Source organism: Opisthocomus hoazin, chromosome 1 (genome assembly GCF_030867145.1).
Source record: "Opisthocomus hoazin isolate bOpiHoa1 chromosome 1, bOpiHoa1.hap1, whole genome shotgun sequence".
Classification (NCBI taxonomy): domain Eukaryota; kingdom Metazoa; phylum Chordata; class Aves; order Opisthocomiformes; family Opisthocomidae; genus Opisthocomus; species Opisthocomus hoazin.
Genome location: NC_134414.1, coordinates 125,209,264 through 125,281,352, shown reverse-complemented (window position 1 = coordinate 125,281,352; position 72,089 = coordinate 125,209,264).

Sequence of the window (72,089 nt, the reverse complement as noted above, 5' to 3'; positions counted from 1 at the left end):
TTCAGAAAAGTGCTCTCGTCACACACAAAGCAGCCATTATCCCTTCTTTTTTACTATCTATCTGTAATAGAAAGTTCACTTTCAATAGAATGGAAAGTCTCAGTAAAATCAATGTACAAACATTACTCTGGAAGACTTTCCACAGTATTAAATATCTCTGCAAGATTAAAACTAGTGTAGTGTTTTGTATAAACATTTATTTATTATCAAATATTTAAAAGAAGTAAGTGACAAAAATTGTTTTGAATGAAAAAAGCAATTGATTAAATGAGGGGAAGAATCTCAGTAGCAATGATGCTGAAGGAGACTACAGGGCAAGGGGCTAGCATGCAAGCATGGCAGAAAAGGTAAAAAATGCAGTTTTTTGCTGCTTAGAAGAAGATATCAAGAAGAAAAATACTCCATTTTCTGCAACTTTAGTGTATTTAACATACCAAGTCATGTACAACTCTGGGAAAAAAAAGTGATTCCTCAGGTACTTCTTGGGTATACACCAATTTCAATTTGTTTTTTACTAAGAACAAGTTTTCAGGTACAGGTACCATGACTTTCTGTGTAAGGAAATGTAGCAAGGAAGGCTTTCCTAGTCATGTGTTCTGTAATCTAAAGAGTTGGCAGCAGGTTGACTTTGCTCTTTTGCAAAAGTTTTAGTACAGAAAGCAATAAATCTGGGAGTGAGCAAATCCCTGTCCTACCTGAACAGAGATGTTCCTCTCTTAACTGGTATTACCATAAAGTTATTCAGAAGTGACTGAGAGAATATTAAATTTCCAACAAATGGTGTATAAAGCAAGAACAAACCCATTAAATATGTATAGATTAATGTAGCAGTGATAAGGGGAGCATAAGTACTTGGCATGTTCTTTCAGACGAAACATCACTGTAACAACAGAGCTGAGGGGCAAGCAACTAGGTCACGTTTCATTTCAGATGGCAGGACACACATACAGGTTAGATACATTAGCTACCACGACGCCTTTTCAGTAACAGTAAAAGCAAGGCCTCTCTTTCTTGACATAATTTTATATTTTGAAGAACATAATGAATTCAAGCATTTGATTTTTTTTTTCTTCAGCACTTTAACCATGTTAATAAGCTTGAAATATTCTTCCATTAGTTAAGAGGCATTACACCAACAATTAGCTTCTGTCTCTGTACACCTACATTGTTATCTATCTTCCACAGTACTTCCAAGAAAATCTCCACAAACAACTGAGTAGAAACAACAGGAGAGTTTGGTAGGCTTCCATCAAGCAAAGGTGCACCAAGAACCCTGTAAAACGATTGGCAGCACATGCACAGTGCTCTGCAGAATGCAGTGCAGAGACCCCGAGTGACGGAGGACTTACCTGGCAGCACCCATGCACCCAGCACTTGTGCTGATGTGAAAGGTAGAGCAGTCTGGGGCTGGACTAGGTATTCAGAAGGAGCCTGCCTGGCTTACCTGGAGGGCTACTACGTGGTCTATCATACGCTGCAGAGAAGACCATAGTTTTCCCATCAATGCCAGTGCAGTACAGAACAAAAACAGAAGATTATCTCCCAGTGAACTCCCTCCAGACAACCTAATCCTTTTCAGAACACACCTGTACGGATGCATCTCAAGTGAGATCAGGCCAGCGAATGTTACTAGATTCCAGGACTGGTTGGCTTTTTGTACCCGAAACACAGCTGAAGGCAGAAACTCTTAAAAATGCCATTTCAGAGCTGATAATAGAAACATTTCTTTTCTCACTGAATACTGCTGGCACAATATCCTATTACATTTTTTTTTATACAATTTCATCTGCAGGACCAGCTTTGAGTTACAATGCACAAGACACTACACAAAAGAACAGACTGCTCAAATATTTTATAGACTACATGGGTAATGCAGACAAGAGATGTAACCACCACACAAAGAATGAAGTATCTTGACTATGGCAGGCCTTTACAGAGCAGGCCAGGGTGACCATTATGTCATGCCCTGGAGTAAGCCGCATTGCCAGATACATTTCACTTACAGGTTAGAATGTATTGGTTGCTTTTTTGACTATGTTGTAGGAGTGAGATTTCCAAAATCACTCAAGTGATTTCCCTGATTTTTTCCCCACTGAAAAGGAGCAACATTTGTGTTCCTAAATCACTAAAGATTTTATAAAGCATGACTGCAATAAAGCAAATTCTTCCTAGTGAGTCCTAGCATTTTAGATATACCATTTGTTCTTGTTGCAGGATCAAATCCATAAACCCAGCCACGTACCCTTCACTAAAACATCATGTTACCATGCCCACAGAAAACTGAAGCAGACTGCATCTGAGAAGCAAACACACAAAGAAATGTTCATTAATGTTCCTCAGGTCTCTGATTCTTCACATATTCTACATGGCAAATAATTTTGAACAAACACACTGAGTAAAATCCTTCTGCTTATTGGCAATTCTTCAGCAACAAGAAAGACAATACTCTTAGAAAGAATTAATGGTGAAAAAAATAATAACACTTAGCCACAGCATTATACTTCTCCTTAGTAGCTATCAAAGTAGTATCGCAATCCCCTCTTTTTTGTTCTTTTCAGTTAAGAAACTGAGAAACAGAGGGATGATATGATTTTTGAAAAGCCAGAAACTGATAAACATTCTCGGGTCCATGCCTGATACCTGTCTATAAAGAGAAAACCTCATTGTTCCTTCCTGAAAAGGCTAGAAATACTGAAGAAAAAACACCCAAACAAACATACTAGCACACTATCTTGGATACCTTTTGCACTGTGAAGTGCAGAAGATACCAAATAAATTTAACTGGTGGCTTTCTTCCCTGCACACAAGCTTTAAATGATTATATTATTTATTACAATGATCATGAGCATTTTACTAAAAAATTTGTAAGTATTTATACATCCACCGTTTTAGCCTGGAAAATTTTTAACAAAAAATGTTGCCAAGATAGTCGTGGGCACAGTTAAAAGTGCATGAGTCATACTCCCATGACAGAAAAAAGTACATTAAGTTACTTCTCCTCTCATGTCTGCTTTTGAGAATGCAACTGGCTCAGATTGTGCAATGAATTCACTTACTTTTCACTAGTTAAAGGAGAACTATGAGACTACTCAGTCTTCTGTGATGAGTAATAAGGCTTGAAAACAGTAAATTAACATATGAAGTAGTTCATTCTCTTTTATAAACCACAAAAGCTAGTGGCCACGTGTTTCTCTATGGCCATTTTTATATTTCACACTATACAGCACACATTTTAAAATTTGCATTAAAAGTAATATGACAACGCTGGACGGCCAGAAGGACGCTCAGGACACTCCTTTCACAGATATTTCCAGTTCAGTCCAGGGCTGTAGTAGGAATTTTATGCCCACTTCTCAGGTAGAGGTTTCTCAAAAGAGAGGTCCTCTGCAGAGGCAACAGCATTGTCCTCCTTTCCCATCAGCTGTAAGGCTCAGTGAAAGTAAACGTGCACAATAACAAGGCAACAGTAGAAAGCTGCTGTGAGATCTTCTAGAAAGGGGAGGAGACTTGGCAAACAGACCCACACTGCATTGCCCACCTTCACTCTCCCTCACTAGGGACTGTCGTAGAAGAGTGGAGACTGCTCCAGCACATTCAGATAACGGACGAGTAATTGAGAGACCACCCATCCCTTGCACGGCCTCTGGAACGCCTTCCCGTGGAAAGGAGCCAGGCTGCCGGTGCAGAGTGGGAAGGCAGCCATGGCAGGAGGCTGCAAGCCACTGAAGTGCGTGGTTGTATATAGCTCCATTTCTGGAACATGTATTGAGTAAGTCTACAGTCCAAAAGTTGCCTTCTTCAAGCCAAATTCAAAGGTATTAACAGGAATAGGATAAGGTGTATCTGAGGAAGGATTTGAAGTAAGACTTCTAAAAAAGCTTTGAACTGTGGATTTTATGCATGATGTTAGAAGAGAGAAAATCCAACTCTTGGCAAAGACCTTACAGGCATAGCAGTATTTCGCTTTGAGTCCTCCCTCATCCACACCATGAGGAAAGCATACGTTCACACTGACCTTTCACATACTTTTAGCATGACAGGTAAAGGTAAGAGAGAAGCTTTCAGTTTGTTTCAGCCAGCCAGGACCAAAGGAAGTTCTGCTGGCCACTAGACTGCATATGAAACCGATCTCTGCAAGCAGTCTTTAACTGTATGACTGTTATTACTTCTTCACTTTACTTAAATCTCTTTCAGGAAGTAAAGGCGATATTCTGGACAGGAGAAAATCGACACCACCGATCTGGCAATCATATGCTGTGGGTGGGATTTTTTAATTGTTCTGACTGAACTTCTTGCTCTTTTTATGTATCTGTTTTATACCACTTCATACCAAACTTCTACTTAGAAATACAAATAAAGAAAACAATCCATTCTCTTAATCTGTCTCTTACACCTCAAAGAAAAAGGAGAAGTAAGGTGTGTTATTTAAGCTATTTTCAAATGCCTGTTTTGGAAACTTCTCTATATTTCTGCTATGTACAAGGAGGTAACAGCTCTCCCTGATGTAACATATTTATAATTTTTAATGCAATTATCCTCATGAGAATTATTAGAGATGGAAAATGCAGGATTACTACTGCCCGCTTAAAGTGAACATTAATCAAAATTTACCGATTGTGGGCCGAGGACCAGTGAGGTTAAATTATCTACTCCAAATCATACAGTAAATTGGTAAAATAGTCACTTTAACAAGTGATTCACAGCACTTCTCCAAAATTTCTTTCAACTTTGTTTGAAAAAATATAAACTTGAAGATAAAATATTCTATTTCTTCATGAAAACTGTTTTATGTGACCTATGAAGATTACCAGCTTTTGAATTTGACAAAAATAGATGGGCAATAATAATTTTTTATTTACATGTATGTGATTTAAATTGTTTTAAATTTGGTACTGGTGAAAAAAATTATTTACACACTTCCATAAGCTTTAGAGCACCTCTGGACACTTTCAGTCCTGAAAGATGAACTTGTGCTATTCAGATCTGGTTTTTATGACTTTCTGCACTGCCAGCCAGACTACTTGAAGAGTTCCGTTTCGACTAGCAGAAATACTGATTTCAAGATAATTGTTTGAAATAAACAGCTTCTTACCCTCTCTCCAAAAAACCTTTTAATCCCTTTAAGATCTTATTTGTAGTTCCTTCACACTACTAAACAGAAGAGAGGATGCCACATTTCCTAACCAGTATCTGTTGCACGGGTTGCCAGCATCTAGATGAAGAGCTCTCATCCTCGCTAGACAGAAGAGATTTGCACGCATGTGCTTAAAAGGAAAATAACTGTATTGGTTTCTTCTGCACACTGTGTTAAGTTAGTAGCCTGCTACCAGGAAGAGTTTTTCTATGCAAAACTTGCAGATTAATCTGTCAGAGTTGAAATAAAGACCCCTGAGGTATATGCAGTAGAGAGTGTTGATTGCAATGAATTTGGAGGAAACTCTCAGGAATAACAACAAGATTTTCAGAGAATAATCTTCACTGAATTCTGGGTCCTAGCTTTGTCTAAAAATCTGCCTCAACTTCAACATACCACTCTTCCTTCCAGGATATTTAGACTTTATAGGCAGCTGAACTATGATACTTTCAAATAAGTAATATTATGTGGCACTCATGGCTGAGCTGGGAGCTGAAATTCCTCCAGTCATTCCCTTGTTCAGCCAGTTTCTGAAGTCTTGTGAAACTTGGGCACTTGTTTTTCCACCTCTTATCTGCTGGAATGCAGCCAAACAATAAGCATTAATTTATTTCTGACTTCTTAAGAGCAACTATGTCCCAGGTACATTACAAGTCCCAAGGCTGCCCAGGCACACATGACCAGCAAAGTAAATCCACCCTTACTGTGAGAGAATAAAGAAACCCAAGCAAGTGTTAAGAGTTATATCAAGCCTAGAAATACTCCCGGGTTTAATGCAGTTTGTTTCAGTAAGCTTATATTCATGTTTTTTGTGTCATTACTTCTATTTCAATGCCTGCTTCAGGCCATTTTTTCCCTCTTTGAGTAGTCCTGTTTGTATATTCTGTAGATGAATTTAACGCTTTGTCCTTTCCTCTGCTATTTAGGAAGGCTGTTCTATTTTAGCCCATTATTAACATACATGCATTTGAGGGAGCCTGGTGTGGTTGTCTTTGCATATTAGTTATTCTGCAAGGAGGAACAAGGGAGATAAAAGATACATGTCAATAAGTAAGGAGAAATTTATTGATATGTGTAATATTTCTGGAAATCTAAGCTGGGTTCAGGTATTGTTACATTCCTCTTCAAAGCTTTTCTGAAAATCCATTCCAGAAAAATACGATGCTGGTTATCTCACACCAGATTTTACCTCCTCCTCTTAAGGAAGTGTTAGTTCAAGTTTTCAGCAACACTCATTTGTATTAGCCTTGTGCTCTACTTAGGCATACGAACACAATACTACAACATACATATGTTTTGTCTCTTCTTGCACTGAACTCTTATGGGGTAGAAATGACACCAATAATTTTTAATGGTTGGATATTCCAGATTTCTTTGCCAGCTGCTGGTATTACTCCAGCACTACAAACAGTAGATGATATACATGTTCCTTTTTCTACATGATAGATGCAGGAAACGAGATAGAAAGAGACTGAGGCTCAAACTTTCAGAGGCGTTGAATCGTGTTTAGTTCTTTAGTTTTTTATGAAGACTCAGAGATACACAGACATGTTGAAGCATTGATAAGTCCCAGGAACCGAAAGAGGATTATGAATGCTTAAACCTCAGAAAAAGGAAGGCATTAGAACCTTAATTTTTGGGAGTTGCCACTGACACTGAGGTGACTCCACACTTGGTGCTAATACCAGGCAAGTCTTCAGATTCTGAGTCTTAAGATTCTTTCTTAATTCTGACTGAAAGTGGATGTAGCTTTCCTTAGAAACTTCTGACCAAATAAAGCTTGCCTTTATGGTCTGTTAATCTCCCTTCAGAACACACCTTGCTTATTGTTATATAACACTGGCAATAGACGTCCAAAGTGGACCTCCAAAATTTGATGTATCCAACATTTTTAGGAAAGTGAGCAAAAGGATTTCTACAAGGTCACAGAAAAAACAGAACTTTCTAGCTCTGCACAGTGGCATACAGCACTTGCATTCTCTAGCCACTCCAACTGATTTCTTGGTAGCCCATTCCTAATAATAAGTAGATTATCCAAACTTCAGAGCTCTCAGAAGTGAAAGACTCTGAAAACGGTGGAAGTTGGAAAAACAATACTTTTGTTTTAAAAATGCAGTGTTTAGGCTCTTTATCACAGAGAAAACCATTAGGTTACCTCACCTGGAGGAAAGCAAATGCCAAATCAGACAAATCAATGTTATTAATATTAATTTAAAGCTATTTAATAATGTATTGTTTGGAACCTTCTCTGGGTTTTCTCCTTGCAATGCACAGAACTTCATAGTGGCAGCGATTCAGAACAGAGAGAGAGTAAGCAGTTTCCCTGACAACAGAGCTACAGTTTGATGCATGAGATATAATTAAAAGGTCCAGAACATCTCCCTTGCAACCCAGCTCTCTTCTCATTATAACGCTTCACATCATACATCACATGGGTGACCAGGCACCTGCACTTTGTTTACTTTTTGCTTTCCCTAGTCATGTTGAAGAGCAGCAAGTAGAAATTGTGTTCCCCTAATTAGGGAGTTCATTCACCTTTCAAATAGCAGCCAAGCTGCTGAGGCAGAATCTGTTGTTATAGAGCTGCCTCTAAAGAGGGAAGGGTGGGAAAAAAACATTAAAAGCCAGAGAGAAGCCATAATCAAATATTTCCTTAAGTGGCCTAGTTTTTTGGGAATACTGACTTTGAAACATTTTTCTTCATTCTGAAGAGGCTGAAAAAATACATGCCTCTTTCCATCTGCCTCAGCCGCTTCTCATCCTTGCACGAAAAAGCATAGGCTGTGCAAGTTCTGCACAGCTGCAGTGAGTGCGGCTTGATCAGCAGCACATCCCTTTCAATTTCATAGCTAAAGTATTTGGCTGGATCCCGACATCCACACAACATCACACTGCAGGGATGGCAGACTCCGAGATCTGTGGGTTTTTTATGCATTATGGAGCATCTACTACTATTTCTTAATTGCATGGACTTCTACATTCATTAAAATTCCAACAACATTAACCTACTGGGTTATAAAAAGAAAGCTAAGCATCAAAGGCAAAACTTTCCCTTCCATTTAACTTCCTTTCTTCCCCAAGCAAAATACCTCAAAATAAAGAAAAAAAAAAAAAAGGAGAACATAAAATCTTCCACTTGGGGCAGAGGAACTTTCCAGCTGAGTCGGCTGCAGGCCATCCACCCCCTGACATCAAACTATTAAGAGTATGTCCAGAGGAGGGCGATCAAGATGGTGAAATGTCTCAAGGGCAGGATTTATGAGTAGCAGCTGAGGCCACTTGGTTTGCTCAGCTTGGAGCAGAGGAGGCTGAGGGGTGCCCTCATCGCAGCCTACACCTTCCTCTCTCTAGTGACCAGCCACAGGACATGAGAAAATGGAATGAAGCTGCATCAGGGAAAGCTCAGACTGGGCATTAGGAAAAGATTCTTCACTGAGAGGGTGGTCCATTACTTGAACAGGCTCCCCAGTGAAGTGGCCATGGCACCAAGCCTGTCAGAGTTCAAGGAATGTCTGGGCAATGCTCTTTGTCACATGGTTTAGTTTCAGGTAGTCCTGCAAGGAGCAGGGAGATTGACTTGATGATCCTTATGAGTCCCTTTCAACTTGACATATTATATGTAAACCCCAGCAGGGAGTGGGAGGTGACAGCTAATATTGCAAGTATGTGACAAAAGCTCTGGGAGTTTTACTACAAAAGCAGAAATCTGACATCATTTAGACAGCCTTTCCTGTGCAACTTGAGAAATGTTGCAAACTATCCCTCCTCATAACATCAGAAGAAAGCTGACATTACTTAAAACCTCATGTCTCCAACAGCTCTACAATTTTTTGCTTGAAGATGCACTTAAAACTCTCATCTTGTAATAGAAGCTGGTATTTGATTTTGGATATTTGATATTTTGGCATTACTGGTTAGTTGTAACTTTTCATAACCTTATGTTGTTATTTCCTGTGAAAATTGTATTGTGTCTGCATATAAAAATAAGGATTTGTGAATATTTATATCTGTAACTGGAGATACGAAAACATTGGTAAGTCAACTCTGTGTATCAATGTAAAAGAACATTATCAGCACACAGATTTGGGTTAAAGCAAGTTCAAAAATTAAAAAAATGTTTAAAAATGTACTATTACAACATTTTTATTGTATTCTGTGGGATACAAACATGCAGCTAAGCCTCTTAAATCTTACTCCCCTATAAATTTAAAAATACTATGCCTATATCTGACTACATTTGACATCCAGAAGAATTTTAAAGAAACTGGAAAATATGTTTTTATCTCCTTATTCTCACAATTTCTCATGATCTATGAAGACCCAGCAACTTGCGCTCATATTGATGAACTGTCTTTTGTGGGGGTCTGCAATAAGATTAACTCAGACTTTTTCTATCTAAATGGCAGGAGTAGTTGAAGTTCTTGAAGTTACTCCTACATTATTACTTATATGTAACAAGAATCAGATCCAAAGTTTATAAAATTAACACTAGTAAGTTTATTTTTAGACGCTACTGCAAAACTGCAAGTACTCAGAAGTGAAGATCAGTCTTGCTGGAATGCTCCCTGCCTTTCATTTTCTGCCACTGGCATTTTAATGAGATTATTTTTGTTTAAATGAGTGGCAATTACTTCTGCAAGATCCTAACAAACTTAAGGCATTTAAAAAAAAAATTCTTATAAAAACATCTCAAGAAGAAAATACAAACACCATTTGGAAAAAGAACCAACAAAAAGACTTCCATAACGATCCCTTGGTTCCACAGGTACTAATTATATTATTTTTTCTATTGCCCTGTACACAGATTAATATATTACACACAAATGCTCTAATCACTGGTGTTTATTTGAAATGGTTTTGTGGCTAGAATGTTTGAGAACTTCTTGATATTGTCATTGAACACAGTATTTTACTTTTTAAAATCTAGACAAGAAGATAAACAAGGTACATCACTGGAAGTATAGATTGGGTATAGTGTTGATGTGTATATTTATTTGAGTAGGTTTGGGGCTTAAAATTAGGCTCAAGATTTGCCAAATACCAGAGCAGCATTCAGTAGCATATTCATTGAACAAGACACTAAACTGAAGGAAGCATTTTTTGCTGAATTCAAAAATCAAAGGATGCTGGATTAACCAACACAGGACTCCTAAGGAAGGGCAATGTGATCATATCAAAATCAATATATGAATGTGTAAGTAAATCCCATAAATTTGTTATTTCTTAGCATGCCAGTACTTCACTTTCCAATCTAAACAGCGGTTTTGACCACAGCTTTTTGCACATCAGGGTATTTTTTCCTCCAAAGCAGACTTCAAGAGTGATTCTATTACTGTACCTTTCATGAGGTATCATCCAAGTACCTCAGCTTTTAGCAGAGATACATTACTGTTGAGGCTACTGGACTGATCTCAGTGAATGGCAAAGCAGAAAAGAGCGGGTGCTTTGTCTACAAGTTTCCTTCTAACTCTAGCAGATGAAGCATCCTCTGCTGCTTCCCTGAAGATGTCAGAAAACGTGCTTGTTCAAAGGCATCTCCCCAAACTGAACGGATTTCCTTTGTCTAATAGCAAAGGCTTTTTCCAAACACTGCATGGATTAATATTGTTCAGAGAAAAGGTCACCCAAATCCTTTCTAATGGGAGAAGCATTAAGTGACTTAGCTGCCCCAGCTGATCAACAGCAGCTCCCATAATATTACCCTGTAGTGGTTTCAGCTTGGTTATTAACAGTATTAAAATATGCAGTGGTATTTATGCTGTGTCTTTGCCTAATGCCAAGTAGAGATACTACAATTCCTTACTGAAGACTGACCACAGACCTTTACCTTTTTTAAGCCTTACTTAGGCCTTAGGGTGTGAATAACATATGCTGGATCTCTGAACATCTCTTTATGCCATGGTTTTGGGTTAGTGGAAAACTATCACTTTCAATTTTTAAATAAAAGCTTCCTGACTTTTCTACCTGATCACACTGCATCTCCAAGTTACGTTTGTTCTCCTTCCTAGTAATTTTTTCCTTTATACTCTCTTCCTTAAAATGAAAAAGACTCACTTCCTTAAAAAGAAAATTCCATTCCTGATTTATCTGTGTCATTCTGTTAACAGGAAAGCATGAAAGTAACGAAGGACTAAATCTGAATTAGTACGCAGCAAATCCCTTAATTCACATCTTGACAATATGAAACTATCATCACAAGTATCTATCTGTCTATAGACCAGTCTCTTCCATCCTCATAGATGACACAGCAGATGCTAGAATGAAGTCTCACTAGTAAGACTTCATAATGTTGACAATAGATTACCAACACTTATTAGCAACAGAATGAAATATTATTATGCTATATATTATATGTATAAAAAATCAGGTGTATTAAAATTATAACTTTCATAGTAAAGAAACACTGTGGTGCAGTAACTTTTACTTTTCATTATGCCTGTTCATTTAATTGTTAATTCAAAAAATTCAGTAAACCTCTGTAAGTCTCCAGCTGGGCTCTGAGAATTGGCAAGATTTTAATGTATTGCACTGATAGCATTGTTCACTGTGTAATTAAGAAAAAAATAATTAGTCAGTACTTCAAATATATGGTCAAGCCCACTTCTCAGTTCACTTAATGAAACAGTCCTCTTAGATGGATATTTTTTTTCCATGCACCAAACTGTCTTGCATTAGTGTAGTATAAATCTGCTCATTTAATATCATCTCTAATAATAATGATTTCCGTTTTTAATGTCAAGAGAAAAATCATGGGTTGCTTGCTCCAAAGAGCACTTAATGTCCATTATTGCACACAGCACAAAAGAATTTGCAAATTTAAACAGACTTTTCAGCAATAGTTACTGTCTTCTGTCTACCTGGACAGTGCAGGTGTAGTAAGACCTATTGTATTTTTACCCTTATGCATCAAAGTCTTTAAGGTACTAAGAGTCTTCAAATTTTTAAGATACCCTTTATAAGATTGCAGGGCTATTTAAATGTACAAAAAGTGAAAAACCCCTCCGTACATTGAACTTCAACTGCCATGAATAAGCTGTGTTGATGCTGACTCCTGTCCTCAGTTATGTGTCTACTTCCCTGAGACTACCAAAGAAGTGACTATAGAGTATCACAGAGCTGATGATGAGACCAGCACATCTGAACGGAACCTACACGGACGAAGAAAAAAACCTGTCAAGTTTTATGATGACTCTAGGTACATGTGTCCCCAACAAAGCTATGTGAGCACAACTATTGTCTTGCAAACTCAGAAAATGCTTAAAGAAAAGGTGGGAAAAATGCAAATAGTAAGTGTTACATCAAGAATGTATACAAGAACAGGCATAGTTACTGAGGATGCATGATTTGCTCTTAATCTAAAGAAAAAAAAACCAGCAAAAATGGGTTTGAGAACTGAGTGGCACCAGGTACCCCTAACACGGTACTTTTTTATATGCTTATTCTATCTGGCTCTCAGTAGTGGTTTCTGTGGACATCAGTGATAACTCTTTACATTCAAACATCTTGGTTTGAAGCAGAAACCTGTGAGTTGTCTAAATACTGGTAAAAAAACCCCTTTCAGATAGAGTTAGATGATCTGCAGTGATGGCAAAGGGCTTAGCATGTTTGGATGGCATCACGATAAATGTGGATAACATCTCCAAATCTCACAAAACAAACTGGGCTATTCTATTTGTCCAGGAATCCATATGAAATTTGCTGTTACTCAGACTCTAACCAAACTTATTCTGTAGTACCCTGTGATCCTAGAATAATTTCTAGTTTCTGGTGTGGGGAAATGTGTTGTACTCAAACCGCTGTGGGTGCAATGGAGCTGACCATATTCAAGCCAGCTATCCCTACTGCCTTTATACAGGGACAGAAACAGAAACTTCTGGGGCAACATTCACCTCACTCTAATGTAGATGTTGAAAACAGGCTGGATGACTTGTCCCAGTGTTTTTCCCACTGACAGCAGATTAGGCCTACAGGCTTCAGTTTGTGTCAGCACTAATAAACACCATGAGTGACTACGTTTACAAACAAGTCACACATCCTTTTCCTGTTCTGAGGTTTCTCCTCTGAACGCGTGAAGTGTTAGTGACAGTCCCTGTGCTGTAACATGTGCAGTCCACTGACAATGACACCACAGAGGTCAACTCAATGCTGTGCAGCACACTGCCCTTTTGCAAGTATGTTGGGCTCAGACCCTCACTTACACTTCACCCTGACTGAAAGAGTTGTGGAAATCATACATTAAGAAACAGTAATGGACCCCTGTAGGCTCATCTTAGTAGGTCATGCTGCATTTCTTGCCAGCAATTAAATATGCATCTAACAATCAGTAACATCACATTGCCAAGGTACACATCGTTCTTAAATTATGGTATTTAGAGATACAACCTATTAGTACCATATAGCTGAATGATACTTCTCAGATCTCATTATATATAATCCTTCCCTACCAATTTAAGGTTGGGAGAAATATTTGTATTTGCTGTACTCTCTTTGTGTGGTCTTCCTTCCTCAGGAAGGAAAAGTTATATTCTCCTTTCTCATTATTCCTGGTGAATAATGGATTTAATTTAAATTTAACATTATCGTGTCAATTTTACCTTCCCAAAGAGCTTTCCACTTGATCTTTACAGCAGCCTTAGCAAAGCTGTGCTTCTGCCAACAGATGAACTTTGGTGTTGTTTCTACGGTACTATTATGTTCTCCATGCATGAAACATTAAGCTTGTGACAGGCTGCCAGTCTGCAGGCAACAGATTGGTTTAAATGCCTCAGGGGTGTCATGCCAATCAATTCTCTTGCCTCTCTCTTACCGGCCATAGAAATATGTATTAATGAAGGGTGAATAATTAAAGAGAGGGGATAAATTACAAGGGACAAGACAACGTCACAAGAATGGGAAGATGAGAAAGATCCAGTCTGCTGAAACGATGTCTCCAAAAAACAGTAACATTCACAGTGTGCCACTTATGAACTGCCACATATTTCCTCCTTATCTGCCTCATTTTGGAACTTCAAAGCATCCAGTTGGATCTGCAGATGTCAAAAGCTGATCTGAAGGGCTGCAGAGAGAGGAAAACTATTTCTCCATGCAAGTCCTACAATATTCAGAGGTAATTCTGTTTGCTGTTATTAACTTCGACAAAGTAGCTCTTCCAGTTCTTTCAGAAGCATCAGAAAAGAAAGTATTATGTGCTCTCCAAATGCTAGACTGAAGTTTCTAAAGAACGCATATTTCAAGTACGTAAGAGGAGTGTCTTCTCCACCAGTTAGGTCACTTTAAGTAGTTCCTCATATTTCCAAGGAATATTGGAAAGGAAGGAAATGACACCGAAATACTGTCAAGCAGTTTTGGCCTTCAGAGAAAACCAACGTCTACCTGCCCACCAGGGTCCATCTCAACTTGGCATGTCTGTCTAAATATGTGTTTAGCACCATATGGATCCACCTGAAGTATGCATCTGTAAAGGATAATAATAATCTCTCAGACAGTTAGCATTCTCAGTAAACCTCAGTATTACTTATTATTCCTTGTATCTAACCACATCTTTCTTTAGATCTTGAACTCCTTCCCTTCTTATCTTCTGAATTGCACGGTGAAAGGCAAAACAAATTCTGTAACGATTTCTCTGTATTTATCACCATGCTCAGCTCTGTGTTTCTACCACTCTCTCTGGTAATCAGGAAAGCATATCAATCCCCTCTGAGAACAAGTACTGGATTCTCTTATCTCGCTTTGAACATAAAAACTTCTGTGACAAAGTCCAGAGAGGCTAAACCATAACCATTGTCATGATCGGTTTAACACTACCTTTAAGCATAGCTCCTTTCCATATTAGGCCAAATTAGATACTGACTTAGTATGGACTTGCAAGGTAATGTCTCCAAGAGTCAATAACGAATAAAGTCAAGGAAAATACAAAATACAATACAAGGATAATACAATTACAGATGAGGTTCAGATATTAAAAACAGCTTAACAAGCCAAGTAGAAACATCTTGCCGTCCAAATGAAGTCTGTATAAGTTCTGTGTACAGAACCTATGAGGTTTTGCACTAATAACTGTCAAAAGTGAAAAAAAGCTGAATTTGTGTGAAATAATGATTAAAGTAAGAGTAAAAATGTTTATCCAATTGACAGCCAAACTTTTTTATTATTTTTTACCTACTAGGAAAACAAAACCAGCATGATATTGTACAGATATGTTAAGAATAATTACATTTTTCAGGGGCTTTTTGTTGATCATACAGGTTGGGACCTTCTAAACGTAGTAAGTAAAATACCTGTTTGAACCCTAACACAAGATAGACATTTTATGAACACAGAGTACAATGAATGTGGTATATGAAACACACAACAATGGATGCCTCTTATTAGCTGCTGACTGTATTAGTGGATATTGGGATCTGGGATTCAGAAAAGGGTAGAAAGAAAAAGTACTAAATAGGTGGTGATTTGTCATAGAACCATAGAATGGTTTGGGTTGGAAGGGACCTTAAAGATCACCTAGTTCCAGCCCCCATGCCGTGAGCAGGGACACCTTCCACTAGACCAGGTTGCTCCAAGCCCCATCCAGCCTGGCCTTGAACACTGCCAGGGAGGGGGCAGCCACAAACTCTCCTGGCAGCCTGGGCCAGTGCCTCACCACCCTCACAGGGAAGAATTTCCTCCTTACATCTAATCTAAATCTACCCTCTTTCAGCTTGAAGCCATTACCCTGTGTCCTGTAACTCCATGCCCTTGTAAAACGTCCCTCTCCAGCTTTCTTGCAGGCCCCCTTCAGGTACTGGAAGGCTGCTGTAAGGTCTCCCTGCAGCCTTCTCTTCTCCAGGCTGAAGAGCCCCAACTCTCTCAGCCTTTCCTCACAGGAGAGGTTCTCCAGCCCTCTGATCATCTCTGTGGCCCACCTCTGGACCTGCTTGAACAGGCCCATGTCTTTCCTATGCTGAGGTCTCCAGAGCTGGATGCAGGACTCCACTTGGGGTCTCACCAGAGCGAGTAGAGGGGCAGAATCACCTCCCTCAACCTGCTGGCCACGCTGTTTTTGATGCAGCCCAGGATGCGGTTGGCCTGGGCTGCGAGCACACATTGCCGGGTCATGTTGAGCTTCTTGTCATCCGACATCCCCAAGGCCTTCTCCTCAGGGCTGCTCTCAGTCCATTCTCTGTATAGCCTGTATTTGTACTTGGGATTGCTCCAACTGATGTGCAGGGCCTTGCACTTGGCCTTGTTGAAGCTCATGAGGTTCGCACAGGCCCACCTCTCAAGCCTGTCAAGGTCCCTCTGGATGGCATCCCTTCCCTTCAGCTTGTCAACAGCACCACACAGCTTGGTGTCATCTGCAGACTTACTGAGGGTGCACTCAATCCCACTGTCCATGTCTCCAACAAAGATGTCAGACAGCGCTGCTCCCACTACTGACACCTGAGGAACGCTACTTGTCTGTCACTGGTCTCCACTTCGACATCGAGCTGTTGACCACAAGTCTCTGAGTGCAACCATCCATCCAATTCCTTATCCACCGAGTGGTCCCCCCGTCAAATCCATGTCTCTCCAATTTAGAGACAAGGGTGTCGTGCGGAACGGTGTCATATGCTTTGCTCAAGTCTAGGTAGATGATGTCAGTTGCTCTTGCCTTATCCACCAGTGCTGTAACCCTGTCGCAGAAGGCCGCCAAATTTGTTAGGCACAATTTGCCCTTAGTGAGTCATGTTGGCTGTCACCAACCACCTCCTTATCTTCCATATGCCTTAGCATAGTTTCCAGGAGGATCTGTGCCAGGATCTTGCCAGGCACAGAGGTGAAACTGAGTAGCCTGTAGTTTCCTGGGTCTTCCTTTTCTCCTTTTTGAAGCATGGGGTATATGTTTCCCCTTTTCCAGCCAGTGGGACCTTCAACGGACTGCCACGACTTCTCAAATATGATGGGTAGTGGCTTAGCAACTTCATCCACCAATTCCCTCAGGCCCCATGGGTGTATCTCCTCTGATCCCATGGACTTGTGCACCTTCAGGTTCCTTAGATGGTCTCAAACTTGATCTTCTCCTGCAGTGGGCAGTTTCCCATTCTCCCAGTCCCTGCCTTTGCCTTCTGCAACTTGGGCAGTATGGCTGGAGCACTTGCCAGTGAAGACTGAGGCAAAAAAGTCACTGATTACCTCAGCCTTCTCCATATGCTGGGTAACCAGGTTTCCGGTTTCCTTCCGGAATGGTCCCACATTATCCCTAGCCTTCCTTTGATCACTGACTTACCTATAGAAGTTTTTCTTGTTGCCCTTGATGTCCCTGGCCAGATTCAATTCTATCAGGGATTTAGCTTTCCTAATCTGATCCCTGGCTGCTTGGATAATTTCTCTGTATTCCTCCCAGGCTACCTGTCCTTGCTTCCACCCTCTGTAGGCTTCCTTTTTGTGCTTGGGTTTGTCCAGGAGCTCCTTGTTCATCCATGCAGGCCTCCTGGCATTTTTGTCTGATTTTCTCTTTGTTGGGGTGCATCGCTTGGAGGAGATGGTCCTTGAGCATTAACCACCTCTCTTGGGCCCTTCTTCCCTCCAGGGCTTTATCCCATTATATTCTACTGAGTAGATCCCTGAAGAGGCCAAAATCTGCTCTCCTGAAGTCCAGGGTAGTGAGCTTGCTGTGCGCCCTCCTTGCTGCCCTAAGGATCTTGAACTCCACCATTTCATGGTCACTGCAGCCAAGCCTGCCCATCAGCTTCACATCGTGAACCAGCCCCTCCTTGCTGCTAAGAACAATGTCCAGCATAACACCTCTCCTCTCTATCACTTGGAGAAGGAAGCTATCATCAAAGCAGTCCAGGAATCTCCTGTATTGCTTATGCGCTGCTATGTCATCCCTCCAAAAGATATTGGAATGGCTGAAGTCTCCCCTGAGAACTGGGGCTTGTGAAAGTGAAGCTGCTCCTATCTGTCTATAGGCCTCATCTGCTTGGTCTTCTTGGTCAGGTGGCCTGTAGCAGACCCTCACTATAACATCACTTGTCCCTGCCCTGCCTTTAATTCTGACTCATAAGCTCATGGTTGGCTCCTCATTCATCCCCAGGTGGAGCTCCATGCACTCCATCTAGTCATTGACATAGAGGGCAACACCCCCTCCTCATTTCCCCCTGTCTATCCTTCCTAAAGAGCCTGTATCCTTCCATTGCAGCACTCCAGTCATAGAAGCCATCCCACCACATCTCCATGATGCCAATAAGATCGCAGCCCTGCAAGTGTGCACGTGTCTCTAACTCTTCTTTTTTTTTCCCCATGCTGTGTGCATTGGCATAGCAGTATTTAAGTTGGGCCCCCAATGAAGCTAACTTGCTGGCTGGACTGGCTGGAATTCCTTTGTGCCGCTCTTCAGGTGCTCTCCTGCTGACCTATGAGCCTTCTCTAGGTTCTGGGCATTTATTTTTGGCATCAAACTAGTAGGAATTGTATGGATTGAGGTTCCACTTCCCAGGCAATTTTAGTTTAAAGCCCTCTTCACCAGCTTGGCAAGCCTATGACTGAAGATGCTCTTCCCCCTCTCTGACAGATGGACCCCATCAGCCCCCAGTAGACCAGGTTTCTCAAAACAAGTCCCATGGCCTAAGTAACCAAACCCCTGACTGTGGCACCAGTCCTGTAACCATTTGTTGATTCTCCAGATTTAACTTTCCCTCTCAAACCCCTTCCCATTGACCTGGAGGACTGACGAAAAAACTACGCGCTCTGTAGAGTCCCTCATCGCCACTTCCAGGGCTCTGTAATCCTTCTTGATACTCCTCAGGCTGCTCCTGGCTGTATCTCTGGTGCCTGCGTGAAACAACAGAGGTGGACAATAGAGAGTGGGCTGTACAAGGCTTGGTAGCTTCTTGGTGACATCCCTGATACAAGCCCCTGGTAAGCAGCACACCTCTCTAGAGAGTGTGTCAGGTCGACAAATGGGTGCCTGCGAATGTCTCGGGAGAGAGTCACCTACTGCTATCACCCGTCGTCTTTTCTTAGTTGTATTTGCTGTTTTGCGGGGAGCAGATCGGGCTGCCGTACTTGGCTCCAGCGTCTCTCCTGATGTGATGGGACTTTCCTCTTCAGTTTGCAGAGAGGTGAAGTGGTTCTGCAAGGGCACCTCAGGCGTCGGGGAAGTCTCTCCCTCCTGGTGGTGCCTGCCATTGCAAGCTTCCATTCTTCTTCATTATCTGTCCCTCTCCCTTCTGTGTGTGCCATTGGGGGAGTTTTTGGCTGTTTGGCGTGGGCTGTGGATCAACTGCAGACTGCACTTGGAACCCCCTGTCTCTCTCCTTCCCAGCCTCCCTGATGTTATGCAGCCTGCTCACCACCGCCTGCAGCTCAGCCACCTGCCGCAGGAGGTCCTCCACCAGGGCACACCTTCTGTCGGCAGGTCTGCCACCAATCCCTGCCCCAGGAGAAAGGTCTAGCCAATTCCTGCAGTCTGAGGGCTGCACTGCAGCCTCTGTCTTCAGCAGCTCTGTCTAGGTGGAGGCATCGGCCACCGCTGGAGTGGATGGTGCAGATGCCCCAGCCACAGCTGCAGCCTTTGCTCTCAGATTTAGAGCAATATTAGTTTACAGTGAATAGAGATAATATGCTAAGGTACTGCACTGTGGCAGCATGGAAAACAAGCTTTACACATTACTAAAAATACTAGCATTTATTTCCAAGATGTTTCAAAATTTTAGGCCATTTCTGTGTCACTTCAGTTGCCTCAAGGCTAGCAGTGTTCTCAACTACTATCCCAAGAGTGCGATTTTATACAGAACATCTTACTGTGCACTGATGCAGACTTAAACATTCATTTTTTAAACAGCAGTTTGTTGCAGGAATCTCAGATAATGGATTTTTCATTCACAGCCAGTGAGAAGCCAACAGTCTTTAGTGGGTGCCTATTTCCCTATAGATTGTTTTCCAGCATTTGGATACAATACATGACATTGTTAGCAATGAAATTGTGGTAATTTCCACAGAAAGTGGACAACTGACTTTCTCAGTAACTGAAGTCTTAGAGTCCTCAAGGGCAGTCAGATGTGGAGTGCAGTGGTATTAAACAATGACTGAAATTCCTCTCTTTTGTAGTTAAAGTCTAGCTCATACAGAAAACTTCAACCTCTGGAAATGACATCGCAGTAATCTTACTTTGAATCTTAACTTATGGGGGGGGAGGTATGCTTCAATTTCACTTGCATTTGGACCAGTGGCTCAGTGACAACATTTGTCAGATTAGTTAGCCACACTTTTCATTGCAATCCCAAAAGGCCAAGCAGCAGCTTTCTAAACCTTGTTTGCCAGCACTCTAACCTCTAGTGAGCAGCTTACTGAAAATATAGTAATTATTTTTATAAATTGCATGTTGGTCACAGGTACCTTGTATTCCAAATTAATATACACAATAATACGCCCAAATTCTAAGTTAAGAAAAAAATAATTAAGATCATGATAGCAACCTGTAGTTCATCCCCATTTTTTTACAAAGTTTTCTCCCTTTCCTTCTCTCTTTTTTTGGATAGGTAGTATGTAAGGTACAACAGGCTTTACGCAAGGGTATCAAATACAGTCAGTATAAACGCGCAACACAAAATGGACCACAAAGACTAAAATCCCATTGCAAGTGCTACTATGGATTCTGTAAGCATTTATAGATTAAACCAGAATTACAACATAATTCTGTGGGAATTACCGTACCTGCATAACTGGGCTGTAATTAGATGTGAAGGATCATTATTCTTCCCTCCTCATCTACCAAGCTTCAGACTACTTTGGAGAGTCAGAAGTAAGAAGTACCACCCTGAGCAAATACTGCTTCCGGCTCTACTGCCTGAAGACTCTGAATCTTGATCACCTTCAGCCCTTCCTCTGATCTCCACATATCTTGTTTCCCTTTGGGTTTCTGAACTCAGAAAAAAAAACCAAACAATTTGGTTATAATTACTTTCAGCCTATCCATTTTCTGTCTCCTGAATTTCCTAGTATCCCACTGTTCATAAATACAAATATCTATATCTATATGGATATATGTTTTTAATCTGCCTATATGCGATTTAGTACTAAACTATGAGTTTAATGTTCCATTTTTTATCGCTCTTGTCAGTGTTATGCACATAACTTAAAATATCTGTTAAACTTGCAATTAATTTTGATTAGTTACAGGCTATTAGTGTTCAAGATCTAGTGTCATTTGTACCTCCTCTTCTTGCCTGTAGAAAAATAAGTCTAAAGTTGACCTATTTAAAAAAGGTTATTGTTAAACTGCTTTACTTTATATGGTGATCTAATTGTGTGGGAATAGTCAAGCTGAAGCAGAGAGCAAATGTACTTGAAAGGGGTAGTTTTATTCCCCCAGTAGGAAAGAAGGAGGGCAGTGATGTGTTAACAGTGATGGTGTTCTTATGTACTGAAAAAATTTGAGAGAATCACTGTGTTTAAGAGTTTTCCCATTTTACCACTGACTCTAAAATACAAAGGAAAAATATAAAACCTTTGCAGCGTAGCATAAAGTTAATCCCTGTAAGCAGGTAATGAAGCCTCTAATGTTTGGCTAAGTATCATCCTCAGCTAACACACTGCTATGCAGGCATAGAAGAGCAAATGACTTACCTCAGCGTCTCACACAAGTGAACATTTATTACAGCAGGGCAGCAAAGGCCAGTAAGAATATCAGTCAAATTACTCTGATGAGGGTTGCCATTGCACAAGACATAGTGGAGCAGAAACTCAAAATACTTGTTCTAACTGAAAGCAGAGGAGACACCTACACTTATGATGAAATCTCTACAATGGGTTTTCCACCTGCTTGACCTTCTTAACTCTCCTCTTAGCCACTTAAAGTGATTTTCCTTATTCAGCTTGATTATTCATCATCTTCTGCCTAGCCTTGGTGGTTGAATCAATAAATGTATACATGTTTCTAATAAGTTCCTTCACAAAACAAACAAAAGAAAAACAAGCTAGATATCTCACAGCAAAAATACATCTATTGGCTCTCTTTTGATTACTGTTAATTCTCACTGCACATTTTGTAGTGATTACCTCATGCAACTTGCAGTCTTACAAGACAGCAGGGGGCCACATAATGTCAGACATCAGGAAAACGTCTGAACTCAAAATGGGTTATAAAAGGTGGTCAGAAGCAGAGAAGAGCACAAGAAAATTTTTGAGGATAAAAATGTGAAAGAATGATAGTGGCTAGTAAGTTAAGATTTAAAGATTTATGCTACCATAATATGAACTGCCTAGAAAATCAAGTAACTTGAAAAACCTTTAAAGTCTTCCAGTCATATAAAATTAAATACTACAGCAAAACAAACTAAGAGACACCATCATAGAAATGTGATTAGATCGTATGCGATAAGAAAATGTATTTTGGCCAAGTTCGTGCACAGGGAATGAGGGCATCTCATTCAAGTTTTTTTGCAAGTTGTCTATTTCCTTTTTGAAATAAATATTTGCTCATGTCACAGGTTGGTCCAAAATGATCACCACTGGTAACTGACTATCATAAATGAGAAATATCAACTATTTACAAACCTGACAATTTTCTTAAGCTACTAAGGAAACTCTGAAGTTAGATGGACTGTAATCGATGAATACACTCCAGCAATTACCACTGTCATATCAGTCAATGTAGAAGTAATTACCATGGTATCCAAGCACTTCTGTGTTAGAACCCCTTTCTAAGAAAGACTCATTCTGGAATATAAAAGATTCTACAAAAACTGTGCATCTCTTGAGTGCGATTTGTTATAATATATGAAGACTCTTAACAAAAAAACACATCCTCATGTGTTCAATACTTCATCTTGTCTCATTCATTTAACAACAGCTTTTATAAACAATGCAAGACCTGAAAAGAATTACTACACATTTCTTTGCCGTGCCTAAATCTTCCACAAGGTGATGCAGGCTCCATTTGGTTTTGTGGTGGGACTGGCATTGCTACAAAGAATTTACCTGCTTTTCAGGAAGTGGTTCCAGCTCACTGATTTTTTTACATGAAGTCAGCAAAATACACACCTAACATCTGGCAATATGTTGTCTATTTACTTATTTTAGAAAAATGAATAAGGATATGTAAAAATAAAAAAAGTCATGCAACATAAACACTGGCTAAAAATATAAAAAAAGTCCAAACCAAACAACAAAAATTCTATGCAACACTTTGACTTATAACGTACTTTCTTGGAATCTTGAGAAAGTGCAGAACACACTAAAAGAAATCTGAACAATTACTGTACACTAAGGTGGATGAGTCTTCATAACCACTGAACAGAGCTACGGGGAAAAATAATTGTTGCCTTATGTTGGAGCAATGTAAAAACTGTATCTTCTAAGAGCTATGAGATGGTGCAAGTAGTAATGAATAACTTATGACTTTGAGGAAGAAGTATGGTATCACCAGACATAAAAATGTTCTAAAAATTGATTGGTAATAGGTTTCTAAACAAAGATTTGAGTAAGCTTTGGAAAAATCATATATCAAAACACTTGGAGCTAGACAGAATAGTACTGTTGGTATTTTGATGTGATCCTCATAAGAATGGAAGTGATTTAATGCAATACTTATACTCAAAAGGGAGATAAAAACAGAATCACAGAATCACAGAATCACAGAATAGTAGGGGTTGGAAGGGACCTCTGTGGGTCATCTAGTCCAACCCCCCTGCCGAAGCAGGGTCACCTACAGTAGGCTGCACAGGATCTTGTCCAGGCGGGTCTTGAATATCTCCAGAGAAGGAGACTCCACAACCTCCCTGGGCAGCCTGTTCCAGTGCTCCGTCACCCTCACAGGGAAGAAGTTCTTCCTCATGTTCAGACGGAACTTCCTGTGCTTCAGTTTGTGTCCATTGCCCCTTGTCCTGTCACTGGGCACCACTGAAAAGAGCTTGGCCCCATCCTCCTGACACCCACCCTTCAGATATTTGTAAGCATTTATAAGGTCCCCTCGCAGCCTTCTCTTCTTCAGGCTGAACAAGCCCAGTTCCCTCAACCTCTCCTCGTAGTGGAGATGCTCCAGTCCCCTCACCATCCTTGTAGCCCTCCGCTGGACTCTCTCCAGTAGCTCTTCATCTTTCTTGAACTGGGGAGCCCAGAACTGGACACAGTACTCCAGATGAGGCCTCACCAGGGCAGTGTAGAGGGGAAGGAGAACCTCCCTTGAAAGAAAACAGGTGTCAGAGGAATATGATTTGACAGCACCACATCAGAATCTGTAATTACAGAGTCATGTCTGAAGACTTTCCTGGTTCTCTGATACGGAAAAAAGCAACTTTATTTATTATCATTCCTTGGAGGAGCCGGTATGACTCACTGAATCTCTTGAACTTCTGCAGACTAGGGGAACAAAAACCCAAGTGTCAATATTTCACAAAGGGTCTTCTATTATTCTGAGAAGTATCAAGCATTTTGTATACCACATCAACATTCAAAAAAGCTTGATGGCTGTGATAAGATTTTCACAGCTGAGAGCACAGTGTTTCAATACTAACAATTCACATCAACGCAGAGTGGGTAGTCATTTTTCCTAGTACACTCAAAGGTCATGTAGTGATTCTGCAGGAGTAAAAGAGACAGAACTGGATAGACGGAGAAATAAAAATGTTCATGTTGCCACAACTACAAAATCAATCAATACGGGTCAGTTTGAATGATTCAGTGAGACAGTTGATAGAGAAAGAACTGAGATGTTTTACTCCTTGTTAACTATATTTATACGTAGAATAAAATTAGTAAAATAACAAAAAGCACATAAACATTATTCATGGTGCAGCAAATCCCTTGCCAAAAGGTTTCTTTACAAAAACTTACATACCCCTGATTCAAAGTACTGTAACTAGATGAGAAATACTGGCTAGTCTATATTTTGAAACAGGCGCTTTTTTTCTACCTGTGAAGACACACATACAGGCTTAGGATATTAGAAAATTCAGACATCTGACAAAAGTAGTTTACGAGGTCACAGTACTATGTTTCTTCCCACTCTTGTCTTAGAATCTGAAATCACAATCACAGTACAAATTATTGTAGAAGTTATTTTTAACTAAAATGTTCTCACTTCCCCAAGAAGCAAGACAAGATTTATTCAAAATAAACAGAGTTTTATTTGACATTCACTTTGCAAGACTCATGGGCCACACACAGAAGTTCCAACATAGGGAAGTCCAAAGATATTACAAAAAAATCACCATGAGGACAGACAAACACCGGAACAGATTGCCCAAAGAGGTTATCAATCTCCTTCTGTGGCAATTTTCAGATTTTAACTTGTCAAAAAACCTGATTTAACCTCAGAGTTTTCCAGGCTCTGAGTGGGGGTTTAGACTAGATGACCTTCAGAAGTTTTTTCCAACCTATATTACTATACGATCCTATAAAACTACCAGATGAAAGAAGTGGGCACTCATGGCTTAGTGAGACAAAAAAGCTGGCAGTGATTCTGCTCTCCTCACAGAGGGAAATTCCAATTTGAAATGCTAACTTGTTGAGAAATCTCTGCTTTCTATCCATGAGTTTTACTAAAAAAGTGGCCAATAATGCCAAAGAATGAAGATATTAACAAAAAAATTACTTTCTCCCTCACTGCTATTGTAAACATTGTATGTAAAGCCTGCAGTCTTGATTTAGATTAAATACTCAGTAGGGAACTAGTGAATTGAGCAGGGTAGCATCAGGGGGCACCATCATTTCCTTGCCAGCTGTGAATGAAAGATGATTTCTGATGACTATTTGAGTATGGAGTAAAGGCAAAGCATCCAAGTAGTCCAAGAATCCTTGTGGGGTTTTAGTGTACGTTGTTTCAGAACATCCTTTCAGAAGAGTAACTAAATTCTCTGAGGAATGGGAGAAGTAATGCCCTCTGGGGCAGCAAAGCAAAAAGTTACCAGCACTCTCAAACAGACTGTCCAGAGTTACTTCATGTGTTGAGTGTACTGGTCCTTCCACATCTCCAGGAAGGAATATTTTCCTGCCAGGCACGAGTATTAAATATTACTGTAAGTGATATTTAAATCTCACTGCAAGTGGAAGAAAAGAAGGTTATCAGGAGTAGTCAGCATGGATTCACCAAGGGGAAATCATCCCTGACCAATCTGATAGCTTTCTACGATGGCATGACTGGCTGGGTAGATGAAGGGAGAGCCGTAGATGTTGTCTACCTAGACTTCAGCAAGGCTTTCGACACAGTCTCCCATAATATCCTCCTAGGGAAGCTCAGGAAGTATGGGCTGGATGAGTGGTCGGTCGGGTGGATTGAGAACTGGCTGAATGGCACAACTCAGAGGGTTGTCATCAGCGGCGCTGAGTCTAGTTGGAGACCGGTAACTACTGGTGTCCCCTAGGGGTCAGTACTGGGCCCAGCCTTGTTTAACTTCTTCATCAACGACCTGGATGAAGTGTTAGAATGTACCCTCAGCAAGTTTGCTGATGACACCAAACTGGGAGGTGTGGTGGATACACCAGCAGGATGTGCTGCCATTCAGCGTGACCTGGATAGGCTGTAAAGCTGGGCAGAGAGGAACCTGATGAGGTTCAACAAAGGCAAATGCAGAGTCCTGCACCTGGGGAGGAACAACCCCATGCACCAGTACAGGCTTGGGGTGGACCTGCTGGAGAGCAGCTCTGCGGAGAGGGACCTGAGTGTCCTAGTGGACGACAGGTTAACCACGAGCCAGCAGTGTGCCCTGGCTGCCAAGAAGGCCAATGGCATTCTGGGATGCATTAGGAGGAGTGTGGCAAGCAGGTCGAGGGAGGTTCTCCGGCCCCTCTACACTGCCCTAGTGAGGCCTCATCTAGAGTACTGTGTCCAGTTCTGGGCTCCCCAATTCAAGAAAGATGAAGAGCTACTGGAGAGAGTCCAGCGGAGGGCTACAAGGATGGTGAGGGGACAGGAACATCTCTCCTACAAGGAGAGGCTGAGGGAGCTGGGCTTGTTCAGCCTGAAGAAGAGAAGGCTGCGAGGGGACCTTATAAATGCTTACAAATACCTGAAGGGTGATGTCTTGGTTTTGGCTGCCGCCGGCAACAAAAGCGCCACGCGGCCGCCCCTCCCCCTGCCGCGGTGCAGAGGAGAACGAAAAGAAACAAGCAGAAACTGGTGGGTCGGGATAAGGGCAGTTTAACAGAACAGCAAACAAAGGGAACAGCAACAAACAACAATACAGATAAGGAGAAAACACAACAACGAACCGCACGACCCAGACAGCCACTCTCCCGAACAGGACCGGCGCCGCGCCCCCCCAAGCCGCAAGTCCGTTCCCGCCGTGCCACCCCTCCCACCGGAACCCAGCAGGACGTCACATGGTATGGAATACCGGGCTCTGTTTGGCCAGGTGGGGTCAGCCCCCACCCCCCAGCTGTGCCCCTTCCTGGAGTCCGGTGAAAATTAACCCTGTCCTGGCCAAACCCAGGACATTATCCACCCCTTATTCCATACCATCTATGTCATGCCCAGGTCCCCCATTGTGCAGTTGATCACCACCACTTCTCCTGTCTCCAGATATCATTCACTTAGTCTATGGATCATCACTCTAAAGTGTCCGTTGAGTTCATTTAATCCATGACTTCAGGCTCCATCTGTCGCAGTGGTCTTCCGTGGCAGGAGAGGTGATATGTGGTGATGGGCAGTCACGTGCTGCATCCGGAGCTCACGGCTGATATATCTGGTGCGGCCCGTGCCCACAGTCTGCAGGAGATGTTGATCTTGATGAAGTTACTGGATGCCAGTTGTTGAAAACCAGGTCCAGTTCCATCATTGCTGTGCTCTGCTAGGTTTTCATCGAAAAAGTCCATCCTTCTTTAATCGGAATGATTCTTACTATGCTACTACTGGTACAAAATATAACAATTATAACAGTGATAACAGACAGTGACAGGGTTATTTAACAATTAACTTTATACAATTTATTTATGGACTATTCTCGCCCAAAATTAAATCCCCATGAGGTACACATCGGACTTCCCCATCCTTCCGCATTACCCACCAGGTACACCCAGGTCCTTGAGCAAAAGCAATCCCCTGGATGGGCTTGCTTTTGCCCGAGGCAGGATTAACCCAAACTGTCTTCCCTAACATGTTCCGCATGTGCACTACAGGGACTTTATCTCCTTCTACAGGGCGCTGAGGTTTTGACTGGGCAGGACCAGCCCGGTTGGTGGACCCTCTGGTGTTAACCAACCAGGTGGCCTTTGCTAAATGAGTATCCTAGTTTTTGAAAGTCCCACCCCCATTGCCCTCAAAGTGGTTTTTAGCAGCCCGTTGTAACGTTCGATCTTTCCAGAGGCTGGTGCATGGTAGGGGATGTAATACACCCACTCGATACCGTGTTCTTTGGCCCAGGTGTCTATGAGGCTGTTAGGAAAGTGAGTCCCGTTGTCCGACTCAATTCTTTCGGGAGTGCCATGTCGCCACAGGACTTGTTTTTCCAGGCCCAGGATGGTATTCCGGGCGGTGGCATCGGGCACAGGGTAGGTTTCTAGCCATCCAGTGGTGGCCTCCACCATTGAGAGCACATAGCACTTGCCTTGGCGGGTTTGTGGCAGTGTAATGTAGTCAATCTGCCAAGCCTCCCCATATTTATATTTTAGCCATCGTCCTCCATACCACTGAGGCTTTACCCGCTTGGCTTGCTTGATTGCAGTGCATGTTTCACATTCATGGATAACCTGTGCGATGGTGTCCATGGTCAAGTCCACCCCTCGGTCACGAGCCCATCGGTATGTCGCGTCTCTTCTTTGGTGGCCCGAGGTGTCATGGGCCCACCGAGCTATAAAGAGTTCACCCTTACCTTGCCAGTCCAGATCCACCTGAGCCACTTCAATCTTAGCAGCCTGATCTACCTGGTGGTTGTTTTGATGTTCTTCAGTGGCCTGACTCTTAGGGACGTGGGTGTCCACGTGACGGACTTTTACATCCAACTGCTCCAGCTGGGCAGCAATATCTTGCCACAATGGGGCAGCCCAGATAGGTTTGCCTCTGCGCTGCCAGTTGTTCTTATTCCATTGCTGCAGCCACCCCCACAAGGCATTGGCCACCATCCAAGAGTCAGTGTAAAGATAGAGCACTGGCCACTTCTCTCGACTGGCAATGTCTAAAGCCAGCTGGATGGCTTTCACCTCTGCAAACTGGCTGGACTCACCTTCTCCCTCGGCCGTTTCCGCGACTTGTCGTGTAGGGCTCCATACAGCAGCCTTCCACCTCCGCTGCTTCCCCACAATGCGACAGGACCCATCTGTGAACAGGGCATACTGTTTCTTATCTTCTGGCAGCTGGTTATACAGTGGGGCCTCTTCAGCACGTGTCACCTCCTCCTCTGGCGATGCTCCAAAATCTTTGCTTGCTGGCCAGTCCATGATTACCTCCAGAATTCCTGGGTGACTGGGGTTTCCCATTCGGGCGTGCTGTGTGATCAGCGCGACCCACTTACTCCATGTAGCATCAGTGGCATGATGTGTAGAGGGGACCCTCTCTTTGAACATCCAGCCCAGGACGGGCAATCGTGGTGCTAGGAGGAGCTGTGCTTCAGTGCCGACCACTTCTGAAGCAGCTCGAACGCCTTCATATGCTGCCAGAATCTCTTTTTCAGTGGGAGTATAGCGGGCCTCGGATCCTTTGTATCCCCGGCTCCAGAACCCCAGGGGTCGACCTCGAGTCTCCCCTGGTGCTTTCTGCCAGAGACTCCAGGCTGGGCCATTCTCCCCGGCTGTGGTGTAGAGCATGTTTTTAACATCTTGCCCTGACTGGACTGGACCAAGGGCTACGGCATGAACTATCTCCCGTTTAATTTGTTCAAATGCCTGTCGTTGCTCAGGGCCCCATTCAAAATCATTCTTCTTCCGGGTCACGTAGTACAGAGGACTTACAATCTGGCTGTAATTTGGGATGTGCATCCTCCAAAACCCAACAACACCCAGGAAGGCCTGTGCTTCCTTTTTGCTGGTTGGTGGAGACATAGCTGCTATTTTGTTGATGACATCCATTGGGATTTGACGGCGCCCATCCTGCCATTTTATTCCCAAAAACTGGATCTCTTGCGCAGGTCCCTTGACTTTACTTCGCTTAAGGGCGAAACCGGCTTTCAGAAGGATCTGAACTATTTTCTCCCCTTTCTCAAAAACTTCCTCCACTGTGTCACCCCATACAATGACGTCATCGATGTACTGCAGATGTTCTGGAGCTTCACCCTTTTCCAGTGCAGTCTGGATTAGTCCATGGCAAATGGTGGGACTGTGTTTCCACCCCTGGGGCAGTCGATTCCAGGTGTACTGGATGCCCCTCCAGGTGAAAGCAAACTGTGGCCTGCACTCTGCTGCCAAAGGGATGGAGAAGAATGCATTAGCAATGTCAATTGTAGCGTACCACTTGGCTGCCTTTGACTCCAGCTGATACTGAAGTTCTAGCATGTCTGGCACAGCAGCACTCAGCGGTGGTGTGACTTCATTCAGGCCACGGTAGTCTATTGTCAGTCTCCACTCTCCAGTAGATTTTCTCACTGGCCATATGGGACTGTTAAAGGGTGAGCGAGTTTTGCTGATCACTCCTTGACTCTCCAGTTGACGGATCAACTGATGAATGGGGAGAAGGGAGTCTCGGTTGGTACGATACTGTCGCCGGTGCACCGTTGTGGTCGCGATTGGCACCTGTTGTTCTTCAACCCTCAGCAACCCCACAACGGAAGGATCCTCCGAGAGACCAGGCAAAATGGACAGCTGTTTAATTTCTTCTGTCTCCACAGCAGCTACACCAAAAGCCCACCGATACCCCTTTGGGTCCTTGAAATACCCTCTCCTAAGATAGTCTATCCCAAGGATGCACGGAGCCTCGGGGCCAGTTACAATGGGGTGCTTCTGCCAGTCCTGCCCAGTGAGGCTCACTTTAGCCTCCAGTACACTCAGCTCTTGGGACCCCCCTGTCACTCCAGAAATGCAAATGGACTCTGACCCTTTGAACTCTGATGGCATTAAAGTACACTGTGCACCATTGTCCACTAGAGCTTTATACTCTTGTGGATCTGACGTGCCAGGCCACCGATTCCACACCGTCCAATAAACACGGTTGTCCCTTTCCTCCACCTGGCTGGAGGCAGGGCCCCTCTAATCCTGGTCAGAGAATTTGCTGCTCACCTGCTGTAAAAATGACTTGGAGGTCCCCTCCAGAGGATCGGAATCAAGGTCAAACTGTCTACCTGGTCTGGAGAGCTGGCTGCTGGAAACTGAAGCGGCATTTTTCCTAACAGAATCCCCTTTGGTGATTGTTTTACCTCGCAACTCACGTACTCGTGCCTCTAGACTTGAGGTGGGTTTTCCATCCCACTTCCTCATGTCCTCTCCATGGTCACGCAGGTAAAACCACAGGGTGCCCCGGGGTGTATAGCCTCTATATTCCCTCTCCTGAGCAGAGAAACGCTTGCCCCTAATAGCTGAGACACTGGCCCGTACAGGTGGGCAGTAGGACATACTCTGTTCGAGTCGCTGGACCTTCTGGGACAATTTATTTACAGCTGAGACAAGGGAGGAAGAGAGACTTTCCTCATATTGCCGGAGTCTGACAGCCACCTCATCCACTGTTGGTGCCTCCTTACCCTTCCAGTTTACAACTGCCAGTGAGTTGGCATATGAGGAGGGTGTGCTCCGCACAAACTTCCTCCACATAGATGCTGTGCACTGGACTTCATCTGGGTCTGTGGGTAACTGGTCATCATCTGGTTCATTATAAACCAGCTCCCGCACAGCTAATTCCCTCAGGTACTGAATACCCTTTTCCATATTGGTCCACTTGCCAAGGATAACATACAAAATCGTCACTGAAGGGGTATCTCTCCCTCACCCCTGAGAGAAGTCTCCTCCAGAGGCTGAGGACTTGGTCCTTCTTCCCAATGGCCTTGTCAATGCCCCCATCCCTGGCCAGGGATCCCAGCTGCTTGGCTTCCTTGCCCTCTAACTCCAAGCTGCTGGCCCCGTTATCCCAGCACCGCAGCAGCCAGGTGACAATGTGCTCGCCAGGGTGGTGGCTGAAATCTTTCCGCATGTCTCGCAGCTCACCCAGGGACAGGGACCGGGTGATGATCTCTGTCTCTATCTCCCGCGACGACCCTGGCTCATCGTCATCCCTCCCGGAGCGATCTGCTCTCTTTGCATCTTTCTTTAGTTTTACAGGGGCGACTGCTACCGGCACAGGTTGGTCACTGGGCTCAGCCGCGATGCCTGCAGCTGGAGCTGGGGCTGGAGCAGTTGCTGTGCCTGCCAGGGAAACCGAGGCAGACTCTGCAGCTGTGGCTGCAGCAGCCGTGGTGCCGGTCGGGGGTGGCTGTGACTGCCTGCTGGGCTGGGGGGCTGCAGGGCCGGCTGGGGGGGCAGTGCCAGTCGCAGTGCCTGCCGCTTCGCTTCCCCCCCTTTCCCTTTTAAGGCTCTGAACAGTGTTGAACAGGGCTCGGTAGGCGTGGGCCAGACCCCAGCACGTTGCGGTGATTTGTGTCTCTCTGGAGTTCCCAGGGTGGCAGCACACTTTTTGCAGATATTTTACTAGTTTGTCCGGATCCTGCACGTGTTCAGGGGTGAGTTTAAAAAACATCGGGGGTGTCCACTGCCCTAGGTACTTGCCCATGCTGTCCCACACACCCAGCCACTCAGAGCTATCCAGCCCCGGGGCAGGTCTCTGCACGATGTTCTTAACTACTTGGTTAACCCTAAACAAGACCGAAAACCCATTCAGGAGCCAGAACAATAGGAGAGTGCTGGCCTGAGCATCCCACGGGTACTCGAAATTCTCAAAAGCCGTTAGGATTAGCCTGAGGGAGAGAGGGGGGGCAAAAGAGTGGGGGAAGGTATCCCCTTCGGTTTCCCCCACAGATTGGATTTGATTATTAACAAATTCTAGGACATAGGATCCAAGGTATGGAAATGACCGCAGTGCCGCATGCAAATACAAGCCTAATTTCATGCACATTGATGTTATCATGTCATAAGTCGACATCATACAGTATAGCAAAATCATTGTCCTGATCCTTTTCCCCGACGTAATGAACAGCACCACAGGGAAAACATAGTGCAAGTACGGATTCAAAAACCACAGCCATCTGATCACAGACAGAAACATTTTTTACCGGCGACTGTTTAACTAACACAGCAAAATGCCTATAACAAAATTTAACAAAATCTAAGAAAGCTGTTTTAACACCTCCTGCTCAGCCCTGCCGTTATCCCTGCCCCACGCTTGGGCGCCAAATTAAATGTCTTGGTTTCGGCTGCCGCCGGCAACAAAAGCGCCACGCGGCCGCCCCTCCCCCTGCCGCGGTGCAGAGGAGAACGAAAAGAAACAGGCAGAAACTGGTGGGTCGGGATAAGGGCAGTTTAACAGAACAGCAAACAAAGGGAACAGCAACAAACAACAATACAGATAAGGAGAAAACACAACAACGAACCGCACGACCCAGACAGCCACTCTCCCGAACAGGACCGGCGCCGCGCCCCCCCAAGCCGCAAGTCCGTTCCCGCTGCGCCGCCCCCCCCCCACCGGAACCCAGCGTGACGTCACATGGTATGGAATACCGGGCTCTGTTTGGCCAGGTGGGGTCAGCCCCCACCCCCCCGGCTGTGCCCCTTCCTGGAGTCCGGTGAAAATTAACCCTGTCCTGGCCAAACCCAGGACAGGTGGGTGTCAGGAGGATGGGGCCAAGCTCTTTTCAGTGGTGCCCAGTGACAGGACAAGGGGCAATGGGCACAAACTGAGGCACAGGAAGTTCTGTCTGAACATGAGGAAGAATTTCTTCACTCTGAGGGTGACGGAGCACTGGAACAGGCTGCCAAGGGAGGCTGTGAAGTCTCCTTCTCTGGAGATATTCAAGACCCGTCTGGACAAGATCCTGTGCAGCTTGCTGTAGGTGACCCTGCTTTGGCAGGAGGGTTGGACTAGATGACCCACAGAGGTCCCTTCCAACCCCTACCATTCTGTGATTCTGTCTCTTTAATGTCTGAAAACCAAAATATTTTCTTTAAAATAACAGGCTCCTGGCACCTTGTTAAATACCCAGACTTTGTCAGAAGAAACAAAATATGATCAAGGTTGAGCGTATGTAGAGAAATTGAGGAAAAGGATTTGGAATATTTATATACTACAGCTGCATATAAGATAAATACATAAGAGGATACCGCATAAATAAGCGTTCTGAAACTAGAACTGATTTTAAAACTAAGTACGGCAGGACACAGCAATTTTGTCATGGCCCTCCAGGCTCACGTATCTGTAGTTTTTCCAAAATTTAGTGTTTCCCTGGACCTCAATGAAAACATTTTAAAAAATCATTTGTAAATATTCTCAAAACAAAAAAAAAGAATTGATGCTAGTGGTTATAATTCTAAGTTTTATAATAAATATTTGAATGTGTGTTCACTGCTGCTAGCATTCATACAGCACTTGAAAATCCAGTCATCTCTTCAGAAGCTGACACTTCTTAATTACTGCAAATGTTTAAGGCACCTATTCAGGTATCAGAAGCAACACATATAGGTTAGGTCCTTAAACATATAAGGTACATCAACAGAGTACGTGATGTAAAACTTCTGTCATGAGCCAGCAGCCTAAATAATTTTAATCCAAAATATAACATTCTAAATAAAACACATTCTTAGGAAATCACAGAAGTATCTAGAAAGTGCTTATTTAAAAGCGAGGCTAAATTTACAGAGCTGCTGCTTTTTGTAAAAGGTTCTGCCTCAGCCATCACAGTCACTTCAAGTAATATTTAGGCATGTGTGCTTACCGCTTTGCTATTTTTTTTAACAGGTATCCATAATATGAAAAGCTACCCTGTTTATTTGTTGAGAAGAATAAAATTTCTGGTATTTTAAGATATGAAAAATTTCCAGAGAAAAGAAATTAAGGAGGCTGAAGACAACTGCTTGGTACTTCCCTTCTTCTTGTCTTCATTGAGCAAAATTTTTTAGGGGCGTGGATGGGAAATACAGGATGTTGAGTGCATTTGGAAACCTATGTTTCAGGGCCTCCACTTCTGTAGATTAGGATCTAGTTTGGGAACCTAATCTTAATTTTAGGTGCAAAGTACGGTTGACTGGGTGGACTGGAATAGGGATAATCTACAGTACCGTTGGGGAGAGGTCAAAATGTGACCTTTGAGGGTGTGACATCTTCAGTAAATTCCTGCTTCCCTTCAGGACTGAAATGATCAAAGAAGCCCCCTCAATCCTGAGGAAGGTGCCCAGAATCCCCACTCTTCTTCTTTCAGGCCACATGTAAACAGGCTACTTTAGACCTCTACCTTAAATGTGATTAAATTGTAAACCCTATTTGCTTTCTTATTGCCACTTCTAAAATATTTAAGTGCAGTAGGAATGTCATGACAATGCCGACAACTTATTTCAAGGTAATGGATGTATGCTATCATTGTCGCTTGCTCCTTAATTCCAATTACGGACACTAGCTCTAGTTTCTGCTCTTATGCCACACTGATAATTAGCCTGTGTCTGCACTGCTTCTGCTTTGCCCGTTCCTGCAACTTGGCTGAGCTGCATTATCCAGCAAGCAACAGTCCTTGCCCTCCACGTTTGGAAAGAACACTAACATGTTCCAAGTGTCAAGATTTCATTTTTAAGTATTGCGTCTCTAACGCAAAAGATTTATCCACTGAAATGTAGAAACTTTTTATCAAAGCAGGCAGTGCTTCTGAGTATCGCTCTTGGATTGTAGAACCCATCCACACAGCTGCTTTCAATAGCAAAACCTGCTTCTTCAATCTTGCATTTGCTAATAAAATTTGAAGGTATAGCAAATAAAAACAACATAAGTCAGTCAAAGTGACACTGCATCTTCACATTGTAATTCACACACAATTGCCTTGCCATGCATTCTAAGGATTTGTCATAACACCTTGATATTGTATCGTGCCTTGATACTAACTCCCAATAACAGAGCATGTTTGAATGCCGCTTCTTTTATACCACCGTGCCATTTAAGGTAAAATAAAGCCTGTACTATTCCTGGTTCATCTGTTTTTGGTTTTTTTTTTCCTGAATTAGCAATAAAACTACCATGACTGGTAAATAACACAGAATGAAATTTAAGGCACATTAATTTTTAATGACTTTCCCACACTTCATTTTAATTTGGCTGTATGCATCATTTGCCTTCTTAATCTTTCTTTTTAGTGAATTTATAACCAAACAATTCTGTAATGCTTCTTTTATAGGGGAAGGATATTGAGTTAGTCCTTTCTTGCATGGAAATCAATGATCATTTATTTACAAGTTAAGTAGTGGGTAGTGGAAGAAGATTAACACAGAATGCACCCTGTTACATGTAAGTACATGCCTCCTACAACCTCTCTTTTGTTGAAGTTAATTACTTTTGGGTCTACTGTATTAACCATAATTAACAACTAATGTGTGGGAACATGCATTTAATTTGTAATTAAATGGTATTTACCCAGTCAAATCTATTAAGTAGATTGCATTTAAAGGAAAAGTTCTTCTATTAAATCTCTGATTTTAAGTTTTCAGTATTAATCTAACATTGCACTGGTTTTCCAAGATGCTTCTGTTCCCAAATTTATGCTACTGTAAGGAGGTGTACAGTGGCAGAGTAAAAGGTTTTGAGGAAAAAACCTCTCATACAATAAAGATGAAAATTCCTTAAATGACCATTTTCCTCTCTAGTGCAAAATAAATAAAAATCAAGGAATCAAGTGCATTTATCTAATTGTACAAGCATGACTTGTAAGACTTCATTCCATTTGAGCCTATTCTTACAAAATTGCATCAGACACTCAGCTGCAAGAACTTCTACTCTGACATCTTGAAAGTATATAATATTGCATTGTTCTCAGTGTGAAAAGGCATTTTCTAACCAGAAAATTTCACTGTTACACATTCATGTCTGCACTTGTCAGCTCCTCCTAATCCTTATAGCCCTTTTACTCTCAGACAGCTGTAGAATAGTGTTAAATGCATTAGAGAGAATCAAATCTAAAGGTCTCCAAGAACCAGTAATGTTGGTTTGGCTACACACCTGGTGATACCTGAATGGTTCCTTCAGCGATTTCTTGCCAATGTTATTTTCATTTAAAAGTTCCATCCCCCAAAACAAACCCTGGATCCTTCATTCTGTTATCTTTTCTGTTCCCCTTCATAAATTACACAGTGTAACTGATAATGAAAACAGAAAGATCATTCAAAACAATAGTTCCAGCTTGTAGCCAATATCCATCAAACTCTTTGAGAGTTTTCTGTCAGCCTGATTTCCCCTCTCTTACTCATGAGTTTCTGTGAAATAATTTCTTGAAGAGTGGTCCTAATACAATGAGGTATGTACTATGAGCCTTCTTTTTCACTTTTCATTATTTATGCTTTCACCATTTCTTCCTTAGTCCACAGCCATGATACATTACTGAGGATAAAGCTTTCTGAACTTTCTGCCACAGCAGAGTACAGTACCAGACATCTTCTCAGCCATCTCCTCTGCTTTGAATGAAGTTCCAGGCTTAATGCTTCATCTTCAAAGATCCTTGTGCTCTTGGTTCAAGAGATTTGAAAAGCTAAGTAAAGCTCACGATTATGATTCCAGTTGCCATACGATTCTCCTCTGGTGCAAGGGAACTCCTTTAAATGGTTAAATCTATCTGTGTGACAGTCGTTAGTTTCTTCCAATTGGGTCTAAGAGTAAAATTATTTTGTCTTGGACCAGAGAAACAAGCTTCCTTCTTTTCCACTCCCAACTCAGGATTCTTTTCCCTAATCTTGCTTTCTACACAAAATACATTGAAATGAAATAAAAAAGAATCAGAACTATTCCTAAGAACATTGAAGATCTCTTCCTCTGTTCTAGACCTTAGAGGACAGGAAAGAACACAAATCCATCACAGATGTTACACATGCTCTATTGAACAGTAATTAAATGCAATACTGAACAACAGTGATTGCTCTTTATAGAATCATAGAATCATTAAGTTTGGAAAAGACCTCTAAGATCATCAAATCCAACTGTCAATCCAACATCGCCATGCCTGCTAAACCATGTTCTGAAGTGCCATATCTACATGGTTTTTGAACACCTTCGGGGATGGCAACTCCACCACCTCCCTGGGCAGCCTGTTCCAATGTCTGACCACTCTTTCAGTAAAGAAATTCTTCCTAATATCCAATCTAAACCTCCCCTGACACAACCTAAGGCCACTTCCTCTCATCCTATCACTGGTTAGTTGGGAGAAGAGACCAACACCCGCCTCACTACAATCTCCGTTCAGGGAGTTGTAGAGAGTAATAAGGCCCCCCCTCAGCCTCCTCTTCTCCACACTAAAGACCCCCAGCTCCCTCAGCTGCTCCTCATAAGACTTGTTCTCCAGGCCCCTCACTAGCTTTGCTGTCCTTCTCTGGACACGCTCCAGCACTCAATGTCCTTCTTCTAGTGAGGGGCGCAAAACTGAACACAGTACTCGAGGTGTGGCCTCACTAGTGCTGTGTACAGGGGCACGATCGCGTCCCTACTCCTGCTGGCCACACTATTCCTGATACAAGCTAAGATGGTGTTAGCCTTCTTGGCCACCTGGGCACACTGCTGGCTCATGGTCAGCCGGCTGTCAGCCAACATCCCAAGGTCCTTTTCCGCCAGACAGCTTTCCAGCCACTCCTCCCCAAGCCTGTAGCGCTGCATGGGGTTGCTGTGACCGAAGTGCAGGACTCGGCACTTGGCCTTGTTGAACCTCATATGATTGACCTCGGCCCATTGATCCAGCCTGTCCAGATCCTTCTGCAGAGCTTTCCTACCCTTGAGCAGACCGACACTCCTACCCAACTTGGTGTCATCTACAAACTTACTGAGGGAGTACTCGAACCCCTTATCCAGTTCATCAATGAAGATGTTAAACAAGACTGGCCCCAAAACTGAGCCCTGGAGGAACACCACTCATGACCAGCCACCAACTGGATTTAGCTCCATTCAGCACCACAACACTCTGGGCTCACCCATCCAGCTGTTTTTTTACCCAGTGAAGAGTACACCTGTCTAAGCCATGAGCCGCCAGCTTCTCTAGAAGACTGCTGTGTGAGACAGTATCAAAGGCTTTACTAAAGTCCAGATAGATAACATCCACAGCCTTTCCCTCATCCTCTAGGAGGGTCACCTGGTCATACAAGGAGATTAGGTCAGTCAAGCAGGACCTGGTATAGAAGAGATTTTACCTAGTACTAAAAAAAGGGAATTGGGTATTCTCAATACATCTACAGCAAGCCATATCCCTAAGTAGGTATCCTATTTTCTTTGCCTGATATTTTAGAAAACTTCAATCTTTCCAACTATAATAAAACTGAAAAATTACAAAGATATTTGGGAAATTTAAAAAGGGAAAGCCTGTAGTACAGAGAATAGTAAAAATGTAACACTTCTAAGAACTAAGAATAAAACAAAACTCTGTGTCTAACAGGAAAATACTTCGCTAATTCTAAAATATTCATATTTTATTACACATTCACACGAATTTCAAAATTAAATTCTGAGCATGTAGTTATTTTATATTTATTTTAAGGCTGTTGTAGTGAGACAAGAGCAGCTTCTATATTTTTTGATACTTTTTCTCAGAGGGAGAACATTTGTTAAAGCTGACCTTTTCTTGAGAAAGGTTTTGATTTTGATCAACTGGATTTTTTTCAACAGACAAGTATCTTATAAAAAACCCCATGAACCAGCTCAATAATATCAGCTATCACAGCCAGCATCTCTACTGTATGACTATAGTGTAGTTCTGTAACCAGGCACAGAATGGCAGAACATGTTCCTCACCAGCAGTCCTGTGCGGAGGTTCAGCTCCACCGAACACTTCAGGTTTATTTCTAACCTGCAGATTGATTTGTCATGTTCTGCAGTGGCACCTCTGAGCTCTGAAGACTGAAAGGAAGGATAAAATGTAATATTCTCATAAATCTTGGAGGTTGCTCCCTTCTTAAAATTTTTCCATTGTGTACTCAAAATTCTCTGAATCAAAATGCTGAGGAACACAGCACTGAACTTTACTGATCCAATCTGCTCTGCACGGATAGTCACACAACATTCATTAAAGGAAATTCTCTGAAGTTTTCTTCAAGCTTGCAACTTGCAGCTTGGTTGTACTCCAAAGAATTCAGCTAAGCTCGATTTTCTGAAGTTTATTCAAATCCAAACTCTAAAAACCTTTAAGGATTTCTTATCAATGACTAATTTAAATAATAGAAAATCCAGCCTAAGGTATTTTCAAAAACAAGTTTGCTGTACATTTTGGCAGAGCCATTGTTAATAACACTAAGCAATGTCAGTTAGCAATATTTCTGAAGTAGATTTTTAAGCCAACATAAATAATCAGCTTCAGGACAACCAAATGACAAAACAAGACTGAAGTTGCATGCCCCTTGAAGAAAACGATAGCAATACATCACTGAACCTTTTTTGCAAGTAATACTAAGTACTGTGTGCTTTATAATCAAGCATAATTATAACTCCATTCATCAAAATGCAGAAGTTTCAGAAAGATGGGCAAATTATTGATGTATTTTTGAGTGGTTTTGCACATATACTAATACATTTCACCCAGAGCTGCGGATGTGTATGCATGTACGTATGGACAAACTCACAGACATTTATAAGCACATGTGTACATATGACAGATTGTCCTGCAGGGTCTAATTAACTTCTCATTGTCTCCACTTCCACCTCCTTAGCCTTACTACATCACGCTGCCTAGTGATTTTGACTCCCTTAGAGCCCTGAAAGAAAAATAATCCTGGACAGCATTACTGTCTGCTCCAAAACTGCATAAGCTTTGTGATGTAAGTCCAGAGCAAACTTAAAATGCATTATTTCCAGAGCCATCGTGTTCACAGCAGACAGTGCTCTTGATATAGTGAATGATTTGATTATTAATGTCTGAAAATTAGGTCAGTATAGGAAAACTGAGAGATGTATCAGAAAGGAGCAGAATTATGAGCCCCGGCACAATCTGAGGTACTTTTGTGGATTTCTGCGATGGATTCAGTCCTGCAGACAACTATTCTTACAACTTTGCTTACTGATCTCTGTACTGCTACTGAAATCAAAGATCCGAACAAGAGGTGGGCATCTATGGGACCACCCTTTGAGCATCCAGCTTTCCAGGACAGGCTAGTATGCAAGTGGTAGTTAAGCACCCTCATGAATTTTTCTTCAGCTTGGATGCTTGAATTTGCCTCCTACATCTACAGAAGTGACCTAATTTTTAAATAGGCTGAGTGGCTGCAATGTCCAAAAATTTATGCAATCAATCATCATTGAATTGTATGAAAATACTGATGAAACCTAAGTTGCCCACAGGTATTTATTTCTGCTCATTTTTTATTATGAATAATAGCATCTACTTTCAGAAACACTCCTGAAATCTAAGGAACAAAACCACATTTATAAAAAGTTGAAAAGGTGCATACCAATGTTAACTTTATTTCAGGGGGGAGGAAATATTCTTACGTTACTTGACTACAGTGTATCACTGAATAATGAAATGGATCATATTTTCAAAATTTAAAATAGTGTGAATATATGTACAAGCATTAGCAGATTCTTGAAATAAGGTATTTTTGGACTGTCCTGCTTGGACCAAGAGATACATATATTTGACCAGCAGCACAGACTGTGGCACAGCTTCCTTAAGAACTACCATCACCTTCTCTCCTCAGCATCTTAAGTGCACTGAATTTCCCTTCTGCCTTTGGTGAAAGCAACTAGAGAACAGATAGAAATGTGGATCACAGAAATATCCCAGGTATTCAGTTTAAGGAGTGGCATTGGTTTTTATTAACAGGACTGTAATGTATTGCTTACAATATGGTCATACTCTGAAACATTAAACGTACAGACTAGAGATTTTGGACTGCAAATGCATCCTTTAAAGAGTGAAATATATAGACATGTATTTATATATCAAACAGTGCTGTTTCTACATTTCCTAATTTTGATAAATGTACGTTTCAATTGATAAAACAGAAAATTGAAACTGGACTTTTCCAGGTCCCTGGGAGAGCAGTTCTTCAAAACAAGACATGAGTACATGCGATGCATGCAGTTGTAGCAGTAAGACCATAGGCGTCCTCATTTTGTATAGACTTGATAAGAACACATTTCCTTGGTGATTTGAGAGGCTGACATCTCTGAGACAGCCTGAGCAGTCAAGTGAACTAGGAGGGTTAATGAGTGGTTCGAATGCTCTCCATTCAAGTGTCTGAATACCAGCACATCTTGGTCCTTGTGGATATACTCTGAATACAAAAACAAAGTTAATGACATTTATTTACACCTATGCTGACATTTTTCTGTATGCAGAGGAAAATCATCAACATATTTTCTTAAAGGTCAAAAGCCTTTGCATAACATATTTCACTGCATGGAATGGATACCCTCTGATATAATTCAATTGCTGTGTTTGCCATGTGTTACCCCTAAAAAAAAAAGAGTCCTTAACCTTTTTAATATACTGGTGTATTTTCTTTCTTTTATTTCTCATTTTTTAAGGACAACACAGGAATCATATTCTTTATTATCTCCAGCATGTAGCATATGTTTATTTTTCAGTTTGAATTGACATAATTTAATTTTCATGGTTCCCCTATCCAGTTTCTCCATCATAATTTATTCTACTGTGATGAATATTATAAGTAATGGATATCTGTGCCTCATATGCACTCAAAGACAGCAGTATCCTTCTTGCATCTCCCTGCAAATTTCCTTATACTTTCATAATCTTAGATATTAAAACCACCATCATTTTTTCCCTTTATCTGGACGGAGGCGGCACTAAGAATTTTTTAATTCAGACAGTGTTTTTCTTTAGGGATCTCACTTCTGCGCCTTTGTTGCTGAAAAAGCAAACTGCAGTGAAATGTTCTGTAGTAAGCAGAACATCAGAGGAAAAGACTTGACTGGGGTATGAGTACAAAGATGGCATTAGATATTTTTATTTTAATCACTTATATTGTGCATGATGATATTTCCAAATCTGCTGTGATATCTGCTGTTCAACCACAGTCTGTCATAATCAACTCTTGCTTACAAAACAGCATGGACAACCTTATTCCGGATGGCTCAGAGATACAATTTAGTTGAGACCAGAATTTAACTGAGGGAAAAAGAAAAATGTAGTCGAAATTACACCATTTACAATACCTGTCACCCTCATCAATTTTAATTTAAATACAGGGGATTCGTTCACAACAGCTTTAAACTCCATGTTTATTCTTTTGTATTATTAGCCTTTGTCCTTTACTTAGCTTATTTTTCTGTTTTATTTCATTTAACATTTGTTACTTCTTGGGTTTTTAAACTTTTCTGTAAGATACATAATGTAGTACTATTTTATAATGAGCATACATTTAACAAAGCTCTTCAAAGCCCTTTCCCAAACTGGACTGAGAATGCTGTGGCATATATGACCCTCCTCTCTTGAAACCTAAGTACAATCAAGCTACATTTGTGCATTTTCATGAAAACAAAGCAATAGTGAGTTCATTCTGCCCAAGGCATATTTCTGGAGAGACCACCCTGTCACAGAAACACTGAACACAGTAATTAACTAGTGAAGGAAGATCTTATTTAGGCCTAGAAATTAGGTACAGCTCTCAGGCAGGACTGGTCCTCCACGAGTGCTCCAAATATCTGTGCCTAACACATCAACTTCTCCCTTTGCCAGTCCACAGGCTTTTGTTGCAAAGAGAATTTCTGTGATCATTGTCAGTGACAAAGTTAAAGGCACCTGACTTCAAACAAAGCTTGCTCTTTTCACTAATTCTTCCCTTCTGCAGTGTGTGTCGCAGTTACTATGGTAATTGCTTTGGTATTAAGTAACAGTGAAAGTACACGCATTAAACCAATACTATTTATAAGTGGCTAAGATAACCCGGGCCCTGTTGTGGTTAAACAAGCGCTTACGTTGGGACAATACGGAGTCTTGAATGAATGAATGTATTTAGTAGATCAAGTGACTGCTCATCTGACTGCTCATCTAAATGTGTTCCTTGATAAAGAACCACTTAAGAATCAACCCTTTGCCAGAGGGAGAGAGAAAAGATTTAAGGGTGCAATAAGACAGCTTTGCTTGCAAAAGGAAATTCAGAGTCCTGCACTTGGGAGGAAAAACCCCAGGCACCATTACGCGCTGTGGGTCGAGCAGCTAGAAAGCAGCTCTGCAGAGAAGGACCTGGGGGTCCTGGTGGACACCAAGCTGACCATGGGCCAGCAATGCACCCTTGCAACAAAGACAGCCAACAGGCCCCTGGGCTGCACTATAAAGAACTTTGCCAGCAGGTCAAGGGAGGTGAACCTTCCCCTCTGCTCAGCACTGGTGAGCTCACACCCAGAGTGCTGGGTCCTGCTTTCAGCTGCCCAGTACAGAAGAGATACAGTCACACTGGTGAGAGTCCAGACCCAAAAAGATCCAGCCTACAGAGGAGCAGGCTCAGAGGGGATCTTCTCAATGTACTCAAATGTCTACTAAGAGGAGTAAAGAGTCAGAGCCAGACTCTTCTCAGAGGTATCCAGTGAACAGACAAGAGGCAATGGGAACAGTATGAAATACAGGAAATTCCATTTAAACATAAGACAAAAGTTCTTTTTACTGTAAGGGTGGTGAAATATCGGAGCAGGTTGCCCAGAGAGGCTGTGGAGTTTCCATCCTTGGAGATATTCAAAACTTGGCTGGACATTGTCCTAAGCAACCTGCTCTAGCTGACTCTTCTTGAGCAGGAGGTTGGACTAGATGACCTCCAGAGACCATTTCCAACCTTTACAAGTCTGTGATTCTGCAAAAAGTAAAACATCAGGCATAGCCTCCTGACTGCTAGGAAAATTGCTGTGACACCTAAACAAACAAAAACAAAACTCCAGGCAGTTCAAGACAAGTTCAGAGAAAGTAAGCTTGACAAATTACAGCTTGGACGATCTGCGAATTCAGCACGAAGCCTATGGTCTGTTCCTGGTGTAGACAACGCTGCATTTACTGGGCTACTGAGGTATTCTGCTTTCACGAAAAACAAAAACTGCAGATGTAGACAAATAGCATATGAAACTCACCTCACAAATTTAATTTCCTGTGTATTTATCTTCACTGTACCTGTAGGTTGCTACACAAAATGACCTTTGCTTCTTTTTCATTAATTCTGTTTAGTGTCACATGTTTATCCTATAACTTATCCATTGATCAGGAATTATATGTTTGCATTGAACAAACTCTCCTTGGAACAGCAAGAGGAGTATAAAATATATGGATATTAACATACCAGTATTTTTTTATTTATAGCTGCTATTTAGCATTCAGGCATTGCCCTCTTGTTGGGCTTGTTACCCACTTACTCCAAATCAAAGTCAAATTTCTGCATAAGGAAGAAATGATGGGCTGACTGTCCTGTTGTGCTTTAGGGAAGTGTCTTTATATCTGTTTAAAAAAGGAAACCTAACACTGAGATATGCTAACGGTAGAAAAACCACTCGTACTAAAACAGATTTGGAGCAGAATGCTGACCACGAGAACAAAACCACCTCGTTTTCTCCTCAGCTACTCTTTTCTTAACTTGTACACTATTACTGCTAAACAGAGAGGCTAATTTGTTGTGACAGGTATGTATGGGGCACAGACTTGCTTATGACCATAGTAATGATCTTCAAAATTACATTAACAGGTTTTGTCCAGCTGTGTGGGGCTTTCAGCATTGCTTTAAGTAACCTTTTTCCTTGCACCACAGAAGGCTGGAGATCATTTACCATAAGCTAGACAAGGGATAGCTATGTAAAAAAACAGTGTTAATGCAATCACAAGTGATCATCTGATCAGACCATTAGAAAGTTCTCCAGTTTGTATATCATAATCCCCTGAGCATTACATTTTGATAATGGCATGCCTCCTGCATTATTAGCTTTTTTCATGCTGTTTTATAGTAGAAAGAAAATGAATTATCTTAAAAGACTTTAAAAGTAGTAAAATACTGACCCCATCGTGCTGAATTTCACAGCCCTCAAGAATTTCATCGTAGTTTGCACTTCATTTAATTCCGGGAAGTTAGCATTTCTTTCTAGTGAACGTAAGCTCTGTTCCGCTATATGAAAAAACTTAATCCTAGAATGTATTTTTAATGTCTACCTTCTACATAGGAAATGGTCTAATTAATTCTTTACTCCCAAGTACCCACACTAAGTAGCTTTTTGAAATCTTCACATATCCCTAAGCAACTTTAAGTAAACAATCCTGAGATGCATGTAGCCAGTTAACTAAAATTTCTCTCTGTGGTTAGAGGCAAAACAAGGAAAAGATGTAATGATATTCACCAATTTGTTGTTTTTCCCCCTCAGATCGAGATAACGTGATCTGAACTTGGAGATAATGAAAACACCCCTTGCAATTTGTCATCATTAATGGAACCAACATTCTAAACACACATTATTAAATCTGTTATTCCTGCACCAACCTTAATTTCCCTTCTTATTATTTTTTCATTTTTTCAGTTTAACCTACACATACCCATTAGCTGATGCACATACCACCCATCTAAAATGTACTTTTGTATCTTTTTTCCACAATTTTAAATTTACATATGTGATAAAAAATGTAGAAGTTGATACACATGCACCTACCTAATCCATTTGGAAAAATACGCTGACAGCTCTCCTACAACAATGAAAATATAGCATTTATATTTGCTTGGTTTTTTTCCTTTAATGAATACTGTATGCACCTAATAAGCAGTGTATCATGGAAGCTCATGCTTTTTACTAAAACAGGATGACACTGTGAGTGTAACAGACTTCATGAAGTCCATATTTCTGACTTTTGTATAGCAGTTGTTAGACTTCATTGAATATTTTAAAATGCAAACCTGAATCTTCTACAAGAGAATGTAGCATATCTAATATGTACCCTATTTAAATATTCATAGTCACTTTCTAATTATTTTCAGGATCTTTTCTGGCATGACAGATCATGCTAACAGCTTCATTAACTCTGCTATGCAGTACCATTGTATGGATAGTATGCACAGCCTAATCTATTCAAGAAAAACCATGCAACTTCATGACTTGAACAGAATAGCTATCATTCTCTTTCAGTATGTAAATGAGATTGGAAAACTGTTTCACGTGAAGCCATCAGAACACTAATACAAACTGTACTGGTTCTCTATAGGGTTATTTTTTAGCATTGTGTTTGTGCACAGTACTGCTGTTTAATTAAAAAAGACAGACAATTATGCCCATGATAGGGTTCCTGCATTTACAGATTAAACAATAACAGAGCTTGGTGGTCTCTGCTGGTAGCCATAAAAATTTCAATCAGTTCGTGTTAGCTGTGAAATATCTGATTTTTTAATTAAAATTTTACCTAAGGATTCACTGAAAGTTGTAAGAAATGGCATAGAGATAGCATATTATTTTCTTCCAGGAACTTCTGATATTTCAAGCAAGCTCTTTCACGTAAAGACACCTTTCAAAAGCTGAACTTCTGTGGCTATGGATTATCACACTAGTAACAGTCTTTGGAAGGAGGCACAGTTATTCTTAAGTCTAAAAAAGCCTTATCAAAATACTGGTAGAAGGTAATGGAAAGACTCCTTGTGATGAAGAACAATGGGTCTTAGACTACAGCCAAACCAAACAGTTGGAAAACATGTAACATGCCTGCCAACAGCAACACAGAGCAGCAAGCCTCAACTCCGAACACTCCCTGCTCCTTTCAAGTCATAGGGGATTCTCAATTTCCTCCAGACTGCCAAAGAAATTTATACTGCAAATAAACACAAAGGATCTTCACTAAAATCTTCAAAATGCATTTCCATTCTCTCAGTACATTAAAAAATGTCCAAATTATACATGGGCTAGAAAAAAGGGGAAAAAGAGGAAACCAAAGAGATGGGAGACTTTTCGACAGCACTCAGGTATCATTTGTTGAAATTCCATTGATACATGAAATGAAAGCTTGGGACAACACATTTAAAACTACACAGGGTCAGTTCCTTCACTCATTCTTTCTGAATCATTATCCCTGCTAGTGATTTTGTACTGGATTCAAGATAAATGCATATTTCAGAGCTACTTTTATTTTTATCCATCTCTAAGTGAAGGAAAAAGACACCTTAAAAGACTGCATTCAACATCCCTCAAAAACAGTTTTGCAACCAAACATTGTGCAACTAATTCCATTAAAAAGCCCTTACTAATTTATTGGAAAGCCAAATTAAATGCATAATTTTGCTCTATTTGTAAATGCTAAACACAGAAATTGTGTTTTTTACATTTATAAAAAAAATTCACCATGGAAAAGCATTCCTGAACAGTTAGTATATCTTCCTTGTTCCCATTCAAGTCGGATTTGGGCATATGATTCTAAGCTTGAAGAGTTTCTTTCTTTCTTTCCTATTTCCAACAGAGGTACTTGTATTTACTTTTCGTGTCTTAACCGTTCATGCAGATTTTCACTTAGGGAATGGGGTGGGCAAGTTTGGCATACGCCAGTCTCCCCAGTGCTACTTTGACGGGTGGCGGGGGAGGGAAGATGGAAGGAGAAGGAGGAGATCTGCATTGAGAGAGTGACAATAACGCCAGAAAAGCTCATTGATCCTTTAAGCCAAACTGATGAATTGGCAGAGTTCTGTCAAGGAGGAGAAATTTTTAAGAGCTTGTCATTGACATAAGCCAAAGTGATCATCATCATAACCTTCTATAAATTAACTCCTCAGTGATGCTCGCTTATTATGATAAACTAAGCATCTCACCTTCTTATGCAGCAAAATTGTCCAGGAGCCAAGCCTGTATGGGACATTGTTCTTCCGTTTAGACTGGCCAGAAGTCTAACCCGTATGCCTGCTGTTTACGGCTGAAAAATGCAGGACATGTAAGATAGCTGGTCAAAAACTGGGAACGACTCTTGCAATAATTTGGCTTGTACAACAGACTGTCTGGCCTTCCCTCACCTCCACTTTTCCCTTCACTGTACAACCTAAATTAGTTTGCCTGGAATTATTTTGTCTGTGCAATGACAATAAATGGTGTCCCTAAATAGCAGCAAGCTATGTTTCATGCTTTAATATCATCAGTGGGTGCCCATCTGTATTAAAGTGTTTTAACCCAAGTAATGAGTTGTTAAATGGTCAATAAAATTAGCAATTTAACAAGATTTAAAAAAACCTCACAAACAAATCATTAGGCTTTTAGCTTGATGAACTACTTAAAATCCATAATACTATGGAAAAAACAACACAAGATAAAGCTACCCTGTCCATGAAAAAGCACACACAACTGACCTAAACTTTTTCATGCATTCAGTTTACATTCGCACACCTTTTAAGAGTAAAGTTGATATCTGAGCTGATTTCTTTGCCAAGAGAGTTGTTTTTGCCAGCTGCTGGCAAAGTGCTGTGTTCGACTTAATTATCTAGAAAAGTTTAAAAAACCTTGGCTTGACTCAGTTCATTTTATATGCAGCCTATGTATTGCTGCATTGCATAATCAAACCGGGACCTTGGCAGCAAGGTCAAAGGGGAATCACCTTCTGGCCAAGCCTGGGAGAACTCAGGCTTGGAGTCACAGAGCCAAATGCAGCTCTGGCAGAAACAGGCACAGCTCCTCTAACTCAGTAAGATAATCAAAGCTTTATAATTAGATCAATGCAACGAATAGCAGCAAGCCCTGGCAAAACTCTGCAATGGATCTAGGTCCAGATATATCGAACACTGTGTTTGTCCTAGGAATTTTTCATACTTCTGAACAGCGGTACGGAAGCAGAAACTCAGAGGATCTATGTATCCTGCTTTTCCCAGCCAAAGAATATCAAGAGAGGCAGGTATGTATAAAAAGGAACATATTTCATCACTACCTGATACTTCAGCCTTCTCTCTCTAATGCAGAGAAGCAGAGCAACCACATAACCCATTTCAAGCCTAAGAAACTCACTGCATATAGGGTATTTGCAGAGAGGTAAAAAGTGTTCGAAATTCAGTCTCTCAAGATATATCCATCAGACAACTCTCAATGTCTGCAGGTTGGGCACCTTTTTAAGGAAATGCTACATAGCTCAGCCACAGCTTCTAGATTTTAAGCCTTTGTGCAGAAATTCTGAAACCTTGTAAGAGGATCTTAAGATGTTTTGGTTTGTGTTTCTTTTGGAGACTGGTGGAGAAGAAAAATACTGACAACACGTGTTGCTTTAGCCCTAGTTTAATTCCCTTGGGGAAAAAAAAAAAAAAACACCCAAAAAAACTGGCTGACTTCAGAGAAGCCTTCACCAGAAAAAGCAGGAAATTACATACAGAACTGTACATTCTGCACAGTGTATATGCTCAGGCTCTCTTTCTCTGTCAGGAAATATTCTTTGAATCTCAAAGGCATCTTCTCCAGAATCAGAGTCTCATCACAATGGGACCTGTGCATTGATGGAAAATTGCGGTTCTCTTGACATGCAGAATTACGTATGAGAAGACCAACTTCCAGACTTACAAAATGACGCAGTGGCCTGTGCAGAGACCTGGGATGCTTTCACCCGCTACAACCAAATACAAGTTCCATGTGACAAATCTCACCTGTGCCACAGCAGAGCAAGTGCCTTAGGGGCCTTGCAGAAGGCTCTGTGTTTGAGGAGTCAGTGAACTCCAACTTCACTGCTTAGTTCTCTGTATACATAAGGACATACATAAGTTCTAGAAATTACAATAAAAAAATAGTAACAACAATTACTTAATTCATTTTTCTAGAATTTGCTTGAATTAATTTTATGGAGGGATGAATTTGAACATCTAAGTTGGACCAAAATGCTGAAAGGGAGACCTCTATCAGCAAAGTTTCTGCAGGCTCAAAACAATGCACGATAACGGATATAACAGAAAATTTCATTGAAAGTAAAATATTTCATGTTAGAATATTACTTCAGTACTATTTCTGCTATAAAAAGAATACTTATTGATAAGCAAACAAAGAGCAGTAAGTTGTACCATGCTGATCATCTCTTCTGAAAGTTGTTGTATGCATGTTAATTATTCAGCTCAAATTTCATCAAAATCTGAAAAGTATTAGGGGTTTCACTGCATTTTGTATTCCTAACCAGTGAAAAACGCTGTATTAATACACTATTATGTCTATTTGGTCATTGAGGCCATATAAGGCAATTATGTTGATAGCACATAGAATTTGAAAATCATGTTACATTCAAAGTATTCATAACATGACATGTTACCATACTTAATAGCAAATCTGAAAGGTTTTTTTTCCATTTCCCAGGGATGAAAATACCAATGCTACTAATGTAGTTTAGTACCAGGAAGGGACAAGACAGAATATTAGTCACCTTGTGTGGAAACCTGGGTAAGCCCAAAGTGTATGATTTTGCTGAGGTACAGTAGAATTTGCAGCTATCAAGGTTTGGCTTAAGAACTGTTGCTTGAAGGAAATTGAGACAAATGGGCTGCTCTGCCAATACCATTAAGATAAAAGGAAGCTTGTATTAAACAGGAGTGTTCCACTTAAATCAGGCATCCATTTAAAGTGGGTCGTCTTAACCTACCCATCTAGCAAAAATGCCACCCTGATACTTTTCTCAGAAGTCTGGCTGATTTGAGCTGTAGCAATTTCTGTGCTACAAATGTTCTTAGTTGATTTGGGCCAGCTGCACTGTAATCGAGGCCAAGAGGCATTAACTACTTCACTGCTGCTTCACCGACTTCTTACACTGAGCACAATTCATCTGAAGTGTGCCACTTCTTGTGACAAGATACAGTAGACATGAAGTGCTAATGTTGCCGCAGAAAATTGGCCTAATCAGCAATTACAAAGAAACGACAGTAAAAGTCATCAAAAGCAAAGTCTAATAAGCAGAAGGAAAAAAGCAACAGCATACATTGTTTTCCCCTTTGAACAGAAAAATTGTTCACAGCTTTTTCAAAGTGCTAAGTTACATACTGAGCCAAGCCCTTTATAAGCTTTTTAATTTAGGACACGTAAGTGACGGTACATGAAGTCACAGTGAGTGGTGGCAATTCAGTTCAGTGGGGCTTCTCATAGGATTAAGAACGGATCAGTGGGCTCAGCTCTGATCCCTGTTTCATGTTTCAGCCAAAGGAATCAGAGAGCAAGCGATCGCTCAGGCACAACATACTTGTACAGCCAGACACTGTTCGGAGACTGACACGACAGGTCACCCGCCGCAAGGATTACCCTTCCCCATGTGAGTGGGCAACAGCAGCGAGGCAGGGATAGAGAAAAGGAGAAAGGGAGAAAGTTTCTTCAGTGAACCAGCCAGCTTGTGAAGGGCAGGATGAGAAACAAGGCTGCTCATTCACTTGGATAAGTATCCATTAAAGTGATATAGAGTTTAAGTTTTTAAGAAGGTCTGTATGTGTCCCGTCAATATATATCTTCAATGTGCAGTGTCAGCTCATGTGTTTTCACAATCCCACCCCACCAGGCCCTCTTTCTGCTGTTGTCCTACAAAGGAAAAAGCTCCCCTAGGTATCACAAGATCCCTGAAATATATCTGGAATATGAAGAAAAAGATTTAAATATATACACTTTGGAGTACACCGAATTCCAAATATTTTTGCCTTCTGAAAAGAACTACATTTTTTTTCTAAGTGTTATCAGTGGAAAAAGAAATGGGTCATACGAAGATTGCCTGAGGAATCTAAAACTTTTAAGAAGAAGTTGGAAAAGGTGTCAACTGAGGGATTACAATGGATTAACCTCACAAGATTTTATTCTTCTCAGGTATGTGTGTGTTCATAGCTAGGTATCACATATTGTCTATTAATAGATGTACAGTAAAGCCAGAGGATACAGTAGCAGATTTTTCAAGATACGTGGTTATCCTTGGCCACCTATCTGAGCATCAATCCCCTTCTTGTATTAACCTTCCTTTCCTAGGAAGATAAGCTTCCCTTTAGCTCTCCTTCCCACACTGTTAAAAAACACGGAAGAAACACACAGCAAGAAGTCTTTTAGCGTACCCCTACACACACACAAACACACAGGCACACAGACATACATGCACCCTTCAGACTGGATTTCCACAGCACACATTGAATTCTACGGCTATAACTGAGATGATACACTGCTACAGCAATGATTGACTACATATTTTCATGCATCTTTATTTATTACTGTGGGCTTCTAGGAGATCATCCAGCACAGTACCTCAGTGGAATAATGCTTTCTTTTAAGTAGACCCAAGTTAACAAGTTGTTATCAAATTTGAAATTTCATTCCTTCTTCTCTGTATGAACCAAAGCTTTTTAAAAGTTTTTTCATTAGCAGAAATCATTTGCTCAGTTCTTTCTACAAATGAACCTGGGCTATACTTGTAGGTCATGTGCAATTAGTTTGTTTTACACATTCAACACTCGAAACCAAACCTGTTTGGACAAGACACAACATAGAGGTTCCTGGAGACCTGAAATCCTCCCCAAAAATCTGCAGATTGTGAGCACCTCCACCAAACCTGGTAACCCTGACACACATTTAACTCATGATATCAATTGTTCAGATTAAAATATTTTTTTAAGTGATGACAGAAAAAGAGAAAGTGTTTATGAAATGTGTTTGTGAAATTTTCAAGATACTGCCTTGAATTGGCCAATCCCATGAATGTTCTTGCCAATAAACTCGTTCAGTAGCCTACCCACTGATAAAAGCTGCATGAATACAAGAGAAGAAAATGTAATTAGAATTTGGAGAAACTGTTTATTTTATTACCTTCAATCACTTTATACTACACATCTGGCTCCTGCTAATAAGCCTGTGAAAAACAATCATGGTGAAGAGAAATGAAAACGCCTTTTTAAAGCATTGCAATTTTATCACTTAGAATTAAAATCTACATGGACATGAGGTCAGCAGTGACGGCAGAATAAGAAACCTGCCAAAACGCTTCTTGGCCTATGCGAGGAGCAACAGAGGTATATGCAGTGGGCCCTGTAACAGCAGAACGTCTGCTGCCATTTGCCCGTAGGGTTTGTTCTCACGATTTCACCTCCCCAGAAGGGCAGCTCTTCTCACAGTGCAAGTACTCTAACACCTGTTGCAGCTAGTTCTGAGTGCAGCTGTTGAAGTCAAGTTCCTGTGCCCTAAACAGACCCTGTCAGACAAAGCAACGCCTGCCTTCTTCCATATACGTGGCCACTTGTTAAGAAGTCTCTGAGATTCTCAGCAGCAGAATTTAACTTTTTCGGTTTACTGATACCCTTGTTAAGTTTCACTAGCCAGAAGAACTGAAACCTAAGCCTTCTAACAACTGGCACAACAACCAGACACTTTTATTTCAAGACATATACTGCATATATTTAAAAGAAAAGTGGAAGAGATAAAAAAATTCTGCCCCCCCTCAGAGCAGATTGGTTGCTAAAAGAAGTTAAAATCTTGTTAAGAGGAATTTATGTATGCAAAAAATACTCCTGTTATCTGCAGTTTAATTAATCACCTACATAAAGCTCAAGGCCATCTGTTCAATACACAGGGAGGCAAAAAGATGAGATGAAATGAGATGAGATGAGATGAGATTGCAGAAGACAATTATTGTGATAGTACTTAAGTATACTTAGTGTGGCTGTTGCAACACAAAGATATTTGGTTAGCACTACTTAGCAGAACAGGATAATATCCCCATGCTTAAAAGGAAGCCTCACAGAGAATATGAACATTTTTAGGGCAGCAAATTCCTAAAGCAATAGTATGCTCTGTTGCAGCTGCAATCAAATTCTATTTCTATTTGAAATGTTAACAAAACTTTGAGTCCTATATTCAGCTCCGACAGCGATCACCCAAGCACTGAGCCTGTGCCTGCATTCCAGGATGTGGAATGGGTAGGTTTCACCAGGAACTGTCTCTTGAAACTGACATTTTCTTCCAGTTTGGTAAATTCTTTGCAGGTAAGCCCAAAAGCACAAAAATCAGTCCAGGTAGATACAAAGTGCAAAACGTTACCAGGTGGGAGCCTTCAATCCCACCTGAAGTAGTACATTACATGCATTTCACAGAGAGATAACACTTGGATTATACGGTTGAAACCATTGCTGAAGGCAACCGATCCCAGCAGCAAGCACAGACATATTATCTTAGGGATTTTTATTTGTTTGTTTGAGAAACAGAGCTACAGAAAACATAAGGAAATTGAGAACCCAGTCTTACCTTACCTTCTTCCAAAATGGTTAATTCATACCCCGAATAAAATTTGTCGTAATAGATTAATTCACCCACCAAGATTATATTTAGAGACTTGCTACATAATACACAGTTTCTCAAAAATAACTATACAGCCAAACTGCTATTTGCATTACATAATTTGCTATTTCAAAGCGACTATTATCTTTTTTTTTATCTTCCAGAAAAAAAAAGAGTGCTCTACTGCACTTTGCTGGCAAAATTGTTAGTCAGTGTACAGATTAATGTAACTGATGTGTTGAACTGATACTTGAAACAGCTCACATCTGGCAGCTTGCCTAATGATTTTATTATTGTTATTATTTTGCATATCACACGATGCTTTCTCAGATAGAGTATTTTGTCCGGACATGCATTTTTGTTGTTGAAAAACTAACAACTGGTAGGTTTTTTAGGTTTTCCACAATAATTAATGACACCAGTCTACACATCTACAGTACATTACACAGACACATGTCAGGCCGTAATGCTGCTGAGCACTTAAAAGCTGTAATTCCCCCATCATTAGTACTGAATTTGCACATAACAGATACCAGCAGTAAAATTTTTTACCCAACTCAGCGATGGCAGGCAACATGACAGACTTTCCACCAAAATATCCTCTGCACATGACAGGGAATCAGCCAACTGACTGCTCATAGTGGGAAGTCAGACATCACCTGATGCATTTTAAGAACAAAACCGAACTGGTGGAGGGTGCTTATGGCAGATCAATGCTTTTGCGCTGTGTGATTGCAGTACCTGTCACTTCGTACCAGGAAACCAAAGGCCAGACTCCCTGTACTGCTGAGCCACAGCCTGACTTCAGCTGACAAAGCATTCCAGCACAGAAGATCTCCCTTAACTTCGGTTTTGAGGTAATGCCACAGATACATTGCTTACTTATACCCTTTCCTATTTCACTGCTTTTTTGTTCATTTACTTGTTTCAAGTCCTTCCTTACAGCTGACCTTTATTGCTCTCTCTTTTCTAAACAAATGGAACAAACTTGGGACTTACCAAACCAGCTTAATAGACTTTTTTTCCTTATGACAGTTCTTTTCTATCTTGCAGCAAATTCATCCCAGTTTGGAGTAGTCCCAACTCTTTATTCAGCTTTCTTCTGTACGATTTTAATAGCTTATACTTGAAAATAAAATAGGGTGAAAATATGAAAATAGGCCAGTGATCTTCAAGCTTGCATTTCAGAAACAGCAATCAGAACTTGTGGGATTTTTGTGATTTCTCTCTCCTCAGTAATGCCAGATTTCTTTTTTGCTTAAGACGCAGCTTGGGAAGAACAAAGTGTACTGGGTAAAGCACCCCTGAAGTCTTGCAGTTCTTCCAAACATCTACTCCTTTCAGGAAAGCATTTTCTCACCTGTGTTAATAACAATATTTTATTTGGGTTGCGAATGCTACTGTGAAATGCTCACTTTTTAAAAAGAAAAACGATTTTCAAATAAATTTGAGGAAAATCAAGCATTTTAAACATTGCATTTCAAACAAGAATTTTTCCAAAAGGCATTTGCCATCTCTACAAATAAAACAGTATCTCTAAAAGCATGCAAACTAAATTTGGTGAGTCACAAAAAGCTTACAAAAGTGTGTTTTTACAGGTTTATGTTTGAGACCAAATTAAACTTGACAGTTTCCTTTAAATCAAATTACTGTGTTAGAGATCATAGTGTAAATAGTGCTTGATAAAAACTAGCTTTCTTGTCCCCTAGAAATGTTTAAAATTAGGGAAAAGAGATGTTACTCTGCAGCTGAACGAAACAGATCTATCAACATGTTTTCCCCACCTCTGTTGCTCCAATGTTATGTGGAGCAGAGCACTTGACTGGGTTTCCATATCCCTTGCTCATGGCCAACTAATTCTCAACGTGTAGCTAACAATTGGCTTTGTCACTAAATCAGGTAAGAAAGTACAAGCTGATACAATAAGAAAATACAGCTATGCATCCATTTATATGCTACTTTCTAGGGAGATAAAGGACTGTGCATAGGGCCAGAGACATGCCACCACAAAGGTGTTTGTGAGCCACCTGTGCAAAGTAGCCTTCAAGACCCTTGGTGCAGGTACGAAGGGATCTGAGGGCCCAGGGGCGGGTACCCCAAAGGCAGATGGATCATCTCTTACCCCATGGTCAGATGCCCCCACGAGGTGACAAAAGCCATCCAAAGCCTTGACTCTGGTCTGGCAAGGTGACTCCTCGGTGTGCGGTAGGGCTACCAGGAAACAGCAGCCTTTGGGCTGACCAGGTCACGATGCCACCAGCCACTGGGTCTTTGCTCTGCGGAGAGCCCTTCTGCCCAGCCGGCTTTTCCTTGGCTTTCTCTTGTGCTATACAGGCCAGTTCTAAGGCTCTCTCCCACTACATGTGCTAATTTATTTTTTGTAATAATATGCAAAGGAAAAAGACATACTCGGGAAGAAAAGGGGAGCAACAAAACCCTATTAAATAAACACTGTTACAGAACCAAGGACAAGAAGCAAATTATTGACACAGCATCGCACAGTAAGATTTCTGACAGTCTCTTCCTAACTAAACACCTGCACGAACTCATTGCTTAAAACAAAATCGAGTTGTGCTTATCTCTCAACATAATTATCAATTAATGAGTTCTATATATTTATAAGGTTCATTGTTAGTATGGTATTCTTCATTTTATTAACTTCTTTCCTAATAATTAAATGTTTGTGTATGTCCCCAAGGCTATTAAAAAGATATCCACAAAAGTAATTATGAGGACATTCACAGCCCCTTTCACCTCAGAAGAGACAAGAGATTTTCATGAAAGTGTCTTTAAGTTCACCATTTCAATGCTCACAGACTTTCAATTAAAAAAAATAACATTATTACAGCTAAAGGGGCATTCCAGTTATAGAAGCCTTAAGATTTAAAAAACGTAACAAAGGAGAGAATAAGCTTCCTATGATGACGTGAAATACTGAAAAAGAGAAGAGCAGATACCTTTTTGAGCCAGGTGTTGTGATGACAGGAAAGGTAAAATCAATGACAAAACACTGTAATGGAACAGAGAGGACTTCTTGACCTCAGTGCTGGGTTGTGAACAAGAAATGAGTCACTCTTACAGGGAGCTCCTCTAAGCAGGGTCTACATCAATTCCTGATGCAGATGAGTAACACCGATGATGTACTAGAAAGCCTGCCTATCGAAATTTCAAGTTGCCAAATTTCAGTTTTGTAACATAAAATGGGACTTTAATTCTTCTGGGTTTTGTGTAACATTATCTGGCAGGCATTGCATTTGCTTATTGTCAGCCCCTTAATAGCTGTTTTCAAGACACTACTGGAAGCAAGGATGCAGTAAGGGAGACTGTCCAGAGGTATTGCTGTAGTTGGGCTGAGGTTTTTGTCTTCCTTTCGTGTGTGTTTAATACGTTCCTGGCTATTTGTTAGCTCCAGCAGAGAGATTAGTTGCCATTAGTTGATATTGGTGTTTTTGTCACCAGTCTGCTGGGCAAAGCTGTAGAGCGTGGGAGGGGAGTTCTCTCTCCTAGTGCCTGTCTGGGAGAGAACTCTGGGAGAGGTCACTTGCTTACTCCTCTCACTTTTCAGACCTGGATTTGCTCCTCTGCAAAGACTGATTAATATAGAAAGTGAAGGAGGAAACGAATCCATTTTCAACATCTATCTCAGTTCTACATCACTTGTCTGAAACCTGGAAACAGTAATGTGCAATTTTGGCACTGGAAGACTCCTTTTACTATAAATTGAGGGGAAAGCGGACAGCCTTGGAAGTGTGATGACTTAACTGATCCTCGCTGTCCTACAAATCCCAAGGGATCTGCAATATTGGAAGCAGATTCTACTGGATTCCTTTAGAAGATAAATCCTTTTTCTCTTAGAAAATACCTATGCAGCTTGTCAGCAAGGGGAGCGTTCATGAGATGCAGTGACGCATGAGTGGTTCCAGTCAGTCATCCCTTCATGTTGGTCATTTGGGGGCATGTTCTGTTCTCAGTCTTTTCAGTTAAACCATAGCCTATCTTCTTGAAATTAGCATTGAAATCGACCCCCCAAAATACCTACTGATTTTTAAAATACATCGCTTCCCCCAAATTATCTTAGTCAACATATATTTACTTTATTTGTTCCTACATTCTGGCATCTTTTCCATAATAACTTGAGTTATTTAGGACTTGTGGTACAGTATATTATGTGTTGTATGAAATATAATTTGATATCAAATGTGTCACTATACAAATGATGGCATGAAAATTATGTAAGCCCATACAAAAGAAAAGTAATGATGCATATTTAAGAAATACAAGACTAACATATACTAAAACAGAGCTAAAGGAAGATCTCAATTAGTAAAAGCCTTCCAACTTAAAGAGGACACTGTTGTCATTGACAATCAACCTTTTAGTCTCTGTGTCATAGTGAGCAGATCATATGCTTTAAATAACTGGTCTTCTCTGTATTAACTGATACTTAGAAAACAAAACTCGGGATTTATATTCAAGAATATCTCTGTTTATGCAAGTATTACTAAATAAGCAGACCAGAAGATACACAGTAGAACAAAACAAGCCATTATCAAAATTTATTCTACTTCTTACTGTAAATCAATTAGTGAACCATTCATCCAGAGATTAGATAAAGAACCAAGCTGAAACGCTGTGATTACAATCACATGGCCCAACCAAAGCACGCATGCATGGCAGCCTTATACAAGAGAGGTAGACCCATTCTCCGTGTCCATATCCTCTATATCTGAAGGTCAACTTACAACGGGGAACAACCCTGTGGGATCTTCTCCTTCACCTTCTTACTTCTTCCTACAAAATACTCATATCAAAACACTTCTCTGAGTGGTTATTCTCTGATCATTCCTGCTTTCATCCATTTAGAAATGATACTATAAATAACATACAAAACTTCCTTTTCCCCAAAAAATATTATGAAATGACAAATCCATGTTATTCCTAAAGAAATATATTCCCTGATTAAAGGGAGAGCAACTCCTTCTGCTCCATATATATGTAGTTACAACATTAAGATATAATATACTTGAGAAACCTGTCAACAATCAGAAAGAGTGGGAAGCATATGGTATTATCACAAAATTTCACTAAATTTCATGACCAAGCATACACAACTGAGTCTAACGCTGACAGCATAGATAACATTGCAGTTTTATTGGGTAGTCATTTTCAGGATAGAAGCACTCACAACAGGAAGCACAGCTGAACAACAGGAAATAAATTAGGATGAGTAAGTTTTAAAGATGTCGTCTCTTGCCTGGCGTATCAGATGTCTCACAGAATCAGAATACGAGACTCGAATAATGCTGTACGCAATTTTTATTAAGCTACTACTGCAGCCAGCGGCTTCAAACTTTGTAGACCAGAGTCTGTTCTTCTGTTCCAGCAATTCTCTGCTAAAAACCATGCCCTTATAAACACGGGAGGGAAGATGCACAGTTACTCAAGCTCAACCATCCCAGGAGGACAGCAAGCACTACCTGGGCAGGGATAGTGGAAGATAACAGTCAAAGTGATATACATTGGTGATTTGGTAACTAAACATAAAGGTGACATAAAACAGTAGGAATTCCCACACTAAGTGAGTTACACTGTTTCTCTTGGGTTTACAATTTCTTTTAAATAAGATTATCACAAATTTGTCACATTCTTTAAAGTTTCATTTCTTCTGAAGGCTAAGCCTATGTCTGGTCAATGGTAGTTTACTTGGCAGTCCTTACGCCAAGTACTTTTTTACACTTAGTGGTGTAGAAGAAAATCTGGCTTGTTCCACGTACAATATAACTGACTGAATGGGAGTGGGAAGGAGGGAGACGCTACAACTCCGGTTGACCGAATGACTACTATGGTGACCTTTCTTCATTGTAGGGAGCATGAAAAAACATGTAATCAGTGAGACATTTGCTCTGCTGTTGTCTGTTCTACCTTACACATATAAGTTTTCTACTGAAAATATGCAAGGGAAACAAAGGAGTTGGATACAACAGTAACCACTGCTTGGGATACGACAACAGAAATGCCTAATTCTTGAGTGCATGATGTAATATTCTCTCCTGATTTAATGGCTCCACACACCCTTGTCTGCTCTCTATTTTTCTTTTGATCCTTTTGGACAATGAATATTTCAATTGCTATAAACTTCTTGTTGTCAGGTCATTCTTATGAAAACTAGGCTAACAATATCAGGTATTCTTGTTTTCACTAAATATCAGTAGCTAAAGCTCTCTCTTCACTTATTTGTAAAAATATTTACAGAGCATTGTACTTTTCCAGTATTGTCACAGTATGGTTTAACTATGAACTTCCTTCAATCTGTAATTCATTTGATCGGAAATACCTTAAAATAGACTAACAGTCATACTAAACTACATAACCTCCATTACAGCAAGAAAGAAACCATGCTGTACATCACCTGCCTTCAAGGACAAATCTTCAAGGCTTCTGTCCTTCCTGCTTTGAGCCCTCAACTTATGATTCATAATGAACTTTTCTGCCAACAGGCACAACTGTCAACAGGTGACAAATCATTGTATCAAGTGGCTATTTTTCACTTTTTGTTGCTCCACATGCCTTTCTGGCATCCTCTTGTAGGATATGTATTTTCTACAGAAATGAACGCATTATGCATTACCAGCCTTTCATTTCTCTAAGCTCACTCTCCAAATTACATAATGAATCTAAAGATTTTTGCTTTCTTCCAGATCAAACTAATATAGTGGGCATATACTGTGCAGGCAGATACTTCGCTAGTTCAAGACCTCAAAACAAAACATACATGTTTTGAAAGGCACGGGGTTGCTTTCTTCAGTAGAAAGCATCCTGGAGAAGGATTTGAGGTGGAGCAAGAGAAGGGTAACACTGGTGTTCCTTACAGGAAGGCCACTCCAGTTGGTCTCCAGGATGATCACAGGCTATATTCCAGAAAAATAAAACTCACGGTGTATCCTTAAACTTGCATAAATTTTTTTGAAACATCACACTACCAGAACCTCGGCCACGGTTGCCTAGCGTGAAGGCACAGCTCTGGAGCAGTGAATTGCCTGGACGCTGTGGTGAGCCTCAGGCCTGCTGGTGCAACTGAGGGCATGAAGAATCATACAGGATGCAGTGGGGGATCACTGACCTGGGGGCTGATACCACAAGGCCCAAATGTTTTAAACAGGAAGGTTGACAATGGTTGCTCAAGATCAGTAAGTCAGATGAAACGAATTCAAAAGGCAACGGTGCTCAGGGCATGCGTCCAGCAAGTACTTGACACAAAAAGTGGCGTGTTGCTTGGCAGTGACAGCACTCAGTTGGCTTTATTAGATCACATAAAGTGTGTAAACTGCTTGCGTAAAAACAGGCATTCACCAAACACGTTCTGTGAATAGCGAGAGTAGCTAGGCTTTCTTTACTACGATTTTTGTCCGTGTGTTTCTTGCTTTCCACTCAATCCTTTGCTTGGCACTTCCCAGGACCCCTCCAACACAGCACTCTGTGGGCCCTTTGAACTCCTATATCTCAGAACCTGCTGTACTTCCAGTCTTCCCCATACTGCATGGGGACAGTTCCCCACAAGGGTTGAGCTGTACAAACACTAAGTGGCCTCTACCTAGCCATTAACATCTACGAAATTTCATACCCTCTAAACCTTTGTTTTCTGCTGAAGTGCAAATCTGTCAACAGGTTCAACATGTATCGGGAACATACAAGGACTGATAGACAGATGGACAAAGACAGCACATTCATATACAACTAATCTCCTTAGAAACTACGCTAAAAATATTTCTCTGAAGGTTAGAATGGAATTCCTACTTTGAAGCAAATGAAAATGCTGTAATAATTCTTGGTCAATTTTTCTAATCACTTCATACCACTTGCTTAACTTTTCCTTAACAATTTGTATGTTTACTTACTACAGGCAGAAAATCTTTCAAATTCTTAATCACTTTATTCTTAGACACCTATGCTCTCACCATCTGTGTTTACTTTCTACTGTTAGTGACCTGTAGACTGGCTACACTTAGAAGGATCATCAAAGACCACATTTTACCTAACTCTTCCAGAGGTATGGGAGAGCACAGGCGGGCAGGTATAGTGCAAGAGGATGCTCTCCGTTTCACCCAAGCCAGGCAGTGGCTGAGACACAGCTGTCCTTTCTGGCACTTTTGAAATGCAGGGGTGTAAGGGTGGCCCCAAATGCCTGTCCAGAGAATTGGAGACGGCATGGTAGTGCCACATAGACCTGAGAGTTGCACATTTAGCAGTTCTGTTGAGCATTCCTCTGCCCACATCTAGCTAAGTTTTGGGAAAACAGCAAGTTAATCTCTAAAATGCATACGCTATTCCTGGAAAGGAACAAAAAAAGGTCTGCATGTACCTTTTTTTTGGGTATATACCCTTCCCTTTGCACTAAATCCTCATTGTCAAAACACAGCAACCTACCTGCTCTGTCCTATTCTCTCACAATTTTTGCAACTTCATGGCCATACTACCAACAGAATTTGAGGAAGCAAAACCAAAAGGTACCTGACACCACTGTAAGAGACAGGACAAGGGATATAATTAGCCTTGCAGAACTACTTGTCTGCATGGATAGCAGCACTTGTACAGACTACCTTAGACTATCACGGACAAAGAAGATCAGAAAGGGCTAGTTCTTTGTGCTTAATTCTTATGGCTTGACAATAACAGTGTTTTTAAGTGGGATTTTTTTTTTTAAAGATTAATAAGTCAAGAAATATAGGTAAGCAATACTGTAGCATCCTTCAAATGCACTGGGCCATTATGCCTGCTGAGAAGAGAAACAGGCAAACTGTTTCGGTGGAATGAAATACTAAATTTTCCACACTAAAGGACTACTTTGCAATGAAGGAGAGTGAGAGAGGGATGGAGGAGTGAATCAGAAGAGAGTTCCACATACGATTTACTAACATGTTCACAGGGCATTTGCAGCCATTAAGGCAATCCTTCCTCCACAGGTACCCAAGAGATTACTCTAATGTTTCCACTGGGATTGTCAAGAGTGAATCCCTGCAGCTTCACCAGACTATTATGCTTTGACTGTTTGCATCGTCGTCTCTGTCTTCTGCACACAAATGTAACTCTCATTACAGCTAAAGGGGTCATGTGGAAGCAGCCAAAGGCGAGAATAATTGCAGAATACCGGTCAGATTAAATTAGCTGTTTGCTCCATGCTGTGCAAGGATTCTTAATGCACTATTACTTAGTTGTTCAGAATCATGGATTTCAAAAGATCATCTACACCTAGGAAGTATCAGCTGTCAGCACTTGAAGCTGATGTGCAAATTTTTTACTGAAAAAATGAGAATTAGAAATGGAACCTATTAGTTGGTCCAGCCATGGCTCTTTCTCCTCCACCACTGAAACAGGCAATGGAGACTAAGGACTTTCTCAAAGTCAGCTGCGGCTGTGAGGGCCGTGGTGGCAAGCCTGAGTGACAGTACTGGCACAAATGCTCCATGGGACCTCAGTTGTTTCTCTGTGTCCCCTAAATCACGTCAGCCTTCATTAGTAAAGGACATCAAACTGTCATCTTGTTGCTGAAGTAAACATCACAGTGCTTGTAACAGTATTTCTGTTACATTTCTGGATCCAGACGTTGCTGACACAATGTCTAATGTGAGGGTAAATAGAGGAAACCGTACTGTCAGTGTCTGTGTAAAGGAGGGACTGGCTCACCCACTGATTTCTTGCCTATTTCTGTTACATCTGCAGATTCTCACATGCAGATACACACTACAGCTCAAATAAATATCTACTCAATTATTACAAAAGCGTTGGAAACACCTTTTTTACTTTGATTTTGAAACAGACTTCCAGATTGATCAAATGAGATCTTAAAAGACATGTTCTTATTCACAAGTAAGCCCTTCAAAATTGGGTAATGTACAAGCTGAGAGTTAGGGCACACATTTCTCTCACCAGTAAAAATGAAATTCATGACCAATAAAACAAAGCAAAATTACTAATTTCTCCCAACTCCAACTCAAAACCTGTATTTTCCAGGCAAGGCAAAGAGTGTACATGGATCACAAATGATTTATTTCTATACACAGAATTCAGGGTTTTTTTCCCATATGTTGTTACTGGATGGAAGGCACATTTTTCAAAAGAAAAAAAGATGTAAGAAAAACCTAAATGTATAAATGCAGGCAGGACTTATTTATTGAAAGATCATAATTGGTCATAGTATGAAGCATTCATTTAGAAACTGCCTTGGCTTGCTAAATTATATATAAGGCTAACAAGGGATGAAATATGTGAAAAACACAGATGATTTTAATCCTTAGAAGCTGAAAAAGAGACCTTTTTCACACTGCAGAAAGCTAAATGCACCATCAATATGGACGGAGCAGTTACAATAGATGTTAGGTATTATCACATATAGCAGCAGTCCACACTTCAAAAAAACAGGTGGATAACTGGTTTTCCTCCCTTGGCCTGACAGAGTCAGAGCTGGTCACCTTTTAGAGTACACTGTAAAACTTTCTGAATACATTTTTTTCCACCCACACCCACACCCACACCCCCACCCACCACACCCACCCACCACACCACACACACCACACACACACACAAAAAACACACCACACACACACTCACACCACACGCACACACCCCCCCCACACCACACCCACGCACACCGCACACGCACACACCACACACACACCACACACACACCACACACACACCACACACACACCACACACCCCCACACCACACACACACCCCCACAATCCCCACACCACACCACACACACACCACACACCCACACACCCCCACCCACCACACACCACACACACCACACACAACCCCCCACACACACCACACACACACCACACACACCCCCCACACACACCACACCCCCCCACAATCCCCCCCCACACCACACACACACCACACACCCACACACCCCCACCCACCACACACCACACACACACCACACACCACACACAACCCCCACACACACCACACACACCACACACACACCACACACACCACACACACAACACACACACCCACACACCACACACACACCCCACACACACACCACACACACCACACACCCCCCACAAACCACACACACACCCCACACACACACCACACACACCACACACCCCCCACACACCACACACACACCCCACACACCACACACACCACACCCCACACATACCCCACACACACCACACACCCCCCCCCACACCACACACACACCCCACACACACCCCCCCCACACACCCCCCCACACACACCAGACACACACACCGCACACCACACACACACACACACACAGAGGTTAAAAAGATGAGGTGGCTTGAGTGACAGTCACTTAGGAGGTATTACCTGGGGACTTAACTAGTGACCTATGATTGGTTGTGGATGTTAACCTAAAGTAACTGATAGGCACATGGTTTAAAAAAAAAATCTATTTAATAGTCACTAGGTACTCTTTCATAAATCAGTCTTACATTTTAATACTGATGTAAATAAATTACATTGCAATTGCTGATGTAAATGATACTAAGGCAGGAATTTATTTTTCTGAGTTCCAGGTTGGGGTTGTGGTCATGTGGAGTCATTTTTGGTTGGTTGGTTCGTTTTTTAATTATCATTCTTGTATTTCAGAAGTGACGTGAGAAATGCATCTTAAAAGAAATGAATTAAATATGTTTGTGCTTACTTGGCAGGAGTAGCTGGTTTCCAGATATAGAGCCTTTCCCTTTTCAGTCACTGGCAGGAATTAAGCTCAGTCAAAAGTGAAACATGGCACTGTCACCCACCAGTTTTTTAGTGCTCTATGTGAAGGAAGTTAGTGTCTTCATTCTGTTTAAAATAGCCAAATGCTGATGATCAAAGGGGAAAAAATAACCAAAACCAGCCAAAGAAGAAATCGTTATTGACATTTTAAGAGAGAATCTGGAGAAATTCATATCAGACTATGCACATCAGATTTGTGCCATATTTCCAGAGCTGCCTTTCCCTCTACTTCCTCAGCTCTACAGATGCAGAAACTGCACAAGGTTACATCTTAATCCACATGACAGTCTACGTTTAAAAAAAAAAATAAAAGAGACAGAGAAGAAGTATGCTTCTGAGGACTTCAGTGTAAATGTGACACTTTGTCACTTCTCAGTAACACCTCCTATTGTCAGAAAAGTCATCAGACCTAGGGAGAGGACATTGCTGATATTCTGCTTAAAAAAAAAATCAGTGATTCAGTCAGGGGCAGTGTGGCTAGGGTATAACGGAGACCACACACAGACTTGTTTTCAGGAATAAGTGGGGAGGTGGAGGTAGAATAGAAAGACCACCTGACACTACTACCATGTACAAGAAAGACTTTTTCTGCTTCGCCTCCATACCACCATACCTTCAAAAAGTATGAACCCAGACCTTACAGGCAGAGAGTTCTGACACTGTTAGCAGCACAAGATCTAGCAGAAGGTGCTGGGTGTGGCGGGCCATTTGGGACAGACTCAATCCCATCCCCGGGGTGTACAGCATGAGAAATGAGACACAGGGGACCCAGCCGGTTAGAAACAGTACGTATTACAATCCCTAAGAAAATTACAAGGAGCTGCAAGAGATCAGCAAGGGCTTCTAGAATCTAATTCCTCTTTTCTTAGTCACTCCACTTCGGAATTTTATAAATATTGCAAAGACAGTCTCAGTTCGTGTGAGTAGCCCAAGAGTTTCTTGTAAAGTTTTTTTCATTGCATCTACCTTTTCAGAGTGTTTTTTCTTAAGGAGTTTATATGATCTCTTGAGCAAAACATTAAGCAACCTGCACTGCAGTTAAATATTACATCTCATCCACAACACAAAGCGCATGGATCATGATTTGTTTGATTTCAGTGAGTTCTAAATAACTCTTCTACACACTCATTTATAACAAACAGCAGACCAGTCTCTCCACCCCAGCAGCATGCTATATCGAATAAGAAATCTGCACCATTTGGTTGCTTATGCTGCACCTGCTACTTATTTTGTTGCTGCTACTCATTTTGCTGCTGCTACTCAGAAACTCAAACTCCTGGAGAGCTTTGTGCACAAAATGCTTAGCATCAATAATTTGCTCCTCCCACTCTACACTTCACAGATTACCTCCGTGACAGAATTAGCATTCATCCCCAGACCCCCAAACTGCACCATATAGTAAGTTCCTACCTGTCCAACTCTGAAATATCTTGACTTCAAGTTCTGCTTTTCAGTGGGGAGGAATTGCCTGAAGGTGGAAGGAATGGGGTTCTAAAAATTCTTTTCCATTTAGAGAAAATGAAATACACATTTCTGTTCAAGATATAAAAAGCATTTTTTACCCTGATCAAATGTATTTCTTTTATATTAAAATGCTTAGCATACTGCTTTGTTATACACACCCTGACGTAATTTTATAATATATTATTTATGCAATGAGATTAAATTATTCTGCTGGATGTTTGAAATGTTTAAGAGCAGAATAATTTCCATCATTGCCTCCACTCGCATGCCTTTTGTTTTTTTTTTGGCACCTGTCAAGAACTGCAATAGTTTCCAAGCAGTTCTGGAAAAGTATTTTTCAAAATTTTGAAGAGGTTCTGCTGTGATTTCATTTCATATTACCTGGGGTTGATGTGAAACATTTTCAAAGTTTCACAACGTGAGGAGATAAGTGCTGCTGCATTTGTTTGGATGTGCCAGTAAAGTGTTGCATGGAGGAAACAGAATTCTGACTGAGATATCCTGAACAATTTATTAGACTACTTCCTGCAGAATAAAGGATAATGTCTATAATTTTAAAAGCCACCCACCTCAACTTTTGATAAGATACATGCTTTCATCAATTAAGATGTACATAGACACGTGGACTAATGGTAAAGAAATGTATGGTGCATCATCAGTATTTCTAGATTTCTGTGCTTTGCTTGCAAAGATCAGGGGGAAGCATTATTGAACAAAAATTATTACACCAAGAAGGACACTTTCATTCTTGTTTTATTAGTGGCAAACTATTTTTTTTGTCAACTCAACATTTATGCCTTTTTATCTGCACAAAGACTGTAGCCTGAGCTAGCAGGTGCTTTAAAGATCATTCTTTTGTAGAGTTACACAAATGCAAATTTGCAGAAGTAATTTATACATTAATCCTAACTTTCACATTTTTCAGAGTCTGAAGACAATGTGGAAGGAAAGATGTAAAAAAAAGACACAATTTATTAGAGCTCCAGCAGTCTAAACATCATTTTAGCACAAGAACATTTCAAGAGCTCCAAAACCTTCTGTTGCTGGTAGGGGACCAAATTATGCTTCTGGCTATGCTGCTGTAAACTTGAGGAGACATTAGATTAGATGTAGTTTAAGCAGGTGTCTGCCTCCATGAGAGCAAAGCTTAGCACCCCAACATGGAAAGAGATTAAAGTAATCTTTTTGCTTTAAAACAGATTTTGATTTCTTTGATCTCTCAACACAGGAAAAATATACTCAAAAAATGCAGACGGATACATTTCATAGATAGCCACTACTGTGAAAAGTTATTTTAGCTCAACATTAAAGATTACATTGTTGACACTCTGTTCCCCAATAAACTCTCTTTTATGGATCATCAGGCAATTATCCAAGTCACAAAGATGTTTTTTACAATTCTACCTTATTTTGCTGAATGGGCATCAACTATATTAAAATGCAGAAATTTTGCCATCAAAGACTTTCTACACAAGCGGGCAAATTAAACTACAGTATTAACTTCTGACTAATGAAAAGGATTTCTATTATCTCAGCCTTCAGCATGTATTAGCTTCTTAAAATATCTTTCGTTCTATTGTAAAAGATGTCTTTAAACAGTGAGCCTGAAGTCCTGCACAAAACATACGAGTATTTTAAGGCTCTGGGGAGCCACAGCTGATCTGTGGGCAAAGTGTTAGCAGGAGCTGTGATTCAGCTAGGGACCATGGTTCCTATCTAAAGCACTTCCCAAGGCAGTCTGCCCTGAGGGGATGAAAAACAGGAATAAACTCTTCTGGATGAAGCTGCAGAGCCACTAACAGCAGAAATATGGTCTCAGTCCAGTAAATCTCTTTCCCACGCCTCCTTCCTTCCCTAAGGAAAAAAAGAAGAAACCCTCTTGGATCAAAAGCAAATGGAGGACAGGGAAAATAACAATTCATGGCATCTTAACCATTTTATTTTGATTCTGTCCTTTTGAGATACCATTTCTAGGGACTGCCTATCTGCATATCCATTGTATTTCTCACTGCAAAATAAATTCAGGTTTTTGGTGACTTCAAGAGGTACCAGGGCTACCTTATTTTAATGACCATGTCCTAGGTTCTTAAAAACTTGCAAGGCAGATTTTGGGGAGAAGTTTTCTTCATATGAACAGTCTCGTTACTCACAGCACTGTACCCATTTGTGCAAACGCATCACTATATCCAGATCAAGGAGCCAGCACACCTACACGTGGCTGTCCCACTAGGTCTAGCAAGCGCAACACTAAGACGGACTGCAGAACAAGCAACGAAAACACGATCTCTCTGAAGGTGGAGGGTGAAGGCTGCCTCTACTCTCATGACCTGAGAGAGGCAAGTCCAAGGATATCGCAGCCATGTAACACTGTTTTTGTAGAGACAGTTGTTTGAGGTCAAACTTTCAGAGGACTTTGTGTATGGTCCCCAAGTGCATCTCCCCTGTTGCGGATTTAGCTGTGGGGGCTCTGGGCCAGCCCAGAGCCAGTGCAGCCCCAGGGAGCCACTGGCCCCTACGGCACCCTGACACACTTTTTATGTGCTTGTATAGTATGGAACATGAATATGGCCAAAATCTGTCATCATTTTCATACTCAAAATAGTGTTTCCATGGGACAGCCACATTGGAGGCAGCTGCAGAGGAACTCAGAAAATTCAAAGCATATCAGGCTCTCTCAGTCTGATCAGACCTGAGCTATCAGTTCATAACATTTTCAAATCATTTATTGTCAGCAGACAATATTACAGAAGACAATGGAATGAATAACTTACTGATTGCATTATTTTACATAATTTTCACTCACAGACCTCTGTTTGTTTTCACCTGATTTTTCAAAGTCATCTAAATTCTTTCCTCTTCTCTCCAAAATCAATCTGAATAAAGCACTGGTTGTCCATTCACTTCTTCTGCACTGCTACTTCCCCCTCATGGGGCTGAACGATCAGTGACCTTCTGAATGCAGCCATCAGCTTGTCAACTGAAGCACTGAGAGAAACACGGCCTGCAGTGTACAATGAGATTTTTTTCTATCAGAACATGAGTAGTCCGTATCAGATAACTGTGAAGTTTCTTTGTAAATGCCTACAATGAGTCTGCTACATGTCTCTTGCATTTGAATGTCATATATCCATGACTGTAATGACCTTTTGGATAGAAAATGCCCATGTTTGCAGACTTAGTGGGGCTCTGATCTGGATCACACACGCAATGTCAACCTACTCACAACTATTTTGGCTATGAGCATCTGGTGTCCTTAACCTGCAAATGTGGAGACTTCTGCCCCCCTGAGAAAACATCTGTGTCTCACAAATGAACAGCACACCCTGAACCAGCTTGTGAAACTGAAGTGAGAAGACATAATGGACACTTGCTCTGCACAGAAATCCATCCCAGCTCTGCATGGTAGTATAAAGCCAAAGGCTGATATCAACACATTTTTAAGAATTAGAATTAGTCCAATTTCCAAACTGCCACCTGCTTGCAAAAATTAGGGCACAGTGTCTACAGAAGGGTGTCATCAAGCAAGTGATAATACACTCTGCAAAATTCATTAAAACAAAAGGTATCTGC